This window comes from Planococcus citri, chromosome 1 (assembly GCF_950023065.1).
Source record: "Planococcus citri chromosome 1, ihPlaCitr1.1, whole genome shotgun sequence".
In the NCBI taxonomy this organism is placed as follows: Eukaryota; Metazoa; Arthropoda; class Insecta; order Hemiptera; family Pseudococcidae; genus Planococcus; species Planococcus citri.
In genome coordinates, this window is record NC_088677.1 from 85430416 (window position 1) to 85502504 (window position 72089).

Here is a 72089-nt window from a genome sequence, read left to right on the forward strand (position 1 = left end):
AAATTTCAAATGGTAGCTCCCACTTACAGCGTCATTTTGAAATTTCAAAATGCTTAAAAAGTTCTAGGCCTAAATGCAATGCCCTTTCGAACAGTGAAGTCAGTTTTGATCAAAGTATCATATAGTTTTGGAGGAATGGGCTGCTGAAGTTGAGTACTTCAAGACAATGTGAAAATAATGGAAGCCCCCCACACCTGCCCTCTGAGGGTGCTGGGACCAAACTAATTGCGGGGTTATTACTCACTGGATGGGTATATATTGTAAAAAAAATTTGAGTGAAATCGAAAGACATGACTCAAAAACGTTGGTTGAGTTTACATGGAATGACCCTGAAGTTAATGTGGAGCAATTCTGAGACATATTTTGTAGAATTGGAATTTCCCCAAAAAGTCCCTGGAGCCTCCAAAATGGCTTGAAACCAATTTTGCAATTAAGGAACAGTGTATTTTCAGTTTTCCATCTTCGTTTCGTGACATTGGGTGGACATTTCAAGTTACAAAAATCTGCTAGAGGCTCCAGAGTGCTGAAAACGACTCGTAAACGTTTTCAATCGATTCAGCGAGTCTCTAATATTTGGTAAAATTTTGATTTTTTCCAGTTTGGCTCAAATTTTATTCTCAAAAACTCAGCAAAGATCGAAAAATGCACTTGAGCAGGAGAAATTTTGGCAGATGGTATATTTTTATGAGCTCTTTCCACCTAGCTTTATTCGGTTCAACAATTTTTCTGTCAATTGGGAAACCTCCCTTGTTAGCAAAACATGCTCAGAGAAATACATATAACATTTACTAAGAAATCTATACTAATTATGAAAGCATAGGTTAAAGTGCATGCGTATTCGCAGCAGAAACTCGTCATAGTGGAAGACGCGAAACGCGTGCAGAAATGCCAGTGCAGAAATGTATGCATTCCTGCAGCAAAACGCATGCGTAAATTTATCCAAAAAACGTCAGCGGAAAACCACGCAGAAACGCCTGTCATACGCAGGGCAGAAACGCCATGCGTGTACGACGCGTTAGTCCAGATTTCTGCATGCTGCGGCGGATCTGCTGGTGTTCCGCCACGTAACCGCGTGCATTTGCGCATGCAGGACTGTTTTTCAATTGCTGCTCGGGATCATCTCCTAGACATTTGACATATGGTATTGAGATTTTTAGCCCCTCTTTTCATTGGTGTACATTTGATTTTATACCCCAAATGTCCTTCGACTTGGCTGTCACACGCCATGTTTTTGAAAGTGAATGTTATAAAGCGTCATGAACTTCATTTTTTTCGGGGGGGGGGGATTGACACATTCTCATTATCATAGAACACGAAGGTCCATTATTGTGAAAATTGCATTTGCAATAAGTTTATAGGAAGCTCACATTTCACATTTGAAAACTGTCACTCACTTTTTGCGCAAATTTTAAAGCAATTTTCAATTATTTTTGCTAGCTTCCCAATCCAACATTTTTTTCTGGTAAGTGGCTGCACTGGTTGACTGTTCCCATAGAAATGTTACCCCGTACAGTTTTTTTAAAAAACTATATTACAGCTCGTTCTGATGGTACTTATCTGTGAAGTTTTGATATTTCGCAAAATCAGTGTCCTTCAGCTTGCCTTTTTATTTACCGTACCCTGATGAACCCGCCAAAAACGATAAATGAGAAAGGGAAGTTATTCTACATGATAAGTACACATTTATTACGTGTTAAAAATCGAATAATGTCCAGTAAGTAATGCTAGAAACGAAAAAACGTTGAGATTGTCCTTCGGCTTGCCCAGCGCTCATTTGTCCTTCGACTTGGCCAGATTCAGACAGCTGTACTTTTATCGCGCTAGTCGACATATTACACGATAATACAAGCAAAATTTGACATTTTCTCCCTCCCCACGCCTCACCTCTACCCTACCAAAAAACAAGTCCAGATTCGAACACCGCGGCCAGAAAAACATAAATCGACATGTTACACGATAATATAGGCAAAATTTGACATTTTCCCCCTCCCCACGCCTCACCCTCCACCTCTAGCTAAAAAATAACTCCAGATTCGAATTCTACTACCTCGAAAACATATCAATAGATATATTACACATTGATGAGGGTCGAATCCTAGTTATCGCCGTTTTAGGGGGGTCAGGGCCCACAGGGAGGCGGATTGAATTGAGGCCAACACTAGAAAAGGGATCTGGGACACCTACACAAATGATTCCCACTTCAAATTTCCCAAAAAAATGATTTTTGTTTTTCAAAATTATGCACATCAAAATTGACCTTTTTTTTTGAGAATTACCCATGTACACTTTGTATTAGTTCATTAAGTGCTCTTGCCTGATGATGAAAAGTTGTACTTTTTGAAAAGATCTTTGCAATATAAAGCTTAAAAATAAGGAGAGAGTTTTTTCTTTTCCAAAGATGGGTAGATGAGTAGGTAGGTATTTAACTTTCAGGAAGTGTTGATTAGTGACACAACCATCGATATTTTTCAAAATTAAATTTTATAAAACAGACAACTAGGTGTAAAATGTAAATAGTTTCAAATTGCTTACCTCTGGCGAATCCGTCGTCAAGCAAAGAATCAATATTAAAAGCTGGTTCTTATAGTTTTCTAAGCCACTAAAATAGTGTACAATGGATCACGATCTGTTGTGAAATTAATTATACAAATAAAATAGATACTTAAAAGTACTTAACGTTAACGTAAAACACGCATGCCTTTATGGGGTAGGTCGTGAAATATGTAGTGAGAAGAGCTTGAGTGATCATTTTAAATTTTTAAGTTTTTCGGATCACGTATGTGACTTTGTCATTTGTAATTTCCCCAGATAACTTTTTTTCGAAGAAATTTTGTAGATAATTGTATAAAAGCAGGACAATAATAATTAAGTAAGAATTTTCAGTGATGTGTCGGATGTGTCGGATGTGATCGCTTTGAATGTTGATAAGTGCTGTGTACAACATTATCAATAATGAAAACGAGCCGTCGTTTTTTCTTGTTTTTCTGTCGATGATTATTCTCGACATTGGTGAAATTAATGATCATTGATCACCACTAGAGATAACACCTTTATAAACTTAAAAAGTGAACTGATTCGTCCTAATGAATTCCCAAATTTCAAAAATGTTCCAAGAGTATTTTTTTTCAAGGGATTCATTCGTGAACGAATTGATTAATTTTTTTAAAGAACCATATTTGCGTACGAATAGATTCATTTTTTGTGAATCATTCGCCAACGAAATGATTATTTCATTGATTTACGAATCGATTCGTTCGTGAATGATTCACCAAAAATTAATTAAATGAGTAGATTCGTTCGCGAACGAGTAATTAACTAATACCAATCTATTCGGTCACGAATAATTCGTTAGAAATTATTCAATTCGTTCGCAAATGATTCGCTAACAATTGATCAATTCGTTCGTGAATGATTCACCAAATATATTGATTTCTTCGTTCGCGAATGATTCACTTATAAATCAATCAACTTGTTCAATCGATTCGTAAGAATTGTCTAAAATTATTCAACTCGTTCGCGAATGATTCGCCAACAGTTGATCAATTCGTTCGTGAATGATTCACTAAAAATTGATCACTTCGTTCGCGAATGATTCACTTATAACTCATCAATTTGTTCAATTGATTCGCCAAAATTATCAAAAATTATGCAATTAGTTCGCGAATGATTCATCAACTATTAATCAATTCGTTCGTGAATGATTCACTAATAAATCAATCAACTTGTTCAATCAATTCGTAAGAATTATCAAAAATTATTCAATTCGTTCGCGAATGATTCGCTAACTGTTGAACAATAACGTCAATTCGTTCGCGAATGATTCATCAACAATAAATCAATTCGTTCGTGAATGATTCACTAAAAATTGATTATTTCCTTAAGGGGATGATTCACTTACCTGTAAACCAATCAATTTCTTCAAATTGATTTGCCAAAACCTAAAATTATCAAAAGTTATTCAATTCGTTCATGCATGATTCATCAAAAATTGATCACTTCGTTCGCGAATGATTCACTTATAAATCAATCAATTTGTTCAACTGATATTTGATTCGCCAAAATTACCAAAAATTATTCAAATCGTTCGCGAATGATTCACCAACAATTAATCAATTCGTTCGTGAATGATTCACTAAAACTTGATTATTTCGTTCGCGAATGATTCGCCTATGCAAATGTAGAAATAAATGAATTCGTTCAATCGGTAATGGTTTGTGTATGATACAGTTTTTAGATCAAACAAAAATGGTTTGAAAAATAAAGGTACAAAACTACACCACCACGTCAAACTGATTTCAATCACTAAATTTCTATTCTTAATTTTTGACTAATTTGAAAAAAAAAATCCAAAAGTAGGTACCTGGTTTTTATTGAACATTCGAAATTTGATTGAATTGATATGATAAACTGGAACTTGGTTCATACCTTATTTTAGACCTTTCGAATCGATTGATGGTCCGGCATAAAAAATTCACAGTTCGAAGGGTGGCGGGGTGCATTTACCTATCCCCAATGATAAATCGATTCTTTATGCTTCCACTTGTCCGGCAGGTAGAGTTTTTAGTGTCAAAATATTTTTACACTTTTGTCATAGTATATATGGCCTTTAGTCCAGGGAATAATCCTCACGATTATTCCTTGGAATAAAACATGTACCATAACCGTAAGTAGGCGAAGTACCACGAATAACCTAGAGAAGGGAGATAGAATAGGTACCTATGATAGGTAGGGGAACTTGGTGTAATGAAGGTTGGTGCTCGTTGGCTCGGTCTAGTATGTTGTTAGCAAGAACTAGGAACGTTTTAATTTTGTCAAACATCGTGATTATATCGGTTAATGTTGTACTTTGTTAATTATTTGCGAATTCGCGTATAAAATATGTTTATTCTTTATACAAAGTTATTTGAATTGATTGTTACCTTTAAAGACTAATAAATCGTGTAGTGTTTAATGGTGGAATCGTTCATTTCGTGTAAAGAACCTATTTATTCGTATTCGTGGTGTAAGTTAACATTTTGATGAAAGATTGAATACAATTAGATAGTCAGGAGTCTCTATGAACTGAACATATTCGTAAATATATCTAATTGGATGAAGATTGGGAATACATCTAAGCTGTTAGGTCTTTCTTACTCTCAACAATTTATTATTATCTTTTCATTTGGCGCCCAATCGCGTGTTTTTTGAGTCGTTTTTCGCGAGTGTTACTTAGTACCACGAATCTGAGTTCTTTTCGCGATCAAGAAGACCTCAAAATACGAGAAAAACTCCACCCCAGAGTAAGATACTGGTAAACGTGTAAATAAAGTATCATATTTTATTTATTTGTGTATAAATTTTATATTTTATGTGTTCGTTTTTGCTCCAAGTATGCTCGAATTCGTCTACTTGGTCAAAAACGTGTTAGTTTAAGTATTACTAGTTAAATAGGTACGTTCCTATTAACTAGTTAAAATTTAAGAAATTATTTATTCTCGTTTTTGGATCAAGAAAATCGGACCAAAATTGGTGGAATTATTGATATTTTTCCATTTTGGTTCAGGTTTATGGTCTGAAAAAATTGTGCATTGTTGGACTCGTTTATGAGCCAAGTAGGTTAGTGTTAGTTGCGTTCAAGGTCGAATTCGTGCTACGTTGCTATCTCTAACATTTCATATGAACATTTTACTTCGTATAAGTGCATTTCTCTTCGTGTACATCGTTGCCGCCTGTTCACGAGTCTGTACAATTGTGTTCACCGTTGATTTCCTTGTTTTGATACAGCTCTTGCTACTTTTAACGTTCGTGTCCAAACAATTCCCTCAGTTTTTGCCATTAATTATCTTAGCCTGGCTAGAATTTTATTTGTTATTTGAGTACTACGATCTGTCAAAATTTTTAACCCAATTAAGAAAATTCCATCGCCGTCTGATCAAATTGAGACACCCCCGAAGTCATCAGAAAGAGTAAATAAATATTTGTCTCTAAGTCGCGACGTAAGGTCTGAATATTTTCGAAATTTACGTGATTTAAAAACAGAATCTTTGGATATGTCGAATCTTGAAGGAGAGGTGAATGAGAATGATGGTGTTCCACACACGGCTACTAGTGGAGATAGACCAAAACGTCTAAAACCTAAACCAGTGGAGGAATCAGGGATTGAGTTGGAAGATCTTGCAAAATGGAGCAATTCATTACTCACATACTATGAAGCGGAAAACAAAGATTTATCTAAGAAATGTGAGGATAATAAGGATGCGATAGCATCAGTGGGTAAACAAGCAAAATCCACGGCTGCTAAGGTAAAGAAATTTATTGAGGAAATTTATATGGAGGATGAGGTAGAAAGGGACGAATATAAAAAGAAATTAGAAAAACGTTTAGAAAAACATGAATCTGACTTAAATAATCAGGCTGATGATATCGAAGGGGTAAAATCAGAGTTGAAGGAATTTAAGGAGGAAGTTGAACCGAAGATACAAACGTTAGATACAGATTTTACAAAACATAGAGAAGCACAAGCTGAACATGCCAAAACCATTGCTGCTTTTATGAAATCCACGGGTAAAGACGTTATTGATCTAAAAAATTGGAAACGTAGAGGGGGTAATGGAGGTGGTTCAGGTGATTCGTCAAATTATCGTGTAAAAATTGACGCTGAAACCATGAAAAATAGTGGTATTCGTTACAATGCATCCAACCGTTTTCACCCACATTATTTTGTTAAAGAGTTTGAAAACCATGTAAAAGATCTTAATATTCCTGATAGCCATTTATGTGCAACGTTTCGCGGTTGTATTAGTGATAAAATTGAAGGTATAAAAGCTTGGAAATTAGACGTAGGATTAGTAGATAATTTCGAGGAATTAAAAGATTCATTTTTAATTCAGTGTTGGGACAAAAAATGCCAAAACGAGGCGAAAGATTACTTTAATCTACGCTGTAAACACTTTGCGAGTCCAAGAACATTCGCACAATTTTATAAACAATGGCTAGAAACATTATGTCATGTTGAGTGGGCAGTGCCTAATGCAGTCATGAGCGATATGGCAGAAAAATCACCTGAACCATATAGGACGAGGCTTCGTGCAGTGATTCATGATAAGACTCAATTTTTGGCGGTATTGGCAAACATTCAAACAATACAGGAAGATCCTACTCGTTTAGCACCTATCACGATAGGACCCCAACCTACAAATTTTGAACCTCCTTACGAAAGAAAACCCAAGCCTCCCCCCAAACCTGAACCTAAACCAAATTCTGGCAGTTCTTCTGGATCTTCTCAAAATAAAGATAGCAATATGAACCCTGATCAAATAGCAAAAATGGTTAGGGAATATGCTAAAATGCTTCGTGCACAAACCGGTCATGACACGCTGCCATTGAAAGCGTTAGGTTTCGACAAAGATGAAAGTGACCAGGACGAGGATGAAGAGGAAGAAGAGGAGAATGGTGAAGGAGGTGCGGGAAACTAGGTCGGCGGAAGCTCACGAGAGCGACTTCTGGCGGCTCATTAGCTCTCGATTTAAGTCCTTTCGATGAGTATGAGCTGGTGGGCGATGGAGTTATTTATTTAATAAAAATGAACGAAAAGAATCCTACAGGTCCATTACCTGCGTATATTGATAATCAAATTTCAATGTCTGAATTATATAGGCGTACCAAAGATTTAGAATTCACCAAATCTAAATTCATTATTTCTTGTGGTCAAGTCGAAATAAATCATTCAAATAGGCCATATGACGTTATTTTTGAAGATCTTGTAAAAATTGTCGATTTATTTTGTAAAAAAGGAGCGACTGAAATTATTATGATTTTTCCAATAGTAAAACCTACATTAGCTAATGAAAAAGGTGTTCCATTATCTCGATACATAGCTTATAGACAAATGTTTGGAAAATTAATGATGGATAAACGTATTCGATATTGGAAAGCTCCTGCGTTAAATTACATCAAAAGCGAAAAAGGCACGAGTAAAAAGGGAATTGCGTATCCGCGTGCAGCTATTGATGACAAGAATCACGTAATACCATTAAATAAAAAATTTACAATTTTAAATGAAAAACGTAGGTACTCGCCTTCGAAACAATCATTAAAAGAACTTTGGCCTATCATGTTAGAAGAATTACGTATACACAAAATATATACGAGTATTCCGAGAACAAAACCAGAAAGAAAGAGTGATTTGGTGAAAATGCCTAATGATCATAAATGGAATTTGAAATATAGAAACCATTCGGTTAAAACTCCAAACTCCAATCCCCCACCAACTATTGAAGATAGCTCAGATGTCGAAGAATCGGTTACCACCACAAACACGTCTGAGACCCCCCCAAATCCAGTTCAATTACCTGTTAAAAATGTTACAATTGACCCGTCCCACCCTAACACTAACTCGAACAATGACACAGTTATTAACGATGAAATACCTGTACGTTTATACGCTAACGATTCTGACGATGATGGCTTCTACGAATCTGATCTGGATTCTGAGTACGAAGATGAAACCACATATCCGTTACTGAATACACTTATAGTTGATCCAAACGATAATTCTGCTGCAAATGACATAAAAATTCATCGTAATTTAATTGATTTCATGTCTACTGAACAAATTAACTTAGTACCTACGTGTGTAGTAAAATTAGGGGTAGGAGAACATAGCATATTAGCTCAGTTGGATAGTGGTGCTATTCCTAATGTAATTTCCAAATTTACGCTTGAAGATCTAACACGTAAGTGTGGAAAGGACACGGTACGATATTTAGGATTACTAAGACCTGTAGTGTTGAAATTAGCAGATGGTTCGTTATTAAGCAGCATGAAAAAGATAGTTCAGATAGAATTAAAATTTGGCGAAATGAAATTCCAACTTCTTTTCTTTGTCGTTGAGTCAAATGAACATTCGTTAATTATAGGTAGAGCTACCATGAATAAATTACAAATTCATGCTACTGTGCCTGCTAAAGCCGCGTATATTAAGGGTAGAAATAAAATAAAAACTCAAGTACTACCGTACGTAGACCCGAAAGACTTTGATTTTACGATGCCGTTATTTAGGGTTCAAATTCCAGAAAAATACGTTCACGAAGTAATTCACAAAACTCTAAAATATTCTGGAAAAGCTCCTGATCCTGACGAAGATATTATCGAAGATAGGGGTCCCGAGGTAGGATTAAAAAATTTTAGACGTTATTGCGATCAAGCAGTGGTTGAGGGACGCACTACACAAGATATCGCTGATAAAACTTTCGAAATGTTTGAAGAACGTTACAGGATGCTTATGTCTTATTTTCCCGGTCGATGCAAAGGTCGTGAAGTACAATTTCGGTTTAATACTAAAAATGGCGAACACGAGAAACAATGGCATGGGGAAAAATTTCGACCTTCACGTCATCTTCGTAAGGCTCTTCGGAAAGCAATTAAAAAGATGCTAAAATTAAAATTAATTAGACCTTCAAATTCCACGTATATTAATACGTTAGCTCCAGTAGTAAAAAGTAGTGGGGAAATTCGATTATGTTTGGATGCCTGGGAATTAAATTCATTTTTAATGAGTGTTTTGACTGAAGCTCCAACCATGGATAGTGACATTTTTGAGGGTGCAGTTGGTAAAGTCTTCTGCGTTCTCGATTTCACAGCCGGATTTTGGCAGATTGCTCTGACAGAATCATCCAAAAAATACACTGCTTTCCAATACGATGGTCAAGTTTACGAGTTTAACGTTTTACCTTTTGGAACCAAAATTTCAAGTGGGGAATTTGTTAATATGATCAATGAAGTTATTGAAGATCAAGATGGAGTTAGCAAATATGTAGATGACGTGAAAATTTGGGGGGACAGTTTTGAAGAATGTAGGGATAGATTATTCAAAGTTCTAGATCGAATAAAAGAATTTGGTTTAACGTTAAATCCCGATAAATGCGTATTTTTTGTAGAAAAAATTAATCACTTAGGTTTCGTTATTAAAAAAGATGAGATCGCTAAACATATCGATAAAATGAAGAAAATCGATGCTTTCGTTGAAAAACATAAAGATAAAAAAACGGGTAAATTTAAATTAAAAAAGAAAAAAGATGGTCTACGCCTCGTAGGTCTTACGGGTCTCTACGGTAGATTTATTTCTTGCTACCAGCAAATTCTTCGGCCCATTTACAATGCAATGAAAAGTGATAGCGAAGACATGGAGTGGGGGCCTGATCAAGAAGAAGCTTTTGAAATTCTAATGCGTGAGTACAAAAAAGATTTCAAACTTCATCCACCGAACGATGATCTAGAATTATATCTAGATACTCTGGTAACGGATGATGCAATGAACTCTTGCCTGTTCCATTACGTTGATGACAAACCGCAAGTCATTATGTATACAAGCGTTTCGATGAAAGAACACCAGAAAAATTATACGATGTACGATAGAGAAATGCTGGCATTAGTCAAAATTATTAAAAAATTGCAAATTTGGTTACACGGCAAAGTTGTACACGTACGATCAAATTTATTACCTATTGTTAATCAATTTCGAAAACTGATGCTGACACATCGAAAAGCAGCATCATGGATTACTCAATTAAATTGTTTTGATCTAAAATACGATTTGGCAATGGGTACCAAAAAGCTTTACGAGATTCAGGCTCCCGAACTCACTATTGGTAGGATAGGATTTCCGATTACAGCGTTACCTACATTAGCTGTTGAATTTATTGAAAATCAAATACCTGAATTATTGCAAAATTTGGATAATATAAGTGCCTTTCAGATTCAGGATCCACTCTGTATGGATATTATAGAGGGTCTCGAAATGGTCGTACCTGCGAACAATAAACATTTACAGAATGTACAAAATACAAAAAAGAAAAATTATTGTTTAGAAGAGGACGTACGGGGGCACAAAATTTTATACAAAAAGCATAAAGATGGTTCAAAAGTACCGGTTCTACCGGCGGTTTTGTTTGCAGATACGGTAACATACTTACATTCAGTGTATGGACACGTAGGTACTGCTAAGATGGAGCTCATTTTTCGACACATGTATTTTCGACCTAATCACATAAAATATATTCGTGAATTGAGTAACATATGTATCGTATGTAAGATAAATAAAAACTATGCAATGCATAAAAGATTAGAATATGCACAAACCGAAGCGTTTTCCATAGGTGATGTGCTCTGTGTCGATATTTTCGGTCCCGTAGCAAACGAAAGGGGCAAGCCAAAATACTTGTTAGTTATCAAAGATGTCTTTACTTCTCGAACCTGGATACGAACTTTACCTAACATAAAACAAAGTCACGTTAATAAAGCGATGGAAGAAGTAATTGAGATTATTAAAAAATACAACGTTAAAATTAACAAAATAATAACTGATAATGGTAGCCAATTCACATCTGACGCATGGCATATTTTACTACAAAGTCATGGGATTAAAGCAGGTCATACGACTGCTTATAATCCCCAGTCAAATATGGTCGAACGAACAATGCGTATAATTGGCGATAAGTTAAGATTAAAATTAAATAAAAATTTCGATGTGTATAGATCCCATTATGGTTGGCATAGGTTTATCAAAGAAATTGAGATAGAATTAAATAACACACCGACATCTTTTGGCTATAAACCTTACGAAGCTTGGGGAGTTGATGATGTATTACTACTGAAAATTCCACAGGGAGAATCTAAGTTCAACTTTTGGAATGCATTGCGAGAAACGCTTGCAAAAGCTGATGTTATGCAACAAAAATCAGTGTCTTCTGCTGAATTATTGCAAGTTAAATTTTTACATGATGAATTAGTTCACGAACCAGATGGATATGTGCGAGTCACCGCGGATGGAGCTTGCTCCAGAAACGGTTTGGCAGATGCTATTTGCGGTATTGGAATTTGTTTTTCTTTAACAACAACGAAAAACGTTTCTGAACGTATAAATCATCCTGATTTTGCAAATTCGAATAATTTGGCTGAAATAGTAGCGGTAATATTCGCGATGGAAATTTTACTTTTTAATGGTATAAAAAAAGTAAGGATTTATACGGATTCGCAATACCTAGTCAATGCAATCAACGTAAACATAGCCAGCTGGATCGCGAAAGGTTGGAAAAATAGTCGGAAAAAGATTGTTCATCATAAAACCTTATTTGAAAAAATTATGAAATTACGTAAACAGTTTGAACAATGCGAAATTTTACACGTCTATGCTAGAAAAACTGATTACACGAACATTATTGCTGACAATTTGGCGAAAAAGTCAGTTTATACTCAAGAAAAATTGAGTACTAAAGTTGAAGATATGTCAAGAAAACAAGCTATAGAAAATTACATTCGAGCGAAACGTTTGGAAAAACGCATGCACGATGAGTATTTGTTCAATAAAGCTCACGAGGATCCAATTCCATTGGAGCCTGGTGATCTTGTTTTGTTAAATGAACACAGACAATCGAGCTTTGATCGAGGTACTTCAGGGAAATTATACGCAAAACGTTCAGGACCGTATAATGTCATTAAAAAAACTAGTTTCAATAGTTACATGCTGATGCATACTCACGAACAAAATTATACAACTATTTCTAACATTCGTCAAATAACGTTATTTGCATCAGCAGAACAACTTGAGGAATTAAAAACAGATCCTTGTCTCATTTCACAGTTAGATAAAAGAACGTTAGAAGAAAAAATACGTGACTTTTTAACGGCGAATACAAATGCCAACGAATTTGAAGATGATGACAACGTGGAACTTACCGTGGACGAAAATGCTGTAGATGAAGTAATACAACAAATGAAAGATGCTAGGGATGAAAGGGCAGCCAGAAGGCAAGCATTACGTGATTCTCTAGATCAAACTAACACAGATACAGCAATTCAAAATAATGATGACTCATCAGGGGCAAGTTCTACAAATCAAGTTAAACGTAACAGAGGTCGTCCTCCAAAACCAAAACCTAATGTGCCATTAACAACTTCGGTACCGAAAAGAGGTAGAGGAAGACCACCTAAAATTACTAAAGTAAATGAAACTAACTCGAACGAAAACGATACGAATACTGATACTGACGTTGACAACCAAAATTCCCCTGAACAAACCGACGATGACGATACCGATTGGGAAAGTGTAGATTAATGCTCATTAGCGAATGTAGAAATCAAAATTCGTAGCCTAGATCAAAATTTTTTTGTTGCCTAATTTAGTACATCTCGATAAAACAAGCATTGTTTTGTTTGCTTGTTTGTTGCAGGTCCGATTATAAAATCATTTGGGGCACGTTTCTGATATTCACGAATTTGAACATTTTTTTTTATTTTTTTATCATCAGAATAGCGGATTCACGTTACCTACCTAAGATGGAATTTAGTAAAGTAAAAATTAACAAAAAATTACAAAAACATATACCATCATTAGGACATAACAATGAAACGATTTACGTTACAATAAATTACGAAAACAATAAACGAATTTCTCGATGGTATCGGGAAATACAGCCTAGTATGTGGAAGTTTGTGAAAGATATAGCAGATGATGGAGGACATGAATATTTAGATGAGAATTTACCTGGTCTTCGTCGGGAGTTGTTACAATGTAGCAATGGTCCCATTACGTCGCCGGATACTTCGAACAATTATTCATGTAATCTGGAAACTGCAAAACATATCAAATTATTAGACTTTGACATACAAGCTGGTAAATTAAAAACACGTAAAAGAGGTTTCAATAGGGTTAGGGATATAAAATTAACGATACCTATTCACACCACCGGTCATTCTATCAGCGATCGATTAAAACTAAATTTGAATGATTTGTCTACGGTGTCAAATTTTAATGCGATAGAATTTTATAAGGAGTATTATGCGATATACGTACCTAGATCTAAGTCTGCTTCGATGATAACTATTAGAAAAATGATTCGGAATGATAAGAAACTTTCATTGGAGGTACGTATGAAAATGGTTAGGTTTTTAAATAGGGAAATAGGTTTAGAACAAGACTTTCCGAGAATAGATACACCTTTTGTGTGGACTAGAGAGAGGATGGTATGTGAAAAGACGATAGAATGGAAAAGAGCAAAATTAGAACATCTTCAGTACTTAAATAAATTGAAAAAAGATCGAATAAATTCAAAAATCAAACACTGATAAGAAATCTCGGTTACCACATCCACCGTTAGTTTATCTGTAACTTTACACCTCATCCGCCTCGTACATGTAGCAACAGCTGTTCAACACGGTTCAAAATTCGAACAATACACCTCACTCTTCGCCCTCACCGATACACACGTTTCACAAAGATAGACAGATTCAGTAGCATCGCTTTCATTGTTCATTTTCATTGCTTCGATCATTTGCTTTTATATACGGTTCGATCGTTTTATGCGTGTAGTTCGGTTATTTAACTTTGATTACGTTTTTGAAAATAAAGATGTTTGTGCAAGGAGGTGTAATGGAGTTAAGTGAAAGTTCCGTAACGAGTTGGAGTGACCATACCGGTAATACGTTTGGTGAAGTATGGAGTACAAGCGAAAATACATTGGAGGAGAATATGGTTCACTCGGTGAGTTCGGTGGTTTATGCTGACAGACAATGGACACCACCTGACAGTTGGACTGCATCGGTGGTGTCAAATTTTTCTAAAGTCGACTTGAATCATCGTAATCCAACGTTTGAACAATACGTAGGAGGAATAACGTCAAATTTACCTCAGCAATTTCAATCCAATTCGATCAAATTACGAGAAAATGACGCGGTAGACATGTTCGGCCAAATAATCAAGATACGATCACATGAAGTCGAAGGTAGAAATGTTATGATGAGCGTAGCTGAAGTGTCACACAATGTGAATATTCCGGTGTTAGACAGATGGTTTCGATACAACCGGTTGCTATTTTGGAAAAATGTGAACTTAGCGATGGCAGAACATGTGAGCAGACCGATGATTATTCAAACCGAGAGACGAGACTTTGGGTATAATCGAAAATTTTTAACCCCGATGATCCAAATGCGTTTCATTTTACCGGAGATGGTTGCTGCGAAAAAATTACTACACCAGCATCGTATGGTTAAAATTGATTTCAAAAGCATCGCCGAGACAAAAATTTTATTCCCAAATTTGTTTAATTAGTGATACTAAAGTCGAACGGAATAATATCTCGAAGGTATCGTTAAGTTAAAATTTTTGATTTTGTTCAGTTTTAGTTAATTTTGAAAGTCACGTAGCCATAAGTTGCTTAGTTAACGGTTAGAGATATCGTCCAGAATGTGTTTGATTGTGAAGTTATTATTATCATTACTTTGAACATTTTCCATTCGACGCTAGGTTAGCATGGAACAATAGTTTACACCAAATTTTTGTCTTAAGATCATGAATTTCTAATTACTAGGATAAAAAATCTTTTCAGTTCGAAGTACACGAAGTAATTTGTAATTCTCTTCAGTTACTTTTAGAAATATAGCATTATAAAATTCTTTTTTGTTTTGAACAATTAGTTGGTATTAGGAATGATCGCATTTGTAAACGAATGTACGGGTTAAAAAATTGTTACAAGATTAAATTAGTTTGGTTTCACGTTGCCTTAATTTCCATTTACGTTTAGATATAATCCACAGCGTTTCTAATACGATGCCAAGAGTTGAGAGTAGATAACGATTGCTGATAGTGTTACAGCGTGAAGACCAGTTCATCTCAACAAAGTTACATCGGCCAGATACTTTTTGAACAATACGATCTACGCCATATTTTTCCGGCCGTGAAAAGATAACAGCCACTTTGGCATTCACGATATGTTACTTTCATCGTTCAAAATCATTCTTGTTTTTGCATATGTTCAAAGTGGATGTTTCATTGCGAGCGTTTTTAGTATTGATGATCTTGAGCGTTTCGGTAGAATTTTGAGTACGAATTCGTGTTTTGAGTAGTGTGAGACGTAGCGATTTCGCATTGAGTATTTGCTTTTGGTTATTTTACATCTTCGAGTATTTATTCAAGGTATTTATTTTTTCATTTTAGAGTGACTGATTACGATGGTGTGTAGATACGACGATCGATATTGAAACAACGTTATTTTGAATAAACAAATACTAAACAATTTACAAGCGATCGATCGTCGTAAATATATGACAATCTTGATTTCAATAAACAAATATAACTACAGTAAATTGTACTTTGAACTCACGTTAGGTATACGATGGCACCGGTAACTGTCATATGCTGTTCGGTATGCGGTGGGAATATCGCCGAACCGCCGGTGAATTTGGAGGTAACATCGCAGCCAACGTTTATGTCCATCTCACAGTGTCTACATACATTCCATCCAGAGTGTTTTTTGGCACAGTGGAAAACACAAAACAGCACCTGCAAGGTAAAATCGTGTGATAGATTATTGAAGTTCACTGAGGTGACTGATGTACCTATTTTTACAAAAACGGTAGACTGTGGTGTGAATAATTCGACTGAACTGAATGAGTGTTTGAATGAGAAGCGTAAATTAAGATTCGAAGTAGAGAGCTTACGAGAACAGGTACGACACGAGAAAGAAGTAAACGAGGGTTTAACGAAGTCACGAAGCGAGCAAATTTCATCTCTTTTAGAGTCCCTTAGCGCTTTGTCGGAGGAAAATCAAAATTTAACGAAGATGTCCCACGCAAAACAGTACCAGTGGTAATTACCAAAAAAAATACCAGTGGTTTTTACCACTGGTACTTTCGTCAAGAACCACTGGTATCATTACCACTGGTTACCAGTGGTTGTCACCATTGGTACCCAGTGGTGGTCACCATTGGTACCCAGTGGTGGTCACCATTGGTACCCAGTGGTGGTCACCATTGGTACCCAGTGGTGGTCACCATTGGTACCCAGTGGTGGTCACCATTGGTACCCAGTGGTACTTGACGAAAGTACCAGTGGTAAAAACCACTGGTAGTTTCTTTGATAATTACCACTGGTAGTTGCATTGATATTACCACCAGCATAACAAAAAATCAAGTACATATACACAATGTTGAAAAAGTCTCTGAAATTTTATTTTCACAAAAAAAACGAAATTCATTCTGGGCTACAGATCATTATTATTCGGGCTTCTGCTCCGCCAATCTTCGTTGAATTTTCCGCTCATTGCTGCATTTCTCGCCAATGTATGTGTTTATCTTCGAAATGTCAGCATGCTCTTTCCCAAACACTTTTTTGGCATACTCTGTGAAAGACATATGAATAAGAGTTGAAAATAATGCATCAAACTATGAATTATAATTTTAGTGACTGTGCCAGAAATACCAAGTTTTTTACCCACCTCGGATCCTCTGGATTTTCTTCTCATCAAGCTGAGTTCTCGAAGGGACATTTTCTTTAGGTAAGCCAGCAAAAAAGTTTGCTGGCTTTCCTGTGATTGAGCCTTCAACCATCTCACTTTTCTCAAAACTTGCATCCATAGCATTATTGAGAAATGCTCTAACATTATTGCGAGAACAACGCATGAAAAATACGTCATCACTCACAACATCAGGAGAATGAGGCGGTGTTTTTGAAACATCATAGCTTAATTGAGTAATTTTTTCCGCCATTGGAATATTGTCATTGTTACAAGTTTCAGTGAGCATTTCAGATTTTGAGATGGAGGTCACTGCAGGTAGGACAGTTGTTTTTCCTGCTTCTACAAACTGAGCTAATTCGGATTTTTTTCCAATCACAAGACTTACTGCTGGTTCAATCAACGATGCACAACTATTAAAACTTTCGTTTTCTCCATCCGCCATGTCAGTTACTTTATTTCGAATCTTTCTAAGCTTTTTCTCAATTTCCGTTACATCTGAAACAAGTAAATTTCATTCAATCTTATTTATAGATTCAAAATTTTTACAGGTTCCTATTTTAATACACTATTATTTGCTGAAAATTTTTATATTTTTGAACATAGCTACCTAGAACAGAAGTCAAAATTGAAAAAAAAATGAATCTGGAGTGTGATTGAATTGAACTTGTGCTGTGAAAAATACGTGGTAAAAATTCTCCTCAAAGAATGGATGACATGGCGAGGAGATTGAAATAGGTTTAGACCAAATCTGAGCCAAAATAATCCTAAAAAATTGCCAATAAATTTTAGATTCAAAATCCTTCAGAATGCTGAAAAAATATTTTGATGGAGAATTTGGATATTCTTTTCAAAATTACTTACTGCAAATCACGAATCAAGACCCAATTCTAAACTTGAAATTTTTTTAAATGCTCAAAAAATAATGGTTTGTTGTAAATTTTTGAAAATTTTACTCATTTCAATAGACCTCACAACACTTTTCTCAATCTAAAAAAAAGTAACCCTATTTTATATTGAAAATTCCTTTAAAATTTTCGAAAAATGTTTTCTTCTTAATATTTGAATTTTTTGAAAAATTGTATCAAATTGTATAATCGTGACCCAATTTCAAACGTCAAAAGTGTTCACATAAAGTTGTACCTATGTGATCATTTTTGATTTTCTACTGCAAATTAACCTAATTCGATCATGATAATTTTTTCAAATAAATTCCACAAATCACGACCCAATTTCAGAAGTGCCCAAAAATTTTTTTTTTTAAATTTCAAACCATCAATAATTACATTTTGATTTTCAAGTTCAAAATTCTTCAAAAAAAATTATTGTCAAAGTTTTTGATCAAGTAGGTACCTATATCTATTAAAAGTGTAAATATTTTAATCGTTACATGATACAGCTTTTTCAAAAATGTTGAAGGGCTTAAAACTCATTTAAAATAGGTACATAGGTACTAGAAAAACATTTCTGTCCAAGTATTTAAATTTTTTGAAAAATTGCTCATCTATTTGTCAAATATGCTGTGCAACATATTTTTCTCAAATAATCGTGACCCAAACGCTATGAAATTGAAACAAGTAGGTAATTGATAACTTTCGTAAATGTACGTAATTAATGATTGCAAATTCATCACATCTCTTTGAGTAGGTATGCTTACATTTTCGTGAATTTATGAGCGATTTCAGCTGTTCGTTTTCTTCTTCAAGCTCCTGATTTCTCTTTCTTAATTTTTCCATTTCTTCATCTCTTTCTCCATTGCTTACTTCCAGCTGAGATTTTACTCTTAATACTTCATCCATCAAAAGAGATGAACCTTCAAGTTTTTTCAGGTTAGAATGTTTCTTGGACTTCTGTTAAAAAAAAATTAAATTACAGTTAATATGTGTTTTGAAAATTCGAGTACCTATGCAAATTACACTAGGCAACTGCATATTGAAAATGGGCTTAATCGATAGTTTAGACCCTAAAGGATCTAAACTATCGATTAAGCCCATTTTCAACCCAAATGCAAAAAAAAAGATCAAAAAAAGTTGCCTAGTGTTATTTATCATACTTAATGCATTTGCTGACATGTCAGTAGGACACCTAATAAATCGAAACAATTGTAGTAACACATACAAAATTGAAAAACAAAAACATTATCAAAAAATCCGTTGAGATGTAAATTCGCATTAGAATAAAATTTATGAGCACAATTTGAGGTAAGTAGATCAGTAGGTACCTTTATTTTATTTGAATTGACGTCATTTTTAGATGCGGGATTTTCAGAACGATCTATTGAACTATCACTTATTCGCTTCAAACTCTTCCGTTCTTTTCTGTTGACTTGGGCGCATCCTGTCTGTTCTAAACTTTTTCTCGCCTCACACATCGCGAGCCAATCTGTCAATGTACAAACAAATATCAATCAAAGGCACATATTACAAATAATGCCAGCGTTACCAGCTTTAAATTGTTATAATACCAGACTGCTGAAAACGAAATAAAAAAGTAAAAAAATGCAGTAAAATTTCAGCCAATTTTGAATACTGACTACAGGAATTCGTAATCAAATCACAAACTTAATTTGGCGAAAAATTGGTTAATTAATAATGCCAAATACTACAAAAAAAAGTTCAAATTGTATGTATGCATATCTACCTCCTTCTCCGTGAATTTTCACATTCCATGCCTCCCACTCGACGTTGATATTTTTCATTTGTTTTCTCATTTTTTCCGGAGGTTTAACTTCGACGTTTTTTGGCCAGTTTATGGCAACAGTTTCTCGATCTTTGATGATTTTAGAAAGATCTATAGTTGAATTCAGGAGCCAGTTGCTGTACCCTACACTTACGCTATTGTCATCCTCCACAAATTCACAGCAAACACACGAAGCATTTAAGTAATCATAACTCTTCGGTTCTGAATCAGCTGCCACTTTGTCATCCATTGTCGAAAATTGGAGTACAAAAACCACAAAATCAACGTTTATGAAATCTTATAACTTACACACACGTTATATTATAAAATGTAAATTTACCGACACAAATAATTGCAATTCAATGAATTCAAAGAAGGAATTCTCATTCATAAACAACACATGGCTAACGTTGACCGTTAAAATTTAAATCAAATGCCACGTGGATTTCAACACGCGGCGCCGCAACTAATGCAATGTTTATCTCGGAACCATTCATCAGCCAATCAGAAACAAGCGCGACTCCAGTGCGGCGCGCCTGTCACGTGTACCAAGTAAATTTAGGAATTTTTAGACTGGAAAATTGATTTTATTTAATTTTTTTTCGACAGGAAAATCTAGATATGATTTAAATAACTTTTTGAGTAAAAAATAGGTACAGATTTTTATAATGGAGATGAAAAATAATTTTAATTAACTGCTCAAATATATCTACCTACTTATGCAAAAAACAATTTTTTGCATTTTTTAAAATGGTAATCCTGTACGTTTGTCCTATTGCCTTACAATATTATGTTTCGTGACAAATTGATAAACAAATTGTTTATCAAAGTGCAATTCGAATCTATTAAAAATTTTAAAAAGTTAAATTTTCAAATTCTTTGGTGCAATTTTGAACCAGTGATATTCACAGTGCATAGATCTTGGAATTCTGTTTCATCTCAGATAAGTATGTATATCTATTTATATAAACACGTTGGGTAAAATTTACAATGTGATACGAGATCTTTATTACATTTCAGAGGATTTTCCTACATCAATCGCAAGTTTACAATCTGGTAATTAAATCTCAGCTGCTCACAAGGTCATTTATTTGTACGAGTAATCCTGCCAAAATTCTTTCAACCACACGTGGAAAATTTTACTTTAATGGAAGGTTTTTACCATAAGTAAATGCGATCGCTAATAATTTTCATATTACCTACATCATTATAATGGCAGAACGAAGAAAACGCTTGCCATACAAAAGATGGCTTAAAGATTTTGATGTAGAAATACCCAGGACAACTACTAATTCCCGAAATAAGAGAATACATTTAGTTGAAAACGAAGTGAGTAAATATGTAATATAATAATTCAAACTTATATGTCTCGTAAGAATAATAATTAAACAAGTGCTTATTTTGAAACAATTTGTAGTGTTTTTGATCAGGAAAATTTGGGATAGGTAAATATGTATTTTTAAAACATTTTTTCTTGAATTTTATAGATTGCTGAAGGTGGAAGGAATGACAATCCCTGTGATATTACAATAATATATGAATCTGAACTAAATGTCGTAGTTCCTGAAAATCAAGATCAAGTGCCTGTATGTATCACGTATGATTTTATTTAAAATAATTTGAAATGGCGTCTTTAGAAATTTAAGGGTAATACTCGTATGTTGCGGAAATCTGAGCTAAATACATACTTAGTATGTGCAATGCACTTGTCTCTTTTTAAATGAAATCTGTACTTTAATTTTATAGATTGAAAGAGAAGGCAGAGATGATCCTCCATCTTCATTTCAACTGACTTCAGATGTTGAAATTCCATCACCAGATATCACTTTAGAATGTGCAGATTCTGATAATGAAGCAGTAAATGACCACAATTGCACTGACAGCAATTATAATCAAGTACGTATGCTACCGAAAATTACAAATACCTATGCCTATTAGTTACCTATGTTTTCAACTCTCGTACCTATATCGTATCAGACACAGCAGCGGTGTTCTAATTCAGAAACAGCAAGTTCGCAAACATGTTAGTTGGGGGGCCCGCATATGGATCACTTGCACCCCCCTGCCGATCCTCCGGGGCAACTTTTTTCTTAAAGGGGGAGTCCTAAGGAACATTTCTAGCCCTTGTCCTCAAAAACAAAAGTGGCCCTACTTACAAAATGGCCGCCATTTTGTAAGTAGGGCCACTTTTGTTTTTGAGGACAAGGGCTATAAATGTTCCTTAGGACTCCCCCTTTAAGAAAAAAGTTGTCCCGGAGGATCGGCAGGGGGGTGCAAGTGATCCTTATGCGGGCCCCCCGACTATGTTGTTGCTAGCGACCGCCAAACACAAACTCAGCTCTTTCATGAAAAAAAAAATTATCAACTTGAAAAATAGCTGGGTACCTAATACATATCTATAATTTTTAAAATTTACAATGAAACATGGAGCAGGCAAATAGCGGTTTCAAAAAGGAAAAAATTGGCACATCAGTTTTTTCTTCACGAATGTATTCAGATAGACCCTCTGAACTATCAGAAGAAAACCGACTCTCCTACCCCCGGAGGAAAATTTTTTGGGGGGCTAAAACCGGTTTCGATTTACGTTTTTTGCGATTTACTCCGCAAATATTATATATTTACGAGAAAAACTACCATGACAAAAAATGTTCCCCTGCAAATTCTCTACAATTATTTTGAAATCAATTAATATGTTTTTTTTTTGCTTGATTATAGATGTTTGCCGAGGGATCTTCCATCACCTTGATTGTGGCAGAATTATTAATAATAAGTTTTGCAATAAGGCACAAACTGACGGACACAGCTATACAAGATTTACTAGAATTGATCAATATTCTGATACCACATTCTGCACTGTCCAGAAGTCGGCACTTATTTCTAAAGAAGTTTGATAGCAAGGAAAATGTTAAAATGATGAAAAAATTCTACTGCTCAGTATGCAATACATCAATACCAGCAGATTCAAAGATTTGTGGAGAGTGCAACCACAATTGTTCCAGTGATTTTTTCTACTATTTTCCGATTGAAGATGCTTTGACAGAATTTGTGAATAGTCCAGATTATCTAATAATGGTGAATCGTCGTAAATATAGTGACGTAAATGATTCTTCATACGTCAAGAATAATAAAAATATAGCAACCACTGATATCACAATCCAGTTCAACACAGATGGAGTTTCTCCACACCATCAATCATCTGCAAGCCAATCGCTATGGCCTTTACAAGTTATGATTAATAACTTACCACTGGCGTTGAAACGTAAATACTTGCTGCTTTGTGGTCTATGGTTTAGTGCAACAAAACCTCCTATGAATTTGTACTTGAAATATTTTGTTGAAGAGATGTGTAAACTTCACAAAGATGGAATATTGAGAAAAAATGATGGTATAATGGTCAGAGTACACGTCGTTGTGTGTGTTTGTGACTCGGTAGCGCGTCCTACACTTCAAAACATATCACAGTTCAATGGTAAATTTGGCTGTACATATTGCCTGCAAGAAGGCACCATTGTTGAGAACACTCGTATCTATCCAAAAATGTGCATCGAACCGCTTCGAAACCTGCAGCAGCATATGAGAGATGCGCAAAAAGCCATTGAAGCTGAGAAACCTGTTAATGGCGTCAAGGGTCCATCTGTATTACTGTTATTACCAAATTTTGATGTTACGCAGTGCTGTTCTCCAGATTATATGCATTCCATGTTACTTGGCGTTGTAAAGTTATTTGTAGAAGAGTGGTTTGAATCTTCAAACCATACAGAAGCATGGTACCTCGGAGGGAAAAAGACAAATTTTGATGAAAAATTAATGGCCATTAGGCCGCCTTGTGAGATCAGTAGACCTCCAAGGTCAGTTGTACATAGAAAAAAATGGAAGGCCAGCGAACTGAGAAATTTTGTGCTATATTATTCCTATTATTGCCTTGATGGTTTATGGCCAAATTCTTATCTAAGACACTGGTCGGCACTAATTTGCAGTCTAAGTATATTTCTCTCTCCAACTATTTCAGAACATGACTGGATTAAAGGCGCAGAGGCCTTAGTTTTCTTTGTAGAACAAATTGGAAAATTATACAATGATAGCTTCTATAAATTCAATGTGCATTTAATGTTGCACATTCCAAACTGGGTGCAACAGTTTGGGGCACTGTGGTCATCCTCATGTTTTCCATATGAGCACTACAATGGTGTACTGAATAAATTATTTGTTAATGGTACAGGTGTACAGCAGCAAATCTGTAAACGTTATTTTCGATATCAAAAAGTAATGAAAACTGCAGATGAGATTTTCTTGGACGAGCACTTGATTAATACACCTCTGTATTGTAAACAATTCATCACTCATTTATTACATGATGATGACGATGAAAAATTTAATTATGAAGACGAAGTTTCAGATTTTCTGAAATTCTCTTCCAGAACCATGGATCAACATCTCGATGTATTAACAAAGAGAAAAATAAAAGCTGTTATAAATTCTCCTTTTGAAGTGGCTGACTCTGCAATTGTTTATCAATTTTTTAAAGTAAAGGGCATGCTTGTTCATTCGTATGACTACTGTGACTTGAAAAAAAGGAACAACAGTGTGGTAAAATTAGAAGATGGCTCCATGGTAATAGTTTGCAAAATTTTCAAAGTCAAGTTACATGATGACAATGGGGTTGAGGTAGATGCCAAAGTTGTTATTGAAGTGCTTCCATTAAATCCTCAACCAGTACATTCTCAAGACAGACCACGTTTAAATAAATTCATTCGACCGGTTATCAAGAGGCTTAAAAACAATCCTTCATCACAGAGACGCATTTTATTGCCAAAAATGTTGGAGAAGAAATGTGTTTATATTACCAATGATGATCAAGTTTCATGTTATGTACTTCCATTAATTAATTATTTAGAAAATGGCTGGTAATTATATTGTAGGCAGTATACAATAATTTTATTACTCAAGTGCTGATGTAAATTACAGATTTTAATCATTATAAATAGATTTCTTTGAAATTAATAAAATGAAAAAATATTACTGGTGGGGGCCATGGGCGAGGTCGATTTGAAAAACTACGGCTATATTCGTGTTCAGCGATACCGAAAACATACTATTTCATGTGTCATACGATTGAAACCAATTTTTTTTAGGTTACCCCCCTTTGGGAGGTGCTGGGGGCCGTGGATGGGTCCAATAAGAAATCTGAAGTCGTATTCGTATTCAGCGTCACCAAAAACATGCTATTTGATGTGTCACACGAAAAACCCTTATTCTGAACTTTTACCCCATTTGGGGTGGTGCTGGGGGCCATGGATGGGGTCCAATCAAAAATCTAACGTCATATTTGCGTTCAACGTTACCAAAAACATGCAATTCGATATATCACATGCCCAGGATTTTTTTTGAATGTTTCGCCCCAAACCGGGGGTAGGGGGTGCTCCCCCTCCATCAAGAGATCCCATCTCGAAACTTGAATATTTCAAAAAGGCAGCAAAAGGTACATCGATGGTATTTTTTTTTCAGAATTTTAAATGTTCTAGCTCCCACTTACAGTGTCATTTTGAAATTTGAACACACAATTTGAAAGTTCAACTTTCAAATTTTGAAAATTTCAAAATGCCTAAAAAGTTCAAAATTCAATACCCTTTTGAACTGTGAAATCAGTTTTGATCAAAGTATAGTAGTTTTGGATGAATGCGCTGCTGAAGTTGAGTACTGTCGAGACAATGTGAAAATAATGGAAGTCCTCCCACTCACCCCTTGAGGGGGCTGGGACCAAACTGATTGCGGGTTTCTTACTTACTGGGTGGGTAGATATTGTAAAAAAAATTTGAGGGAAATCGAAAGACATGACTTTCAAAATCGCCTTTTTTGGGTCGAATTGACATGGAATATATGACCCTGGTAAAAATAATTGATTTTCCACTGGTTACACCAAAATACCATTGGTAAAAATGTATCACTGGTATGAAGTTCACTGGTAGGCAAGAGGTAACATTATTTTCCAGTGGTAAATATCTACCAGTGGTAAAAACCAGCTGTTATACCACTGGTAATATCAGTGGCACCACTGATTATCAGTGGTAAATATCTACCAGTGGTAAAAACCAGCTGTTATACCACTGGTAATATCAGTGGCACCACTGATTATCAGTGGGAAAAATAGTCCAGTGGTAAAAACCAGCTGACATACCATTGGTGATCAGTGGTTACCACTGGCCATCAATGGTATACCACTGGTGACCACTGGTGACCACTGGTACTGTTTCGCGTGGGGTGTGAGTTATTACAGACTCGTGATCAGGCGATGGCGAGAAATTATGAAGCTATTTCAAGGGCTGTTGCATCGTCGGCTGTTCCTACGACTTCGGGCCTGAATTTATCTCTAAAAAGAACGTCGGATCAAATTACTAAAACACCATCGGTTACACCAACCGAAGAACGGCGTCCGTTCGATCATCTTCAACAGGAAGAAAACTTACGACGAATGTTACAGGTGGAAACAGCCGACGCTCAACCTTTGAACCTAGGTGTAAGTAATGTTGGTGGTCACGAGTACGTACCGGTAACGATTTCATCGCAGCAAAATGTGACGAATAGAGTAAATTTGAACACCGTGAGTACGAATGCTGTGCAAAGTTGCAGTAATTCGGAAAACACTTCGCTGTCATCGATTAATGTAATAGTAACAACTTCCTTTAATCTTCCGCCGCCGCCGTACCGTATGCCAACACTGAGCGGTTCGATTGGTAATAATGAAAGCGTACCGGAAAACCTTGGCGATGACCAGATATCCTCGTCGAATTCTGCAGTTACGATATCCCAAGCGTCTGTAACAAATACAGTGACAGTTAACAATCGTCCGATAGTATCACATGAACAAATAGCCGCCATGCCAGCACCGCCTTTTCATGGCTCTGGTAATTTTCATCGAACAATTACCCACCACCATTTGAGACGTGATGGTAATGCTATCAGAAGGGGACACGCTGGTATTTGTGATCCACGTGTAAATCGGATTGTTTCACTGTATTGTTATTCATGGTCTGGATTTTCAGAGAGGTATAATACGGAATATAGAATATTTTTCAATAGGTTTCAATCGAACGCTAGAGCTCTATTACCGTTTATTCCACTTGGTCCACATCCAAACGACCTGGTACTGGCTGGCCGGATCGAACATCGTAGATTGAGGATGACTCTGTTCATACATAATATATTGCTCGTAGGGGACGGTTACATATACGGTATTGCAGTATACGCGACGAACAATCGACCGTTTGCGCCGGATATGAATTCAGACATTTATCAGTACGATGCGACGGTAGACGACCTTATACAAACGTTGACGCAGTACAGACAGCTACCATCTCGTATCTTATTATCAATTGGGAATACGGATGCCTGGCTTGGTACTGCGCAACATTTGTTCCGCGAGCGATTTGAAATTCTAATACGTTTATTATACGATCGTGGGGTAGCGTCGCTCTATGTACTGCCAATTATTACTTACCATAACATGCCTGAATCTCGTGTACAAGTTCTTTCAGTTTTAGGTGAGAATTGGACATCGGCGCTGCAATTGGATGGGTTTGAATACCATTTCATAACTCATCCAGTTCGAGCTGCCACGGCGAATCGGATGGTGCGGTTAGAATCCAATGCACCACGATATCCATCAGCGGTGTTTCGGGAGCTGCTACAACGACTACGACGCATATTCGATCACACGTACGTAGGTAAAAAAACAGATGATGACGAGCAGCCTCCCGAACACCAATGAATAAGTATGAGGCACACGAGTGAAAGCTGTGAGTAATATGTCGAATTAATTACAAAACAATTAAATGAAAATTTATTACGTTATCAACACGACATGTTATCAATTACTCACAGCGAGGTACGAAGTCCGGTGCAACGAGACAAACGAACCATCTACTTTGTAGATTTTCGGCAGATGTGGTACAAAAGAGATTGTGGGTTCGAGTTCATTATTTTTTTGTTTATTGAGGATTAATTTCTTTGTAACTGAGACAGAGGTTAATTGTGTTGAGATTTTTCTTATTTTACGTATTTTTGATTATTGCATTCTCTCTCTTTGATACCTCATCAAAATTATCACCGGCAATGTTTTTGTTAATAATAAAAATTTCCGCTTAGAATAGGTCATAACGTGAATTCACATTGATGTATTCTCGAGTTAGTTCATATTTGTCAAATTTTGTTTATTGCTTGGAGATGCGGACTCCACGATTTATGTGTTATTAATCAAAGGACGCTTTGCGATCCATTTAAATGAACAGGTACCTGTGATTCATTTCACGAAGAGGTTTGTTACAACGTGCGCGAACTCATCGTAAGCAGTTCGCTGAGGTTCAAAAATGGTCACAGTACCTAGTTACATGGGGTACACATCGACGGTGATAAACGAAAGGAGAGAACGTGAACTTCTCCTGATTTTATTATTTTTCACCTTTTTGTGTTGTTTATTATGTATATTTTTTCTTATATTATTTTTTTATGACGTTGTATTATGTTTAATGTCAACGTACAATTTATTCTACTACTTTCTTTCTTACAAAATTTATAAATTTTTTTTTTTTTTTTTTTTGATGCTACATGATAAAGGCAAATTTGCAGAAGATAAAGGAAAAATGGTTAAGATTTTATAAATTTGAATTTGAGGTGGATAGATTCAAACAAGGTATAATTGGTTCCAAATGTGTTGTAAACTTGTTTTGTATTGACATTAATTAAGGTGCACCGGGGCAAGTCAGAATGATTTTTTGCAATTTCAACTTTGACCAGCTGTTACTCCCCTTCTAATGAACCAATATGGATCAAATTTATTATGTAGGTTCCCATAAGGGTTCTTAACCTATGGTAAAAATTTGAGCGTGATTGCCACAGTAGCTTTTGCCCAGTGGAATAAAATATAAACTGTCCTGACTTACCCCAATTGGGGGAAGTCAGAACAGGCTAAACTTTGCAGAGGCGTAGATCACAAACCGAGTGTCCTAGAAAAATTGCACAAAAACAAAATTGTAGAGAATTTAATTCTCTTTGAGATCACTCCCATCAGATTTTCACTAGGACGTACGGTTCGTCCGCTATATGCGAAAAACTAAGGAATAGAAAGTCTGTATTTTAGACCAAATTCAAAATAAGTTCAAAACAACAACAAAATACAATTGAACCAAAGACATCTAAAATGAAACTGAATTGCGAAAATTTTCATGCCGTGATAAAGTAGGGGTAGTACCCTCAAGTCACCTTTAGTGGCACTTTGCCAGATATAAACCTCTAGGTGCTAGAGCAAGTTTTCTAACTTACCCCGAATTCCAACTTCCCCCGGTGCACCTTATGTGTTTATTTTTTCTTCCCCCCCTTCTTTGTAAATTTCCCATTAATCAGATATATTTATGATTGAGTCACACATTAGAAATTTCGAAAAATGAGATTGAGCTAAATTGAGAGACCGTTGAGACACTTCGAGCTACCTACTGGGGATTCATGGTATTTTTGAGATTTTTATGGTTTTTGATTTTTTTTTTTTTTTTTGAAATAATGGTACACGTCAACCTTCTTCTACTAAACATGTTTATACACGTACATGGGTATTTTCTTTCTCATTTCTATCTGTTTGATACATGGATTTACGATTGGGTTGTGGTTTTGATGATTTTTTATGGGTTAACTCAATTTGAGGTCGTATGTTACATTCATTTTATGACGATACTTCCGTTTACATCTCATGAGATAAGAATATCCGGTGTGTCTGTTGCTGAATATAACTCGCCGGCGTATTGAAGAAATTCGATGCGGAAGGGTGATATATCAGACTACATTCACATCTGATTACTTAATCGACGACTGAGTTACTCATTCTTCATTGCCTGGAGAAAAACTAATCATTTGGTCTCGTCCGACCAATGAGCACGGAGGGGCAGTGGGGAATGATATATCATTCCAGTCCATATATAAGACTAGAATCCGTGCCCCAGCTCGGGGACTCGAGGGGTCGCGTACCTCATGGGTCCACGAATTGGGGCATATGTCATAGTATATATGGCCTTTAGTCCAGGGAATAATCCTCACGATTATTCCTTGGAATAAAACATGTACCATAACCGTAAGTAGGCGAAGTACCACGAATAACCTAGAGAAGGGAGATAGAATAGGTACCTATGATAGGTAGGGGAACTTGGTGTAATGAAGGTTGGTGCTCGTTGGCTCGGTCTAGTATGTTGTTAGCAAGAACTAGGAACGTTTTAATTTTGTCAAACATCGTGATTATATCGGTTAATGTTGTACTTTGTTAATTATTTGCGAATTCGCGTATAAAATATGTTTATTCTTTATACAAAGTTATTTGAATTGATTGTTACCTTTAAAGACTAATAAATCGTGTAGTGTTTAATGGTGGAATCGTTCATTTCGTGTAAAGAACCTATTTATTCGTATTCGTGGTGTAAGTTAACATTTTGATGAAAGATTGAATACAATTAGATAGTCAGGAGTCTCTATGAACTGAACATATTCGTAAATATATCTAATTGGATGAAGATTGGGAATACATCTAAGCTGTTAGGTCTTTCTTACTCTCAACAATTTATTATTATCTTTTCACTTTTTGAAGGTCCAATAAACTTTTTGCCAGGAAATAATCGCATCTCAATTTTTAATATTTTTGTGTTCGGGTTCGATATCCCGAATGGAAAAAAATTATTGGGACTTAGAATAGGTAGGTATGGAGCGCTAGTGTGCATATTGTTGAGTAGGTAACGAAAAGGTGAACAACAAACGTCAACAACCAATCACAACATTGTTTCATTCAGAAATAAATGGTTCCGATTATAGATTTACTTTATTTTTTAACATTCATCAGTAGTTATCAGTGATAATAAAATTATTATCACGTATCGGAGGTTTGTTGTTCACCTTTTCATGCCTTTTCGATTTCACCGCTAGAGTTCAGCCACTCCGCGTTCTACGTTCGAATTGCGTGACCTTTAATTCTCTATGATAAGCCAACTTTTCACATTTTCATTTCCCTTTAACGATTACGATCCTATTACGTGTCAATAAAACCACATTCTGAATAAACCCGATAAATATTTTTCAGGAAATGACGATTCCAGAGAAAATACTCGTAGGATGGATAATTTTACAGCGAAGATCAATTTTATGATAACAAACGGATGCAAGCATCGACAGGCAATACAATTTTCTAGGTAAACTTATGTACTTACATATACTTTTTTTCTGAAGTAGAACGGCGATCTAGCTAGGTAAAGTTTTTTCATCATAGAGTTCTGGGACGAAACCCAGCCATGTCGTCCACCTCCCTTCACCGAAATTTTAAAAAATCCAAAAAATTGTCAACTTGCAAAAAATTATACCTACTGTGTTATTCAAAGATACATTTAAAATTTTGAAGTTTTGATGTTTGAGGACGATATCTCCGGAAGGATGGTAGGTCAAAAAGGATATTCCCAGGTAAGATGGGTGAAATGAACCTGTTCCCAGTTGTGGAAAATTATGATGGATTCGAAAAAATCTTGTTGTGAGCCGAAATATGTAGTCTGAAAGTACAGCTTATCAAAAAATTGTCACGTTTGTCAGAATTTGTCTGAAAAATTCTACTTTTTCCATTTTTAAAATCAATCTTCGTAATTTCATATTTTTCCTCTCGATTTCCGTTTCTATTCATTTTTTAAGTTCTCTTTACAAATAGAAAAATTCTGACCTGAAAAAAATGTGCAATTATACTTGGGGTCATTCCATGTCAACTTAACCAACGTTTTTGAGTCATGTCTTTCGATTTCGCTCAAATTTTTTTTACAATATATACCCACCTAGTAAGTAAGAACCCCGCAATCAGTTTGGTACCAGCCCCCCTCAGGGGGCGAGTGGGGGGCTTCCATTATTTTCGCATTGTCTCGAGCTACTCAACTTCAGCAGCCCATTCTTCCAAAACTATGATACTTTGATCAAAACTGATTTCACAGTTCGAAAGTGCATTGCATTTAAAACTTTTCAAGTGTTTTGAAATTTTCAAAAGTTGAAAGTTGAACTTTCAAATTGAAAGTTCAAATTTCAAAATGGCGCTGTAAGTGGGAGCTACCATTTAAAATTTTGAAAAAATTTCCATAGATGTACCCTTTGATGCTTTTTTGAAATATTTGAGTTTCGAGATGGGATCTCTCAATGGAGGGGGAGCACCCCCACCCCCAATTTTGAGCGAAACTTTCGAAAGAGAATCTGGGGCATGTGATATATCAAATTCTATGTTTTTGGTGACGCTGAAGACGAATATGATGTCAGATTTTTGATAGGATCCCATCCATGGCCCCCAGCACCTCCCCAAAGGGGGCAAAAGTTCAAAAAAGTGTTTTGTTCGTGTGACACATGGAATAGTATGTTTTTGGTGACGCTGAACACGAATATCACGTCAGATTTTTTATTGGACCCGTCCACAGCCCCCAGCGCCTCCCCAAAGGGGGTGACCCTCCCCAAAAAAATTTTTATTTTATAATGTATCGTTCGATGAGGAAAATATTGGATTGCTAGAGGATTGAACAACAGAGCTGTAACTACGTTGGTGAGTGGAAGTTTTTTCGCTGTAACCATGTTGGTGAGTAGAGGTTTTTTCGTTGAGGTACCTACGCTTTGTGTGCTGGGCATCCTCTGTAGCTGGCCGGATGATTACCATGACAATTCACGCATACTGGACTTTCCAGGTGTCTGGAGAGCTGCAGTCTCTTGAAGAGTGTTCACCTGCGCATTTAACACACCGGGGTGGTAGATTGCAATAGTCGCGAGTGTGGCCATACTTTTGGCAATTGAAGCATTGAGGAGTTACGCGTTTCTTTTCAATTATGACAATAACATGGAACAATGACGTAACATCGAAGATTTTGCGACCATCAATCGTGTTTGGCATAGATATTTCACAAACGGGGATCGGATTACCATTTTTGCGCAATCTGGTTACTGTAATCGTCGGTATATGTAACAATTCCAATTCAGATTTGATGGCAGTTTCGTCGATTGTCATTGGAAGTCCTTTGATTATGACAGATAATTTCTTCTCTTGCGTATTTTTAAAGGTATAGTATTTTTTGCCATGTTGGTCATAGTTTTTAGTGAGTTTACGAAAATCATCAATGCTTGTGAGGCAGATGCGGATTTGTTTGTTGAGAAGTTTGATTTTGAAGTCGTCAACAACAATTTTTTTTATTGATGATAATTCTTGTAAGTAATCGGTGTAGTCATTGAGATAAATTGGAGGAATTTTTTCTTTGACGATCGTCTCATCTGTAATTCCATTGGTGTTATGTTGACCATCATCTTGACTTTGAATCGCCTGGAATTTGTTCTTAACAATGATGGGTTTACCCAGATTCTCTTTCGAAAGTTTCGCCCAAAATTGGGGGTGGGGGTGCTCCCCCTCCATTGAGAGATCCCATCTCGAAACTCAAATATTTCAAAAAAGCATCAAAAGGTACATCTATGGAAATTTTTTCAAAACTTTAAATGGTAGACTCCCACTCACAGCGTCATTTTGAAATTTAATTTCAAAACACTTGAAAATTTATAAATGCAATGCCCTTTCAAACTGTGATATCAGTTTTGATCAAAGTATCATAGTTTTGGAGGAATGGGCTGCTGAAGTTGAGTAGCTCGAGACAATGTGAAAATAATGGAAGTCCCCCATCCGCCCCCTGAGGGGGCTGGGACCAAACTAATTGCGGCGTTCTTACTTACTGGGTGGGTATATATCGTATTGTAAAAAAAAATTGTCTAATTCATCATTCGATTACTTTTGGAATCAATTTTTTTCATTCGCTTTCATGAAACGTTGACCCGATTTTTCTGGTAATCGCGTAAATTACCTCTTGATTTTGGGACAATAATCTGATTTTGAACCAATCCATTTTACTGATGACTTTTTCTTACAATTTTGTTTTTTTTTAACGTTTTTGTGAGGGAAATTCTCTGTGAAATTTTTTCAAAATTTTTTAGACCATTTGTCACCGAATTGTGGTGTTTTGAAAATCTTGAGCGTCTGTTCGCTTTTAATTCTCTTTCAATTTCAAAATTTTTCAAGGGGAAAAAATCATCTAAAATTCATCGTTTTTTTATTTGTTTTACTTTTTCATTTTTTTCATCTCTACTACATTATACGGTAGGGAACCAAAAACATTAATTTATCAGCTAAAGGTGAAAAATGTGATGCATCAATTTTTTCGAAATTACCTAGCTTATGATTATGCAATAAGTAACTTAATCACACCTGATCTGAGAATTTATATAATCATTTTTTTTCTACATCGGTATGTTTTTGATAATACAGGATGTTTGATTTACTATATAAATACGTCCGACAGATCAATCGAACATCATACTTTTTGCGAACGTTGATCCTGCGTTTACCTATTCGGAATCCGAAAAATTTTATCTGTGCTCATTCGTCGCGTCAACCGGTTCAAAATGTCATTTTTGTTACATCGTGCTAAAGAGTTCTCGGGACCAGGTAAATTTTTTTTCGATCATAATAAATACACACTCGTAGTACGTAATATCGTCGTGGTTTTTTGTGATTTTTTTTCTCGATAAGTATATTGTGGAGCCAGAAAAAAATTAGCCAAGCTCAGCAAATCAAGTCGCTAAAATGAGGATTTGATTTTTTCATACTTATTTGATTTGTTATAATGGAATCGAGTGTCGAGTTGTCTTTGAGGGGGTGGTGGGGGGGGGGTGTCTATTAAAAATTCAAGAAGCTAAAATTGATAATTTTTTCGTACCGTTTTCGTACGTCAACTATACACATAGCTGCTCCCTCCCCCCCCCAAAAAAAAAACTGCTTTAACATACGATCTTTGGAAATTTGTTTTTTTTTTCACTTTTTCTGGACTTTGGATTTGGCATTTAGATACTCGTATAATTAACCCGCATTTGTATTATTTTCAAACAGCTCCCGAGTCGGTATTGAAAATTGCTGAAGTAGACTACTGTTTAGCCGAAAATGGTGATAAGCATCGAACTTCATCCTATGATCTCATGAAGCGAAAGAATGGTGAAGCCCGTCTGGTCATTCGTCGAGGTCAGCCCTTCAAAGTGAACCTGAAGCTTTCTCGCGACTACGATGCGACCATGGATGAAATTGTCTCTGTTTTCGAACTCCAAGAGGTGGACAAGAAGAGACCAATTCGAGCTTTTGTACAAGTTTTGCAGCCAGGTCAGGTGTCCGAGAGAGCTTGGCAAGCCGTGATTGACGATGAAGACTGTGTTAACGATAAGTCTCTAAAAATCATCGTAAGTATGCTTGTTGTTTAAGTATTATTTTTGGGGAACAGGGTTTGGTTTCAAGCTCAAAATTCTGTGAAAAATTTTTCTGAAATGCGCCCAAATAATCAACATGATTAAAATATTTTGTTCTTTAATAACTATAAGTAAATCAAAATTAATGTTTAATTCAAGTTTACACCCGGAGAGAATATTCCCATTGGAAAATGGTTGATTAACATTGATACGAAAAGATGCGATTCGAAAGGTTTTCGGAGATTCACAGATCATCGTCCAATCTATATATTATTCAACCCTTGGTGCGAAGGTACGTAATTCACAGATATGTATTATTAATATGTAAGTATATACCTAATTGATAATTTTAAATACGATTACTATTTATACCGGATACTTCCATTTTTAAAACCTGTGCAAATAGAAGTACTATAGGTATAGAAAAAATTCTAACCTTCTCTTCATTATACAGTATGGCACGAAAGTAATGCCCTTTCCGCTTAGAAATTATTTTTTAGTGGAAAGATCTTGCGAGGTGAATGAAGCGGCGTTGAGTAGTAGTGAAAAATGAAGGATTTCAAAAGTGACCTTGAAAATTTCAGGTCCATGCACAGGGTGTCCAAAAATTGAAAAACCAGTTTGGTCAATAAATTCAAACCTGCTCCAAAAATTGTAGATGTACATACCTAGATAGAGAAAAAAACTCAAAAAAAAAGTTGTAGGATGTGAAAAATTTACACAATTCTGTTTAATAACATTTTGAAACCGGTTCGTTGGTTCACATTTTAGCAACCAGTTTTTGAAAATCACCTAAAAATTGAAGCTAGAGAAAAAAGCTCGAAACCACAGTTGTAGAGCGTGAAAAATTTTAACTATCTTTGCTGATCGAATTTTGAAACCGGTTCATTAATTTGCAACCAGTTCTTGAAAATTACCTAACAATTGGAGATAGAGAAACAGCTTGAAACCAAAGTTGTAGAGCTTGAAAAAATTGAACTATTTTTGCTGATCAGATTTTGAAACCGGTTCATCAATTGGCAACCAGTTATTGACAATTACCTAAAAATTGGAGATAAAGAAAAAGCTTGAAACCAAAGTTGTAGAGCGTGAAAAAATTAAACCATTTTTGATGATCAGATTTTGCAACCAGTTATCGAAAATCACCCAAAAGTTGGCGCTAGTGAAAAAAAACTTGAAGGAACAGTTGTAGGGTGTGAAAAATTACACAATTCCGTCTCATCACATTTTGAAACTGGTTCATTAGTTCACAAATTTTGATACCAATATTGATCCATCCACATCCGTCACATCTCACACGTTTGGAACCCGCATATCGATGTAAATTTTGACCCTGTGCACAGTGTTGCAATAGTAATGAACTTTTGGTTTCATTCCTGGTTCTTTTTGTTTCCAAAATCAATCCAATGGTTTGTTCTCTCTTTCTTTCTTTTCATTGATTTATATGATTTGTTCTTCATTCTTGCTCTCATTTTTCCTTGAAAACCATGTCCTTTGTTATTGTTCCCATCTTTGAAAATTTTAACCTTCTTGTTCCTAAACGTCTATAAACCATAAAAAAGACCAAAAATCCAGTTTTTGACCCTGGAGAGGGGTCAAATAGGATTGACCGGTTGAAACCTGCACAAGGCTTTTTGGGTATATCCTCCCATTGTACTGTGAAAATTTGGACCCTCTAGGTCAATTTGGAGAGGCTGTAGGCTTTCTTAAATATCCAAAAACACTTATAACATAGACCAAAAATCCACTTCTTTTGACCATGGAGAAAGGTCAAATAGGGTCGGAAGGTTGAAACCTGCACGAGGCACTTTGGTTACATCCTCCTATTGTACTGTGAAAATTTGGACCCTCTAGGTCAATTGGGAGGGGCTGTAGGCTTTCTTAAACGTGCAAAAACATGTAAAATAGACCAAAAATCCACTTTTTTTGACCTTGGAGAAAGGCCAAACAGGGTTGGAAGGTTGAAACATGCAAAAGACGCTTCGGGTACCTCCTCCCATTATACTGTGAAAATTTGGACCCTCTAGGTCAATTAGGAGGGGCTCTAGGCTTCCTTAAATGTCCAAAAACACGTAAAATAGACCAAAAATCTACTTTTGTGATCCTGGAGAGGGGTCAAATAGGGTTGGAAGGTTGAAACCTGCAACAAGTACTCATTGGGCTCCCTCCCATTGTATGCTGAAAATTTGGACCCCCCCCCAGATCAATTTGAAGGGCAAGGGGGTCAAAAGTAGGGATCAAATGTGGTTTTTCCCACCGTAAATGGGGTGGGGATGACCTGGGAAGCTGGAATTTGGATATGTTGATCACAATAGAGGTACTGACGAATGATATGATTTTGGACCCTTTTCATCCATTTGGGGTCATATTATGCTCCTCCAAAAAAATGACCTTTCTGTAATTTCGAACTTTGAGCCTTCCCACTCCAGAGGTCAAGTCTAGCTCTCAAAAGAACCCTATTCCCCAAGTTTTATCCTATTTCATTCATTAGAGAACGTCTCCTGATTGAAAAAGTAAAAAATTCAAGTTTTGGTGAAACTTCTATAAGTATTTGGGTTCAAAATAGTTTTATCAGGTACATGTACAGGTAGGTATTCCTTGTTTCATTTTCTTGGGAATGGTACAGGTTCAGGTTTGGTGAAGCTCAGCACTAAGCTAGCAAGGTGATTTTTGTTTTAGATGAAAGCAGTGCTGTGGGGCCAAAATGATTTGGGGATTAGGTTTTGGTTTTGGGATCAAAATTTATTCATTTTGGGATTGGATTTGTTTTAGTTTTGTTCTTCTACATTTTTATTTCGGTTTTGGGATTGAAAAAATTGTTTCAGTTCTGGGTTGAATCAGTTCAGGTTTCGGGATTTTCATTTCAACCAATTTTATAAGCCCAAATTGAGTAATGGACCCTGCAGGGGGTCTAAAAAATGGGATGTTTTGACATGAGGAATCCGATGGTGTAATTAGTTCAACGTTTTAAATGCATATTTTGTTTAATTTGTCGAGTAATTTTTTTTTATAATCTGAATAAATGAAGATGAATGATGTAAAATGGCAATTCATCAAAATCAAAATGAAGTTGCGGGAAAAAGGCAAAAATAGAAATCCTGAAACTGGTACAATTTTGTTTCAGTTTTGGGATTTTTTTGGTTCCAGGATTTAAAAAAATATCGATTTTGGTTTTGGGATTGGATTTGAATAGGCATTTAATCGGTTCTGGTTGGGGTATCCTTTCAGACCCACAGCTTGGGATGAATTAAGGCAACCTTCTACTCTTCCCACTTATGGGATATTCACATTGAATAAGACGGCTTCACTGGTGTGATTCTTAGATGTTAAATAATGAGTTAATCCAAGAAGTAATACTTGTAAAAGTTTATTCCTAAAATAGAAGAAACACTTTTCATTTAAAACAAACAAAAAAAAACATCACCAGATGATTTTGGTAAATTCATACTTAATAATTGTTTAAAATTGTGAAATCTTCTCATAAGAATGCATGTAAAATGTAACCATTATCATGGTTTTGTTAGTTCCACCTTCGACCAATAGATGTCAGCCACTTTGGTTTTAAATTCCAATGGTCGATATGAATGCTGATCAACATTGAACAACATTTACATACTTGAAACAGTATTGAAATCAGGTTTATAGGACCCCTCAGGTTTTATTCGGACCGGACACTCACATAGGGGCGCTAGTGAGCTGGCTAGAATGTTTACATTTTTCAGACGGGGCTTTCTTATCAGCGTTTACGAAAGCATTAATTTCGACGGTTAAAACTGAAAAATTAATTCGATGAACATTATTTTTACGATTATTATTGCATATTAATCATGACCGAATCATATTTTCATTTTTAACTCGTAAATCCAACGTTTTGGTAAAATACGACTGATAAGAAAGGGTTAAGAAAAAAGCCCCGTCTGAACTCTAGAACAATGGGCACACTAGCGCCATCTACGTGAGTGTCCGGCCCAAATGGTTGCTCCAAAATTAAAGTCTTTGTTTGGAGCTTTCAAACGGTCGGATCCAGGGCTGTTAAACTAGTGTAATTTATTCGCTGGTAAAATACGGTATTTTACTGTATTTTACCAACTTGGATTTGAAGAATTATTTGTAGTTTGACTTCAAAGTTCTGAACTTCTCCCCTGAAGTAAATTTTCTTTTGTTAGGTGTTATTAGAGATTATAGGGAATTTTCCATGGATTTGGAAATTCATAGGGAAAATTTTTGGTAACTCTCAAATCATAAATTTCCTTGGGAATTTGGAAATTTATGAAGGAAAGTTTGAAAAAGGTGTTCAATAGACATCAAGGATACCCATGTCAATACCCTGCTGTTAGCTGATGATCAGGTGGTCTTTGCTGACAACGAAGATGACTTGCAGAGAGCAATGTATAACCCTCAGAAAGTAGCTGATAAGTACAGAATGAGAATCTTGTCATCAAAAACAAAGGTGATGGCCTTCGAGGGGAAAGAGCCAATACACAGTAAAATCGTTGTAAATGGACTGCCACTGGAACAAGTTAAAAGCTTTAAATATCTCGGATGTGAGCTGTCATATGAAGGAGAAGTTGACGCACAACTTAAGATCAGTAAATTCCTGAGAGTAAGTGGAGCGATAAACCGAGCCATACCTCCGAGAAAAGTCAGAGCCGAAACTCGAATCAAGAATCTACAATACCCTGGCAAGACCAATGCTGGTGTATGGAAGTGAAACATGGACAATGAGAAAGGATATAAAAAGCAGAGTAACAGCAGCAGAAATGAGATTCATGCGAGCCACAGCAGGATATACTAGACGAGATAGGAAAAGGAACAAAGACATCCTGAAGGAGCTAGGAGCAGAGCCAATCATTAGACGAGTGAATGATTACAGAAAGAAATGGCGAAAACACGTTGACAGAATGCCTGACGAACGGTCCCCTCAAAAAGTCAAAGAATACACTCTAACTGGTGGAAGGAGCAGAGGAAGACCAAAGAAAAGACTTGATGATACATCAGCGAGCAATTCTTCTACAGTTTCCCAGATGGGCTGAACACCTCACCAGGTCAAAGTTTAATGATGATGATGATGATGGTAACTTACAGTAAAATACAGTAATAAACTTTTGGTAAAATACGGTAAAATACCACTGTAATTTATCAACATGAATTACCTCACAGCCCACGTCGGGTATGGTCATTCTGTTTGATTTTTTCAATCTTTATTTGTAGGTCAGTGTGGTCCAGTGTGGTCCCAACCAGAAATTTTTATCCTGGTCATGGGTCAGCCCAGGTTCAAAAAACAGTCTTCACTTTTCAGAAAGAAAAAAACTTCCAACACATTAGATGAGTTAAACAATGGGATTTTTGATTTCAGAATATTAAAACGTCGAAAGAAATTGAATCATAAAGGAAATTTTATCAAAATATGCATCCAAACCGCGGTCATTGGTCCAATTTTTTAGAAAGGTCTTTGGTCTAGATCTGTTCTTGGTATTTTTTTTTTTTTTTTTTTTTTTTGGAAGAGGGTCATCCGTTTGGTTGAGATTGACATGAATTTGTTTTAGAGGAGTCAGGTCTGGTCCGGTCCATTTTTCACTCGGTTTTGTGGGAATTTTTGGGTCTGGTCGTGGTCATTGGCCCGGGGTTTTGGTCTTTTCCTGCACCCAGCTCGGGTTTTATTGTTGGCTCAATATCTACAGTTTTGTGGATAATCGTTAGTCTTCTACTAATATTTTTCAAACTGATTGCCTTCTTACCTAATCCTAAAGAAGTAGCATGCCATCATGCTGAATATGCAAAATTCTCATTCTTTATCAAATGTAACGATCCATAGGGACTAATTGATAATAATTCTCATTTCACCTATGTGACCTGGGAGTGCATTGTATTGAAGGATTAGAGTTTTAAAAAGAAATCTTTTTTTTTCAGAGGACTTGGTTTATTTGAAGAACGAGTCTGAGCGTCAGGAGTACGTGCTAAATGATACCGGATGTATATGGCAAGTGCCAAGTGACAAAGTGAAACCTCTTGGTTGGAGCTATTCTCAATTCTGCGATATTATTTTGGATTGCGTTCTTTGTATGTTGGACGGTCTTGCCGCGATTGATCGTAAAGATCCCATTTTGGTGGCTCGTCATTTAGCAATGATTGTATGTAATTTTCTTGAAAAACATTTCCTGTAGGTAAGTCAGGTAATATGTACAATTTTAAAAACTGCTTCTTTTTCGAATGATCCAAACAGGTCCGTGGTATAATGGAGGGTCGTTGGGGCGATTGCGATGAAGGAGGAAAACCAGCCACTTATTGGATGAACTCGCTGGATATTCTTGAAAAGTACTACAAATCTAAGAAACCTGTTAAATATGCTCAATGCTGGGTGTACGCTGCTCTAGAAGTTACCATCTGCCGATGCCTTGGTCTGCCTTGTCGAGCGGTAACGAATTTCATAAGTGGCCACGACTCGAACAATAGTATGACCATCGATTACATCGTCGACGAAAAGGGAAGAACTATAGAAATGAGCGAAGACTATAATGGCGCTATAGCTGTTTGGAATTTCCACGCGTGGAACGAGGTGTGGATGAAGAGAGTGGATCTGGGATCAGATTATGACGGGTGGCAGGTGCTGGACGGCACCTATGGATATGGTCCGGCTTCCGTGGTGGCCATCAAAAGAGGCGAGATCGAGAAAAACTACGATTGTGCTGATATTTACGCGGAGGTCAATGCTGATCAAGTTTGGTGGGAATATAACAAATGTTCCAAAACCTTCAAGCTGTTGAAGAAAGATATTAACCAGTGAGTACGAAAAATGTTCATTTCCTTCTCATTTATGTACATCCCTACATGTATTTTTCGTGACGTCAACTTATCAAAATGGGCGGAAATCAGGCATTCACGACTTCCAAGTCGCAAAATTGCTCAAAAATCGAAAATATTTTTTTTGGAATGTAAATGTACCATTTTCAATTACATTGGTATTTTTCTGAAACGTCAAAGTGTCAAAATAAGCGGGAATTATTCATTGCCCATTTTTACAAAATTCGCATAATTGAAACTTTTTTTTTTTGGAATGTAAATGCTCCTTTTCCAATTACATCTGATTTTTTTGTAATGTCAGCCCACCAAAACGGGTGGAAATGATGTTTTCTCCTCTTACGAAGTCACGAGTCCCAATACTGCTTAAAAATCAAAAATATTTTTTTGGATCATAATTGCGTAATTTCTATTTTCAATTCATTAGTTTTTTTTTTGTAACGTCAACGCATCAAAAAAGGTCAAAATGAGCGTGAAATATTCACCACCTTTTTCAAGTTGAAAACAAATAATTCTGACTTTATACTTTGAAATTTTATTTTTTTGGAATTCAAATGTGCCATTTATAATATTGCAGCCTTTTTTTGTAATGCGAAAACGTCAAAATTGGTGGAAATTCGGTATCTAAGTATCATTCATGAGTCGCAAAAATGCTCAAAATCAAACATTTTTTTTTTTGATGTAAATGCGTCGTTTCCAATTCATCAGTTTTTTCTGTAACGTCAACGTGTCAAAAAGGTCAATATGAGCGTGAACTATGCATAGTTTGTTCTCAAATTTGAAAAAAATGCCGCCAAATTTATATTTTTCAATTTAATTTTTTTTGGAGTGCAAATGTGCCATTTTTAATTGTAACTGTATTTTTTTGTAATGTGAACACGTCAAAATTGAAGGAAATCAGGTACATATTTACCATTCATGAGTCGCAAAAATGCTTAAAATCAATTTTTTTTGGATTGTAAATGCGCCATTTCCAAATTCCAATTCGTCATTTTTTTGTAGCATCGACGCGTCAACAACATTCAAATGAGCGTAACCATTCATAGCTTTTTTGACCTGGAAAAAAATGCTGATAAATTGAAAATATTTTTTTTGGAATGGAAATGCGCCATTTCCGAATTCCAATTCGTCATTTTTTTGTAGCATCGACGCGTCAAAAACGTTCAAATGAGCGTAACCATTCATCAATTTTTTTGAATTGGAAAAACATGCTGACGAATTGAAAATATTTTTTTTGGAATGTAAATGAGCCATTCGTAATTTTTTGCGTTTACAGCTGTTGAGATGAAAACATCTAAAGCGTAGTATTGATTACTTATGTGAAATTTTTAAATCAGTTCACAGAATTTTTTTCTTTTCAAGCGTCTTCGAGTCCCATTCATGATTGTAGGCGATTTTTTTTGGTAACGTCAACGCGTCAAAATCGGTGGATATCATCTATTATCAATTCACAAAATCACGAGTAGCAAAAATGCTCAAAATCGAAAACTTTTTTTTTGGAATGTAAATGTGCCATCTTCAATTACATTGGTATTTTTCTGCAACGTCAACGTGTCAAAATGAGTGAGAATTGTTCATCGCCCATTTTTATAAAATGCTCAAAATTGAAATGGTTTTGTAAATGCTCATTTTTCAATTACATCTGATTTTTTTGTAATGTCAGCCCGCCAAAATGGGTGAAAATGATGTTTTCTCCGCTCACGAGCCGCAAAAGTGCTTGAAAATCAAAAATATTTTTTTGGATTGTGAATGCGCGATTTCCAATTTATCAGTTTTTTCTGTAACTTCAACGCGTCAAAAAAAGGTCAAAATGAGAGTGAACTAATTCACCTACTTATTTCAAGTTGAAAAAAAGTTGGTAAAAATGCCAACAAATTCACACTTTTTAATGTTATTTTTTTTGGAATGTAAATGTGCCATTTTTGATTGTAGCCGTTTTTTTGTAATTTGAACACGTCAAAATTGGTGGAAATTGGGTATTTATCATTCATGAGTCCAAAAATGCTCAAAATCAAATATATTTTTTCGGGGTGTAAATGCGCCATTTCCAAATTCCAATTCGTCATTTTTTTTCTGTATCGTCAACGCGTCAAAAAACGTTGAAATGAGTGTAAACTATTCATCGCTTTTTTTTTAATTTGAAAAGAATGCTGACAAACTGAAAATAGTTACCTTGGATCGATGAATGCGCCTTTTCCAATTCATCAGTTTTTTCTGTAACGTCAACGCGTCAAAATGTCAAAAAAGGTCAAAATGAGCGTGAACTATTCACCGCCCTTCGCCTTTTCTCAAGTTGAAAAAAACGCTGACAATTTTATACTTTTCAATATTATTTTTTTTTGGAATGCAAATGTGCCATTTATATGTAATTGTAGCAATTTTTTTGTAATCTGAACACGTTAAAATTGGTGGAAATCAGGCATTTACTCGTACCATTCATGACTTTCATGAGTAGTCGCAGAAAACAAAAATGCTCAAAATCAAAAATATTTTTTTGGATTATAAATGCGCCATTACCAAATTCCAATTCATCAGTTTTTTCTGTAGCCGCAACGCGTCACAAACGTCCAAATCCAAATGCACATAAACTATTCGTCGGTTTTTTTTTTTAATTTGAAAGAAATGCTGACGAATTGAAAATAGTTTTTTTTGGAATGTAAATGAGCCATTGGTAATTTTTTTCATCAGTATTGATTATGTAAAATTTTAAAATCAATTCAAGGAATTTTTCTTTTTAAACGTCTTCAAAAGTCCCATTCATAATTGTATCCGATTTTTTTTTGTAACGTCAACGCGTCAAAATAGGTGAAAATCTAGTAGGTATTATTCACTAATCACGAGTAGCAAAAATGCTCAAAATCGAAAATATTTTTTTTGGAATGTAAATGCGCCACATTTCAACTACACCAGCATTTTTCTGTATAACTCCAACGAGTCAAAATGAGTGTAAATTATTTACCACACATTTTTTTGGAAAAATTCTTTAAAATTGAAACCATTTTTTTTGGAATGCAAATGCACCATTTCTAATCTACCAGATTAAGAAATTAAAGATGAAGTTTTTAATTTTTCGGCGTTAGTGGTGAAGAAGAGGGGGAAGTCAAACTGCCGGAAAACAAGCCCATAGGTATTCGATGAAAAAAATGAGCGAATGAGGAAATTCGAATGACATTGACTAGGTAATAATGGACTTGGAAGAAAATGACAAATTCTTACACGATTTTCAGAAAATTCCCATCGTATTCTTTCTCGAACATAAAAAAAATCTGGTACCAGAAATTTACCGAGAAATTTCTTTACCAAAATGTTATCGAAACAAAATTTTATCAAAAATTATCGAAATTTTACCAAACTTTACAAAAAATTTTCAAAAGTATACCAGAATTTTACCAAATATTTTCAGAAATACACTCTCACTATAAAAAAAAATAATATTGCTACAAGAACAACTTTAGCTAAATCTCACTCATGGCCCTCATATTATTTTCTTTGTAGAGTTGGTCAAAAGATCAGTACGAAAGCAATAGGTAAGAACACATTCGAACGCGAAGACATCACCCTCAACTATAAATATGCAGAATGTAAGTTCACTGTTTTTTTTTTTTTGTGTAAAAAAATTAATAGGTACCTACAATCTTACCTATGCGATTAATGCGTCTTAATTTCATATTATTACCTATAGCATCACCCGAAGAGAGAGCTAGCGTTGAAAAGGTGTTGCTTCAACGAGAATTGGAATCGGATATTGCCAGATGGTACCTTAATGAATTCGAACCAATTAACGTAGACTTGGTGTTTAAATTGGAGCCCAAAAATGAAGTAACGATCGGCAAACCATTTAGGTATGTATTTACTTGAAATCAATTCAATAATACTCTTACATATGTACGTACATTGTCGTGAAAAATTTAAAAATTGTAATTTAACGAAACGATGTGATTGCATATTTTCAGCATCGTGCTTACTGTGGAAAATCGCAGTCACCAGAAAACATACGAACTTACAGCGATACTACGAGTGAATACTGCTATGTACACAGGTCACATTATTGGCGAGGTGAAGGAAACAGAAGAGGATAAAATCATCAAGCCCAATACCACCGAAAAAGTGAAACTCGACATTTGCTGGCAGGATTACGGGCACAAACTCTCAGATTTGGGGACTTTACAAATCATGTGTTTCGTTCCGGTCAAGTGTACTGATTTCACATACGTCCAACATGAAAATCTCAACTTACTGAAACCCAATATCGTTATAAAGGTGATGATGTCAAATATGTACTCGCAGGATGTCCAAGAAAAAAGGGGTTTGATGTGTTTTGATGAAAGAATTTCCCTCAGTCGAAATATGAACTAAGAAAATTGAGTAATAATCGAAGAAAGAATTGAAACGATCGCTCAAACGTTCATTTTTCCAAAGATTATTTTAATCTTTCAGTTTTCTCACCTTTTTTGAAGAAATCAAATCAAATTACCTAATTCTTGGACACCCTGTATCTTTCACTTTTTTTTATTTTGAACGAAAAAAGTACCTAATTGAAATGGTTTTTTTTTTTTTTGTATTTTAGCTAGAGAATGAAAAGGACCCCTTAGTCGTTAAGAAACCAGTACTGGCGACGGCTTGTTTTACAAATCCATTACCAGTTTGTTTGAAAAATTGTAAATTTGTAATCGAAGGTTCGGTAAACAAGAAGCGCATCGTGGTCAAGTTACCTTGCGACGTAGAGGTTGGAGGTGAAGTGGCTAGTTCATTCCCGGTAATTCCAGAGTCGGAGGGTGCAATGACCATTATCGTGAAATTCTCTTGCGATGAGTTGAAAGGCGTTGATGGATTTCGTGAATTCAAGGTGCAAGCTGCAAAGTGTTCTATGGAAACCAACTACGTATAGATTGTAATGAAATAGCTGTGATATTCGTAATATTATTACGTACCAAGTTTAAAATATTTTATATAGGTATCATTAAAGTGCAAATTTAAAAAGTTTCGCAGTTTTTTTTTCATCTTTTGCTCTGAAATGTTGAATAAATAGCAGAAATAATCATTTCATCGAGTCCTCATGGCTCATGCTCACAAACACGCACCTGGATTTCTGCTGGAAATGTGCCATTTCTTACACTCAAAATGAGCTGGAAAAAAGTGGTTGAATTTTGCATTTTTAATGAAGTCTTCTGACTAATTTGAGGTCGCTGAACTAGAAAAAGACGTTCATTTTTCAATCCAACTCCAAATCTGTCAGTTTCGATGAGTCATTTTTTGAGTAAAAAAGCTGTATTTCGGGCCAAAATTTGACCCATCGAAATTACGGCGTAATCGAGCTGAATTTTTGGTCAAGGGGGATTTTTTGGGACGAGAAATTCATTTCCGGTGTCCAATTTCTGCGACGAAGCCGCCTTCTACTCGAAAACTGCTCTTTTTTTGTTCAAAAAAAAAGTCGAAAAAACCATAGAATTTTGCGTAGGTACTTGATCACGTTATCTGACTAATTTTAGGTCGCTGAATCCCAAAATGACGTTTGTTTTGCGATCGGACTCATATTGGACGAACTAGTCGCAATTTCTCACAGAAGCAGCATTCCTCGACACAAATGGACATCAGATTCGGACTCGGCGACCTCAAATTAGTCAAAAACGACCCTTTACTCGATTTTTTTGAAAATCAAAAAAATCCAAAAAATTCAAAGGGGTACATACATTTTTTTGGAAAAAAAACTTTCTGTCGCCAATCGAGCTGGAAATTGGGCTATGGGGGTTTTTTGGGACGGCGAATTCATTGCCGACGTCAGATTGTCGCAACGACGCTTCCTTCTACCGGAAATTTGCCAATCTTTGGACTTAGAATGAGGTGGAAAAAAATTGTCAATTTTTACATTTTTAATATCGTTTTCCGACTAATTCGAGCACGCAGAATCCAATAATGACGTTTGTTTTGCGATCCGAATCGAATTCGGCAAACAAGGTCCAATTTCTTGCTGATGAATAGGTCTACTACAAAAATGAACGCCGGATTCGGACTCGGCTTGCTTGAATTAGTCAAAAACGACCCTTTACTCGATTTTTTTGAAAATCAAAAAAATCCAAAAAATCCAAAGGGGTAGGGTAAATGTGCCTAAGTTTGCGCACCTAATTTTCAAACAGTCACTACTTTTTATGAAAAGGAGCTAGAATATTGAAATTTGTACAGAAGGTTCTTCAAACATTTGGCTATGATTTGTGCCAGAAATAAAATTTTTAATCGATTTAGTTTTTGATATTTTGACCAAAAACTAAAAAAAGTCAAATGCGCAAACTTAGGAATATGCCTTCCTAAGATTGCGCATTCACCTTCCCAAGATTGTGCACCAGTGAAAAACATAGAAATTCGGAAAGCAAACAAAATGTCTCACACGAACGTGGATTTGAAACTTCTGAGTGAACCACACTGGAAATGCGCTCATATCTGGAATTTCCAGCATTACACCCATTTCTCCCTAGCTTTTGACAAGGATTAAACTCGATATACGTATATAAGGTGTCATTTCATTTAAATGAATTGAATTCTTAATGAAAATTTCAAAAAGTATCATTATTAGTCTAGAAAAGTAGCAAAAAATAAAAATCGCAATCTTAGGCACAGGGGTGTTTTTTTAAAAATTGAAAAATTGAAACCTAATTAAAGCAGAAAACACTTGAAATATGTGCTTGTTATAATCCCCAGACAATGACGAATCTAAAAATAGCTTATTTAGATTTCTACTGCCATTTCCATAAAAATTGTCGCGTGCCACTTTTATTGGAAAAATTATAAAAAAATTTGAAAAAAAAGTTTTTTGCTCGTCAGTTGGCAACACTTGGTGCTACCATCACCAAAAATCGTTAGGTATGGTCATTTTGATTTTTCTTTCAAGTAAAGGCGGTATCAAATGTTGTAACTCTCACTGGTTCTGAGAAATCGTCACTGCGCAATCTTAGGAAGCGCGCAAACTTAGGCACATTTACCCTACGTTCATACATTTTTTTGGGCAAAAAAACTTTTTGTGTCCAATCGAGCTGGAAATCTGGTTTCGGGAGGTTTTTTGGGACGGCGAATTCATTTCCGGCGTCAGATTTTCACCAGAGCGCTCCATTCTGTCAGAAACAGCCTATTTTAACATCAAAAATGACCTGAAAAAAGTTGTCGAATTTTGCATTTTTAATCGCATTTTTTGACTAATTCGAGCACGCTGAATCCAAAAATGACGTTTGTTTTGCAATCGGACTCGTATTAGGCGAAATATTCGCAATTTCTCGCTGAAGAAAATTCCTATGACAAAAATGGACACCGGATTCGGACTCGGCGACCTCAAATTAGTCGAAAACGACTCTTCACTCAATTTTTTTGAAAATCAAAAAAATCCAAAAAATCAAAAGGGGTACGTTCATACATTTTTTTGGAAAAAAACACTTTTGGTCGTCAATCGAGCTGGAAATCTGGTTCGGGGGGTTTTTCGGGACGGCGAATTCATTTCCGACGTCAGATTGTCACCAGAGCGCTCCATTATTTCGAAAAAAGACTTTTTTGACATCAAAAATGACCCAAAAAAAGTTGTCGAAATTTGCATTTTTAATGACGTTTTCTGACTAACTTGAGCTCGCTGAATCCAAAAATGACATTTGTTTTGCAATCGGACACGTATTCGGCGAAATATTTGCAATTTCTCGCTGAAGAAAGCGCCTATGACAAAAATGGACACCGGATTCGGACTCGGCTTGCTCGAATTAGTCGAAAACGACCCTTTACTCGATTTTTTTGAAAATCAAAAAAATCCAAAAAATCCAAAGGGGTACGTTCATATATTTTTTTGGAAAAAAAAACTTTTTGTCGCCAATCGTGCAAAAAATCTGGTTCGGGGGGTTTTTTGGGACGGCGAATTCATTTCCGGCGTCAGATTTTCACCAGAGCGCTCCATTATCTCGGAAACAGCCTTTTTTGACATCAAAAATGACCCGAAAAAAAATTGTCGAATTTTGCATTTTTAATCACGTTTTCTGACTAATTTGAGCTCGCTGAATCCAAAAATGGCATTTGTTTTGCAATCGGACTCGTATTTGGCGAAATATTTGCATGTTTTCGTTGAAGAAAACGCCTACGACAAAAATGAACACCAGATTCGGACTCAGCTGGCTCAAATTAGTCAAAAACGACCCTTTACTCGATTTTTTTGAAAATCAAAAAAATCCAAAAAATCCAAAGGGGTACGTTCATACATTTTTTTTGGGAAAAAAACTTTTTGTCGCCAATCGAGCTGAAAATCTCGTTCGGGGGGTTTTTTGAGACGGCGAGTTAATTTCCGGTGTCAGATTGCCCATTCGACGCTTCCTTCTACAGAAAATGGCTCATTTTTTTGGAGCTAAAAAATGGACCATTTTCGAGCAGAAGGAAGCACCTTACAGCAAATCTGACACCAGAAATGAACTCGCCGTCTCGAAAAACCCCTGTGATCAAAAATTCCGCTCGATTGGACCGCAATTTCGAGAGTTCATTTTTTGGGTCAAAATGCCCAATTCTTTGCAAAAAAATGACCCATCGAAATTGCGGCGCAATTGAGTTGAATTTTCGGCTGAAGGGGTTTTTTGGGACGGGGAATTCATTTCCGGTGTCAGATTGGCCCGTCGGCGGTTCCTTCTGCTCGAAATGGCTCGTTTTCTTTCTTGCTCAAAAATGGGCCATTATTCATGTTTTTTCTCAACCTGAAAGCTACAATAGGCTGAATGAAGGGTGGATTAATAATAATTGAATCGGTGAGTATGGAAAGGTAACAAGTCACATTTTTGAAAAAAAATTTTTTTGCGGAAATGGGGGTTTCAAAGTACGGCGGATCGACTGGTGATGTCAGATTTCCTCAAAACTGCCGGGAAAGTGGTATTTGGGCGCAGAAAAAGGGCGGATCCGCATTTATGACTTTTTTGTAAAATGTTTTAAATTCCTTGAAAAATAACTAACATTTTTGAGAAGACCATTTTTTGAAATTTAAGTTCATCTCTGAACTGAAAAATGATGAAAAAATTAACAACTTGGGCAAAAAGTCTTAGAACTCAAGGGGTTTTTGGTCAATTTAAACGAGATAGCAGTCTAAATGATGTACTTAGATGTAGAATCAAGCCCCATTCGTGCCCGAGAAATTTCGAAAGAAATTTTGTCGATTGGGTGCAGAAAGGGTCTAAGTCCCATTTGTTTAGGCAGCAACAGCACCGACGCACGTGAATATTTTTTTTGGAAACTGCGCTAAAAGTTGTGTCTTGGGGTCCTCTTTCAATGACCTTAAGCATGTTTACTAAAATTTTTTGATTTTTGAATGAATCAGTTTTTTGTTATTCCTGAAAAACGCAAAAATGGACTTATCCCCTTTCCGTACTCACCGATTCAATTAAGCATCGTTGATTACAAATACGCAATTCGTTGTACTCAATACTTACTGTTTAAACATTGAAAGTTCAAACTTTCTATGAAAAGAATTATTATCCGAAGAACTTTGAACTTTCGATCGGTACGAACATCAGTAGTGGATTCCTCGTGGGCGAAAACCCCTCCAACGATATTTTGTACAACCCAAAAAGCTCTCTAAAGCTCATAAATCGACTAAATTCGTCATTTTACGAGTCGTTTGGGTTGCATATCTTTACCATTTCAAGGGGCAAAATTGAACTTTTTAAATTTACGAGTTTTGTTCGAATTGAAAGCTAATGACCGGTACGAGGAGTCGATTATCACTAATTCTGCATCGCTGATCGCGTCAAGCTCGTCAGTTTTAATCGATCGAGCTTTCATCTACGTGAAAGTACAACTTTTATGAAAAAAAGCTTCATTTCAGAGGGAACTTTGAGCTTTTTGCAAGAACCAACACCGGAAACGAATTCGCCGTACCCAAAAACCCCCCTATTCGTCCAGTTCGTACAGCCTAAAAAGCTCTCTAAAGCTCGCAAAATTGATTCGAAAGTTCAAGTATTAGGTGTATCGAACCTCCTAATACTCTATATTCTCCTAATGAAATTGGTCTCATTTAGCATCTTTTATACTCGAAAATGGTAAAAATTGAAAAATTTCTGTTTTTTTCAAAATTGAGCTTTTTCAGCCGAATGAAAGCCAAATAGGGTGTACGAATAGTCGATTATTACTAATTCAGCATCGCTGATCACGTCAAGCTCGTTTATTTCAGTTGATCGAGCTTTCTTCCAACTGAAAGCTCAACTTTTCTGAAAAAAGCTTCATTTCAGATGAAACTTTGAGCTTTTTGAAAGAACCAACACCGGAAACGAATTCACCGTACCCAAAAACCCCCCTATTCGTACACTTCGTACAGCCTAAAAAGCTCTCTAAAGCTCGAAAAATTGATTCAAAAGTTCAAGTATTAGGAGTATTGAACCTCCTAATACTCTATATTCTCCTAATAAAATTGGTCTCATTTAGCATCTGTAATACTCGAAAATGATCAAAATTTGAAAATTTGTGTTTTTTGAAAATTGAGCTTTTTGGCCAAACGAACGTCAATTAGGATGTACGAATAGTAGATTATCACTAATTCAGCATCGCTGATCACGTCAAGCTCATTTATTTTAGTCGATCGAGCTTTTTTTTCACCTAAAAGTTCAATTTTTATGAAAAAAAGCTTCATTTCGGAAGAAACTTTGAGCTTTTTGCAAGAACCAACATCGGAAACGAATTCACTGTACCCAAAACCCCCCCCTATTCGTCCAGTTCGTACAGCCTAAAAAGCTCTCTAAAGCTCGCAAAATTGATTCGAAAGTTCAAGTATTAGAAGTATCGAACCCCCTAATATCCCATATTCTCCTAATGAAATTGGTCTCATTTAGCATCTTTTATTACCAAAAATGGTCAAAATCGAAAAATTTGTGTTTTTTGAAAATTGAGCTTTTCAGCCGAGTGAAAGCCAAATACGGTGTACGAATAGTCGATTAACACTAATTAAGCATCGCTGATCACGTCAAGCTCGTTAGTTTCGATCGGTCGAGCTTTTTTCCACTTGAAAGTTCAAATTTTATGAAAAAAAGCTTCATTTCAGAGGGAACTTTGAGCTTTTCGAAAGAACCAACATCGGGAACGAATTTGCCGAACCCAAAAACCCTCTTATTTGTACACTTCGTACAGCCTAAAAAGCTCTCTAAAGCTCGCAAAATTGATTAAAAAGTTCGTTGCATTTTTCAACTCAAAAGTTCAAACTTTACATGGAAAAACAGAATCACCTTATGAACTTTGAACTTTTAGGCAATATCTACACTGGGTAATAATTCTTCGTGTCCGAAACCCTTCCCTGCGATATTTTGTTCCTTCTCAAAATCTGTCTAAAAACTCATAAAAAAATTCCGAAATATTTGCAAAAAAATCCCACGTTTTTAATGATTTTTATGCCTTGAGAAATGAGAGTAGGCAATTTCTTCGACAGTTTCAAATATATTCTCGTTTTTCTCCATTTAAAATGTCTCCATGAATGTAAAACGAGTGATTGCATGGTAAATCGGGGTCGCTGAATTCAAATTTACAATTTTCATTAGTCAGGGATGCCAACTTACCGGATAAAAATCAACTTTACGCACCAATATTTTGCATTTCATAGTCTAATCAAAATTTTTAAAAATCATAATCGTTGAAAAGCTCCACGTTTCTGATGATTTCTGTGCCTTGAGAAGTTGAGGGTAGACAACTTCTTCGACATTTCGAAATATTTTCACGATTTTCTCATACAAGAAGCAGAAGCCTTCCTCGAACACGAGAAGAGTGATTCTGGGGCAAATGGAGGGCGTTGAGCTCAAATTTTCAATTTTCATCAGTCAGTGATGCCAACTTACCTGATTAAAATCAACTTCACATACCAATTATTATTGCATTTCATTTCTCGACTAAAATTCTTGAAAATCGTAATCGTCGAAAAAGTACCAGGGTTGTTAGAACAAAAAGAACGGAAACGGAAACGGGAACCAAAGAACCAAAAAAACAAAATTTTTCAGGAACGAACGAAATTGAACAGAACAAAAACAAAAAAATGAAAGAACAAAATCAAAAACCGAAACAAGGAACATAAAATTACAAGATCTGAAACAGAAACGAAAACTAAAGATCAAAAACTGGAGAAGAACAGAAACAGAACGGAAACTGGGAACAAAATTCCAGTTTTTCTGTTCTTTTTTGTTCTTTTCCGTTCTTTGTTTGTCTCTGGTTTTCATCCAAAGAACGGAAAAGAACAGAAAAGAACAAAAAAGAACTAAAAAGAAAACAGAAAAGAACAAAAAAGAACAGAAAAACCAGCATTTAGTTGCCAGTTTCCATTCTGTTTCTGTTTTTCTCCAATGTTTTGATCTCCAAAAAATAGTTCAAATAAAGTTTCACAATTTTATCAGGGTTTCAAATTCCAATTTTGTTACTAGCGTTAAGAAAAATGAGAAAAAGTAAGAAAAAAGCAAAAAGTATTAGCTAAAAGTACTAATTACTTAAACAGAAATATAAAAAAAAATAAAAAATCTGAAAAAGAACAAAAATTGATGAGAACATAAAAGAACGGTTCTCAGGAATGGTTCAGAACTGAAAACGGAAACAAAATATTTGTAAGAATAGAACGGAAACAGAGAACAGAGAACTAAAAATCAGGGAACAACAAGAACGGAATAAGAACCAAGAACCAAACAGTAAAGAACGGAAACTAAGAACGAAAACTGGGATCAAAATATACTGAGAACCAAGAACCTAACCGAAACAAAATCATTTAGTTCTAACAACCCTGCGAAAAACGCCACGTTTTCAATGATTTCTATGCCTTGAGAGTAGGCAACTTCTTCGACATTCGAATTTTTTAAAACCATTTTTCTCATCTTCTGAGCCTTCTACGAACACGAAACAGACCATTATGGGGTGAATCAAGGGCGCTGAGCTCAAATCTACAATTTTCATCAGTCAGGGATGCCAACTTACCCGATTAAAAGTATCTTCACGCCATTATGCCACATCTCGATTGAAATTTCAAAAATCATAATCGTTGAAAAACTCCACGTTTTTGAGTATTTTTTTGCCTTGAGAGTAGGCAATTTCTTCAACATTCGAATTTCTTAAAACCATTTTTCTCATCTTTTGATCCTTCTACGAACACGAAAAAGGCCATTATGGGGTGAATCAAGGGCTCTGAACTCAAACTAGCAAATTTTCATCAATCAGGGATGCCAATTTACAGAATAAAAAATAACTCGACACTCAAATTTCATTTCTTAATAGAAATTTTTCATAAAAAATCCCACGTTTCTAATAATTTATGCGCCTACAGGGGTCGCCTTAGGCAACTTGTTCGACATTTTCAATTTTATTCAATAACGAAGCCTTCTACGAACATGAAAAAATGCGGTTACCTGGGGTCGCCACATCCCAGTCATGAATACCAACTTACCGGTTTAAAAATAAAATGATGTACATTTTTCTAATTTAGTGCCAAAAAAAATAGGTAAATTTCTACTGCAAGCAAAGCAATGCACGCCGAATAATTTCAGCAATAACGACCTAGGACCTGACTACTTCTCGAATATACCTACTTATGATGAGACAGAATTTTACTCAATTCGACTCCGAAAAATATGCTTACATCAGTTAATCTTCAAAATAAATCAACTTCCTGATATAAATCACAGCTGATGAGCGAGTTAGCTTCTGGATTATTTTCAATAGAATACCTACATAATTTCAATGCTTTTCTACGCATCATTCTCTCGTAGGTAATTTGCTGTAAAAACGATCATAACAATGCAATCAAACACCACACAATCGAAATTCGTAAAATCAGCGGCAAAAAAAAACAGAAAAAAAATTACAGTAATTTTGATCGATCTGGGCTAAAAAACACGCCGGCCGCTCGACGTGAAAAACCTTGATCGATCAGTACAAAAAAAAGTTACAAAATTAATCATAATCTTAAATCTACAACATTGAACACCAATAATCAGTAGGTACATCAACAATAGTTACAAAATAAAAATACATCGGTAATAATTACGCACACAACAAGTCATAAAAATACAAATGTATCTTATGAAAACAAACATAAACCTTGATCGATCATTACAAAAAAGTAACAAAATTAATCATAATCTTAAAGCTACAACATTGAACACCAAATACATCAACACTAATTAAGTACATGATAATCTCACAACAAAGGTCATAAAACTACAAACTTATTTTTCAAAAACAAACATGACAATAAAATTTCAATAATTTATTAAAAAATGAATTAGGATGGAAAGGGGGGAGGGGGAGGGGGAACTTGAAGATAGGGAATAATAATTGAAATATCGATTCTTCAAATATTTCAGTATGAGATTATTACTATATATTACGCGAATTTAGTCAAATTATGGAATTACGTCATTTCCAACGATCTTTTTCTTTTCAACACGATCATTACACTCCACGAACTTCGACAATTTTCAAATAATGCAGCCCATCTTTAAAATTTCGACTAATTACCTTTCGTTTATTTACAATTTCATCCAAACTTGGTGATTTTTTCCATTTTTAATTTTTTTAAAGAACACAAATCTAATTACAACCAGACATCGTACACAGTCCAGATCACCATACTCGCTACACACACGCTCACCTGCCTGGCAATGTTGACCGAAGCAACGAGACCAGATCAGCCTTTGACATTTCTCTCTCAAACAGAACTCATTCTCACGCGAGCAAGTGTATGCAAAACCTAGAGTGCACCACTTACTGCGTGTGGGTTGGATCGGAGAGAAGAATCTCTGAGGATCCGCAATAAAGGCAGGACTGATAGTAGACGGCAGGCAAATGGCAATATCGTTACGCAGGTTAGGCTGACATTAACCATCCCCGCTCACATCTTTATCAGCCCGGAAGTGAGGTTCGCAGATTGAGCTGGTCACAGGACAACGGCTCGCACCACTAGATGGAACGCAAACGTTTCCACCGTATGAGTCGTAACCTCTTACGACAACTCCTTATTATGACTTGGGTATACAGTCGAAGCCGCCGTAAGTGACGACCCCACTGAGCGTCGCAGGAGTGAGCCAGAGGACTACGCCACCATTGAGCAGGCCGCTGCGCCGAAGCACGATAGCAGACAAGTCGCCGAATGACGCTCCCCCAACACCATACGGCTTTGATGACCATCAAGACGGAACCTGAGCGAGAGCCCGTGAACCGTGGATGCGTTTCGACTTACTGACTTTGTAGATGCTGCATGAAATCCAGCTGATCAGCTCCGTACCAACCGAATACAGTGGACTCCACCGCACGCCGCGCGAGTACGTACGTGGATACGCGAGTGCAGAACTACGTACTATGGCTAAGGTAGGCGCCATGCTATCAGAAAGTAAGAAATTTTCAAGGGATCACGAACGCCAGGTTGACGTGAACGAGTGGAAAAAGTACGGTTGTGGGTTGATGCTTAACAGGCAAGGACGGACAGCAACTTAACAAGAGCAGCCACAACCGCATTCCCTATATCCCTATAATACATACAACACTCGCCACCAGCTCACTCCTCAAAACGTCTCTATCTGCATACAAATAAACTCTCCACCGGCACTCTATACACCAACAACTAAACACCCTCGAGATGAAAAGTTTATGATCCGCAACTATTAGGACATCGTGTTGTAATTTAACTCGCACCAAACTAGCCCAATACCGATCAAATCGTTAGAAACCAAAAGCGATAGAATTTTGACGAAATTTTGAGGAAAAAAAACAAAAACCCAAATTACACGCGAACAAGCAATGAGGGAGGGAGAGAGGGAGGGGGTGGGTAAAAGGGTCGAAATTATCGAATCATCGTATGATATTCTAGTAACGTCAACGCGAATTAATAAACAAACCACAAAGCTAATTTTGAGACTGAATCTACTGAATAGGTAGTACAATCAAACCAAGAAAACAAAAACGATCGAATTTTAACGAAATTTCAAAAAGACAAAGCCGCAAGTTACACGCGAAACGAGTAATTCGAGTAAGGGGGGGAGGGGGGAGGTAAAATTACCAACTTATTATTAAACATCTCAAACTCATCGATAACACTACAAATAATTATTAATAGTATAGCAAGGGTTCCGAAAAGTAGAGTGGGGGGGGGGGGACGAGGCCTAAATGTGCACCAAATCTGCGATATTTTCGATTCATTATTCGTTTTACTAAGTATTCAAACAAGCACATTATTTCGAATCTTTACTGAACAATGAGTTTTGCTCAACATCTCTTTCTGATACCTTAATTATTTCGCAATTCGTAGCAGAAAAAAAAAATGCTCGAAATGAACCAAAATTTCAAAAATTCAAAAGCTCAACGATGCAACCTTTTCTCTCAGTAGGTATAGGCTTATTGTTATTCCAGCGACTAAAATCACAGATAAAATAACTGGACGGTTTTCGAGTAAGCAATAGACGACTTACGAACAGAATTGTGAAAATTTCGGCGCGAAGAAACCGATGATGAGAATGATCACTACGCTGAATGAGTGAGGGACAGCGGCAGAGACAGCATCAAACCTCGTTTTGGCCGAAAGTACGTCTGTGTACACGATTTTCATTTCAGTACGGCGGCGAAGAAGATAATGAAAAGGCAGCATGACACGATTTCCATTCGACAGCAAGCATGGAGACGATCCACTGTAGATGATAGCTTATTCTTTTTATACACTTGTGCAGGTTTGGCGCTCTTCGGGAGAATACAAACACCTGAAACAATTGAGAAAAAATGATGAAAATTAATTATTTTTCAAAAATGTAAAATAAAATACTATTTAAAATAAGTTAAGCTAACACGAAATCAACACGTGATTCATCGTTTAAAAAACCACGACCACAAAATATTCGGCATCTTCGAAACTTCCTACCTCACTCCCTCACTCCGTCCCTCCTCCAGAAAAGGTCCGTCTTTATTTGAAATTATATCAGTCAAAGTGATCAACAAATATGGACAAAATGCAAAGGTAAAAAAAACAGGTAATTCTGGTACCGTACTAAAATTTTTTTGAAATGTTTCTATTTGTGGAAAGGGGGGAGGAGGTGGTCCTAATTTCATAAGAGAAAACTTTTCGAATTTCGAAAAAAAAAAATCAACACTACATAGGTATTCATTTCAAAATACTGAATCTTGAATGAAGAGGAGAATCAGAACTTCTGATAGAAAATTTATTCAACTTTTTTCGTAGAAGGATTGAAAGGATGGAAAAGGAGGGGCGAATTCAATTCATTTGGAAGGAAGAAGATTAATAATTATGGAGTTTTCTTCTAGCAAAATGTACGTAGGTATTCATTTTCAGACCAAAAAGAACAACAACGACAAAATGATATTTTTAAAAAGACCAATTTCAGCCCGTCGTGCAAAATGCTCCACGAAATACGCGCCACGTAGTAGTAGAATGGATGAGATTTGTGGAGCTGAAAATGGTAGTGGTGTGGAAAATTTTAGCCAATCAGAAAGCAGGCCAAACCGAGGCGAAACTGGTTTTATCTGCTCTCTGAATGTTGTGTTGGCATTGAGTTGGCGTGGAAATGCACACTGCTTTGACTGCTTGGCGGTAATGTGGCGTTTTAATGGGATCATATTGACGATACTTTGGCGTTTTCATGGCGCGTTATTGGCGGTGAAATGGCACTGAAGTGGCGCGAAAATGGAACTTCGTTGAAACCTTATTCGAACCATTGGTACTGTATTGGCGTGTTATTGGCGATGCAATGGCGCAAAAATGGCACCGAAGTGGCGCAAAAATGGGTTTTATTTTACAAAAATGAATCAATTTGTTTCTGTATTCCAAATCGGAATATGAAACTTTACTTTTTTTTCATTTGTGGGAATATTGCTTTTTCATTACCAGTTGCAAATTGGAAATACTATTCGTTATATTTTTCATACATACCTACTACGTATTTTTTTTCTCATGCCTATCAACATCTGAACTACGTACGTGCTACACATACAACAACACTACAAACAGGCTTATGGGCATTTACGTACTGATGAATACACGGCCTACTGCATCTACCTTTTTCGAACCTTCGGTTGCAGAGAAGTTTCGGGCGGTCACCCATCCAAGTTCCGACCCACCCCGATGCTGCTTAACGTGATCGATGACTGTGGAAGTAAAACCTGAAACGTCCACATCACTGTCACTGCTTTTGATTGTGCCATTTCCTCGCCAATATACTACTAACATGCCTCCGCCACAACACTGCCATCACAATGCCAGAATAGCGCCAGACACCCAACGCCACAATCCTACCACATTAGCGTCACATCACCGCCACTGCTTTTAACAGCACCATTTCCTCACCAACATCCTCCCAGCACACCTTCGCCATAACACTGCCATCACAACGTCATAATAGCGCCAGAGTGTTACTGCCACAATCGCGCCATGTCAGTGCCGCATCTTTGCCACTGCTTTTCATAGCACCATTTCCCAGGGGTGCTAACCGTAACCGCAAAAAACCGAAAACCAAAACCGAAACCCAAACAAGAACCTAATTTTAGCCATTTTCAAACCCTAACTGAAAACAAAAACCGAAATTTCATACGTTTTTTAAAAACCCTAAAAAACCATAACAATAATAATGAAGCAGAGTGAGTGAAGCCAAAACCTAAACTGATATAATTTATTTAGGTTTTTTTCGGTTTTCGGTTTGGGTTTTTTCAGTTTTTTCAATTTTTTTGGGGGGATTCTTTCACATTTTTGACTTTTGTGACTCGAAATCAGGGGAAATTGATAAATTTAATGAACCTATCAAATTGGGTCCTTGGTTGTTGTTGTTGACTTGTTGCTTTTTGGGTTGTTAAATCACTTTGTGTTTTGAGATTGAGAAATTTTGAAGAAATTTTAAAAAAATAGATACTTAAACCGAAAAAAACCGAAAACCGAAACCAAAACCGAAATTTTTGTAAATAAAACCAAAACCCAAACCGAAACTGAAATTTTGAATTTTAAAACCAAAACCAAAACAAAAACCGAAAAATGTCAACAAAAAAATTGGAGTGAAACCATAACCTTGATAAAATAATTAAGGTTAGCACCCCTGCTCCCAATGTAAGTATCTATTAAACTATTTATCTAAATTAATCTAAATTACTTGTAATCACTAACCATCATAAACCCAATTCCCTTCTAAAATTGTGTCTGAAATGAAAAAATTGCACCCATCAGTCCCAATCTCTCTACTACATTATGTATAACTAAAATCACTCACACAAACTACACATCATGCGCTTGGATCGCAGGCAGATCTGGCGATCCGAGGGTGGCAGGTCTGATCCTCGATGGCAGGAATGGCAATGTTGCGATTCGTAGGGCTAACATTAACCACACCTGCTCCATATCTTTGATCAACCGGAACTAAGGTCGCAGAAAATAGTATTACACTATTAACTACTAGATGGAAAACGCATCCGGTACTCCATGTGCCAGCCTATCACGGCTACCCCTCTTTATGACTGAATGGGTGGTGTCGCAGGGATGAGTAGTACTCCGCACACTTTTCCCCAGCATGGCCAGGACAGAACAATCCGTGGATGCGTGTACTTAAGCTAACAGAATTCAATTTTTCAAGAAATCACAAGAATCCAGATGGTAGTAAAATTTTGATGATAGATGACGATGGACAGACACTTAACCTAACAAGGCTGCCCACAACCATTTATATCTAGTAAGTACATATGTATATGTCTACACACACACTCCTTGAAACGCTCACCACCAGCCGTACAATTTGAACCTGGAAAATGAAAATTGACCCTCTCAGTCCAATGTAACAATATTACAATGGCACAATTCATGCAAACAGTAGATTATTGGACCAATAAGTTGAGAACGATCAGGCATGACTTTGCCATCAATTACTCACTGTATGTAACCTATGTATCTACTAAACTATTTATCTAAATTATTCTAAATTACTCATAATCATTAACCATTATAATAGCACAAATCCCTTCCAAAATTGAACCTGAAATGGAAAAAATCACACCCATCAGCCCCAATCAGTTTACCCACTCCATATATGTACTAAATTAATAACTTAAATTACTTCTGGAAAACTAAGAATCTCACACCAAATCCCTTCCAAATTTGAACCTGGAAAATGAAAATTGACCATCCCAGTCCAATGTAACAAAATATTACCATGGCACAATTCATGCAAACGGTAGATTATTGGACCAATAAGTTGAGAATGATCAGGCATGACTTTGCCAGCAATTACTCACTGTATGTATGTATCTACTAAACTATTTATCTAAATTAATCTAAATTACTCATAATCATTAACCATCATAGCCCAAATCCCTTCCAAATTTGAACATGAAATGAACAAATCACACCCATCAGCCCCAATCAGTTTACCCACTCCATATATGTACTAAATTAATAACTAAATTACTATTAAAAACTGAGCCTTATACATTAAATCCCTTCCATGTTTGAATCTGAAACAAGAAAATTGTACCCCTCCGCCCCAATGCAGCCACATAATAATAGCGCATTTTGGGGGAAGAGGGGATTGTTGGGGAAAAAATTGGGGAAAACATGAGGCATAACCTCAGCAGCAATCTCCCAATGTAAGTATCTATTAAACTATTTATCTAAATTAATCTAAATTACTCGTAATCACTAACCATCATAAACCCAATTCCCTTCTAAAATTGTGTCTGAAATGAAAAAATTGCACCCATCAGTCCCAATCTCTCTACTACATTATGTATAACTAAAATCACTCACACAAACTACACATCATGCGCTTGGATCGCAGGCAGATCTGGCGATCCGAGGGCGGCAGGTCTGATCCTCGATGGCAGGAATGGCAATGTTGCGATTCGTAGGGCTAACATTAACCACACCTGCTCCATATCTTTGATCAACCGGAACTAAGGTCGCAGAAAATAGTGTTACACTATTAACTACTAGATGGAAAACGCATCCGGTACTCCATGTGCCAGCCTATCACGGCTACCCCTCTTTATGACTGAATGGGTGGTGTCGCAGGGATGAGTAGTACTCCGCACACTTTTCCCCAGCATGGCCAGGACAGAACAATCCGTGGATGCGTGTACTTAAGCTAACAGAATTCAATTTTTCAAGAAATCACAAGAATCCAGATGGTAGTAAAATTTTGATGATAGATGACGATGGACAGACACTTAACCTAACAAGGCTGCCCACAACCATTTATATCTAGTAAGTACATATGTATATGTCTACACACACACTCCTTGAAACGCTCACCACCAGCCGTACAATTTGAACCTGGAAAATGAAAATTGACCCTCTCAGTCCAATGTAACAATATTACAATGGCACAATTCATGCAAACAGTAGATTATTGGACCAATAAGTTGAGAACGATCAGGCATGACTTTGCCATCAATTACTCACTGTATGTAACCTATGTATCTACTAAACTATTTATCTAAATTATTCTAAATTACTCATAATCATTAACCATTATAATAGCACAAATCCCTTCCAAAATTGAACCTGAAATGGAAAAAATCACACCCATCAGCCCCAATCAGTTTACCCACTCCATATATGTACTAAATTAATAACTTAAATTACTTCTGGAAAACTAAGAATCTCACACCAAATCCCTTCCAAATTTGAACCTGGAAAATGAAAATTGACCATCCCAGTCCAATGTAACAAAATATTACCATGGCACAATTCATGCAAACGGTAGATTATTGGACCAATAAGTTGAGAATGATCAGGCATGACTTTGCCAGCAATTACTCACTGTATGTATGTATCTACTAAACTATTTATCTAAATTAATCTAAATTACTCATAATCATTAACCATCATAGCCCAAATCCCTTCCAAATTTGAACATGAAATGAACAAATCACACCCATCAGCCCCAATCAGTTTACCCACTCCATATATGTACTAAATTAATAACTAAATTACTATTAAAAACTGAGCCTTATACATTAAATCCCTTCCATGTTTGAATCTGAAACAAGAAAATTGTACCCCTCCGCCCCAATGCAGCCACATAATAATAGCGCATTTCGGGGGAAGAGGGGATTGTTGGGGAAAAAATTGGGGAAAACATGAGGCATAACCTCAGCAGCAATCTCCCAATGTAAGTATCTATTAAACTATTTATCTAAATTAATCTAAATTACTCGTAATCACTAACCATCATAAACCCAATTCCCTTCTAAAATTGTGTCTGAAATGAAAAAATTGCACCCATCAGTCCCAATCTCTCTACTACATTATGTATAACTAAAATCACTCACACAAACTACACATCATGCGCTTGGATCGCAGGCAGATCTGGCGATCCGAGGGCGGCAGGTCTGATCCTCGATGGCAGGAATGGCAATGTTGCGATTCGTAGGGCTAACATTAACCACACCTGCTCCATATCTTTGATCAACCGGAACTAAGGTCGCAGAAAATAGTGTTACACTATTAACTACTAGATGGAAAACGCATCCGGTACTCCATGTGCCAGCCTATCACGGCTACCCCTCTTTATGACTGAATGGGTGGTGTCGCAGGGATGAGTAGTACTCCGCACACTTTTCCCCAGCATGGCCAGGACAGAACAATCCGTGGATGCGTGTACTTAAGCTAACAGAATTCAATTTTTCAAGAAATCACAAGAATCCAGATGGTAGTAAAATTTTGATGATAGATGACGATGGACAGACACTTAACCTAACAAGGCTGCCCACAACCATTTATATCTAGTAAGTACATATGTATATGTCTACACACACACTCCTTGAAACGCTCACCACCAGCCGTACAATTTGAACCTGGAAAATGAAAATTGACCCTCTCAGTCCAATGTAACAATATTACAATGGCACAATTCATGCAAACAGTAGATTATTGGACCAATAAGTTGAGAACGATCAGGCATGACTTTGCCATCAATTACTCACTGTATGTAACCTATGTATCTACTAAACTATTTATCTAAATTATTCTAAATTACTCATAATCATTAACCATTATAATAGCACAAATCCCTTCCAAAATTGAACCTGAAATGGAAAAAATCACACCCATCAGCCCCAATCAGTTTACCCACTCCATATATGTACTAAATTAATAACTTAAATTACTTCTGGAAAACTAAGAATCTCACACCAAATCCCTTCCAAATTTGAACCTGGAAAATGAAAATTGACCATCCCAGTCCAATGTAACAAAATATTACCATGGCACAATTCATGCAAACGGTAGATTATTGGACCAATAAGTTGAGAATGATCAGGCATGACTTTGCCAGCAATTACTCACTGTATGTATGTATCTACTAAACTATTTATCTAAATTAATCTAAATTACTCATAATCATTAACCATCATAGCCCAAATCCCTTCCAAATTTGAACATGAAATGAACAAATCACACCCATCAGCCCCAATCAGTTTACCCACTCCATATATGTACTAAATTAATAACTAAATTACTATTAAAAACTGAGCCTTATACATTAAATCCCTTCCATGTTTGAATCTGAAACAAGAAAATTGTACCCCTCCGCCCCAATGCAGCCACATAATAATAGCGCATTTTGGGGGAAGAGGGGATTGTTGGGGAAAAAATTGGGGAAAACATGAGGCATAACCTCAGCAGCAATCTCCCAATGTAAGTATCTATTAAACTATTTATCTAAATTAATCTAAATTACTCGTAATCACTAACCATCATAAACCCAATTCCCTTCTAAAATTGTGTCTGAAATGAAAAAATTGCACCCATCAGTCCCAATCTCTCTACTACATTATGTATAACTAAAATCACTCACACAAACTACACATCATGCGCTTGGATCGCAGGCAGATCTGGCGATCCGAGGGCGGCAGGTCTGATCCTCGATGGCAGGAATGGCAATGTTGCGATTCGTAGGGCTAACATTAACCACACCTGCTCCATATCTTTGATCAACCGGAACTAAGGTCGCAGAAAATAGTGTTACACTATTAACTACTAGATGGAAAACGCATCCGGTACTCCATGTGCCAGCCTATCACGGCTACCCCTCTTTATGACTGAATGGGTGGTGTCGCAGGGATGAGTAGTACTCCGCACACTTTTCCCCAGCATGGCCAGGACAGAACAATCCGTGGATGCGTGTACTTAAGCTAACAGAATTCAATTTTTCAAGAAATCACAAGAATCCAGATGGTAGTAAAATTTTGATGATAGATGACGATGGACAGACACTTAACCTAACAAGGCTGCCCACAACCATTTATATCTAGTAAGTACATATGTATATGTCTACACACACACTCCTTGAAACGCTCACCACCAGCCGTACAATTTGAACCTGGAAAATGAAAATTGACCCTCTCAGTCCAATGTAACAATATTACAATGGCACAATTCATGCAAACAGTAGATTATTGGACCAATAAGTTGAGAACGATCAGGCATGACTTTGCCATCAATTACTCACTGTATGTAACCTATGTATCTACTAAACTATTTATCTAAATTATTCTAAATTACTCATAATCATTAACCATTATAATAGCACAAATCCCTTCCAAAATTGAACCTGAAATGGAAAAAATCACACCCATCAGCCCCAATCAGTTTACCCACTCCATATATGTACTAAATTAATAACTTAAATTACTTCTGGAAAACTAAGAATCTCACACCAAATCCCTTCCAAATTTGAACCTGGAAAATGAAAATTGACCATCCCAGTCCAATGTAACAAAATATTACCATGGCACAATTCATGCAAACGGTAGATTATTGGACCAATAAGTTGAGAATGATCAGGCATGACTTTGCCAGCAATTACTCACTGTATGTATGTATCTACTAAACTATTTATCTAAATTAATCTAAATTACTCATAATCATTAACCATCATAGCCCAAATCCCTTCCAAATTTGAACATGAAATGAACAAATCACACCCATCAGCCCCAATCAGTTTACCCACTCCATATATGTACTAAATTAATAACTAAATTACTATTAAAAACTGAGCCTTATACATTAAATCCCTTCCATGTTTGAATCTGAAACAAGAAAATTGTACCCCTCCGCCCCAATGCAGCCACATAATAATAGCGCATTTCGGGGGAAGAGGGGATTGTTGGGGAAAAAATTGGGGAAAACATGAGGCATAACCTCAGCAGCAATCTCCCAATGTAAGTATCTATTAAACTATTTATCTAAATTAATCTAAATTACTCGTAATCACTAACCATCATAAACCCAATTCCCTTCTAAAATTGTGTCTGAAATGAAAAAATTGCACCCATCAGTCCCAATCTCTCTACTACATTATGTATAACTAAAATCACTCACACAAACTACACATCATGCGCTTGGATCGCAGGCAGATCTGGCGATCCGAGGGCGGCAGGTCTGATCCTCGATGGCAGGAATGGCAATGTTGCGATTCGTAGGGCTAACATTAACCACACCTGCTCCATATCTTTGATCAACCGGAACTAAGGTCGCAGAAAATAGTGTTACACTATTAACTACTAGATGGAAAACGCATCCGGTACTCCATGTGCCAGCCTATCACGGCTACCCCTCTTTATGACTGAATGGGTGGTGTCGCAGGGATGAGTAGTACTCCGCACACTTTTCCCCAGCATGGCCAGGACAGAACAATCCGTGGATGCGTGTACTTAAGCTAACAGAATTCAATTTTTCAAGAAATCACAAGAATCCAGATGGTAGTAAAATTTTGATGATAGATGACGATGGACAGACACTTAACCTAACAAGGCTGCCCACAACCATTTATATCTAGTAAGTACATATGTATATGTCTACACACACACTCCTTGAAACGCTCACCACCAGCCGTACAATTTGAACCTGGAAAATGAAAATTGACCCTCTCAGTCCAATGTAACAATATTACAATGGCACAATTCATGCAAACAGTAGATTATTGGACCAATAAGTTGAGAACGATCAGGCATGACTTTGCCATCAATTACTCACTGTATGTAACCTATGTATCTACTAAACTATTTATCTAAATTATTCTAAATTACTCATAATCATTAACCATTATAATAGCACAAATCCCTTCCAAAATTGAACCTGAAATGGAAAAAATCACACCCATCAGCCCCAATCAGTTTACCCACTCCATATATGTACTAAATTAATAACTTAAATTACTTCTGGAAAACTAAGAATCTCACACCAAATCCCTTCCAAATTTGAACCTGGAAAATGAAAATTGACCATCCCAGTCCAATGTAACAAAATATTACCATGGCACAATTCATGCAAACGGTAGATTATTGGACCAATAAGTTGAGAATGATCAGGCATGACTTTGCCAGCAATTACTCACTGTATGTATGTATCTACTAAACTATTTATCTAAATTAATCTAAATTACTCATAATCATTAACCATCATAGCCCAAATCCCTTCCAAATTTGAACATGAAATGAACAAATCACACCCATCAGCCCCAATCAGTTTACCCACTCCATATATGTACTAAATTAATAACTAAATTACTATTAAAAACTGAGCCTTATACATTAAATCCCTTCCATGTTTGAATCTGAAACAAGAAAATTGTACCCCTCCGCCCCAATGCAGCCACATAATAATAGCGCATTTCGGGGGAAGAGGGGATTGTTGGGGAAAAAATTGGGGAAAACATGAGGCATAACCTCAGCAGCAATCTCCCAATGTAAGTATCTATTAAACTATTTATCTAAATTAATCTAAATTACTCGTAATCACTAACCATCATAAACCCAATTCCCTTCTAAAATTGTGTCTGAAATGAAAAAATTGCACCCATCAGTCCCAATCTCTCTACTACATTATGTATAACTAAAATCACTCACACAAACTACACATCATGCGCTTGGATCGCAGGCAGATCTGGCAATCCGAGGGCGGCAGGTCTGATCCTCGATGGCAGGAATGGCAATGTTGCGATTCGTAGGGCTAACATTAACCACACCTGCTCCATATCTTTGATCAACCGGAACTAAGGTCGCAGAAAATAGTATTACACTATTAACTACTAGATGGAAAACGCATCCGGTACTCCATGTGCCAGCCTATCACGGCTACCCCTCTTTATGACTGAATGGGTGGTGTCGCAGGGATGAGTAGTACTCCGCACACTTTTCCCCAGCATGGCCAGGACAGAACAATCCGTGGATGCGTGTACTTAAGCTAACAGAATTCAATTTTTCAAGAAATCACAAGAATCCAGATGGTAGTAAAATTTTGATGATAGATGACGATGGACAGACACTTAACCTAACAAGGCTGCCCACAACCATTTATATCTAGTAAGTACATATGTATATGTCTACACACACACTCCTTGAAACGCTCACCACCAGCCGTACAATTTGAACCTGGAAAATGAAAATTGACCCTCTCAGTCCAATGTAACAATATTACAATGGCACAATTCATGCAAACAGTAGATTATTGGACCAATAAGTTGAGAACGATCAGGCATGACTTTGCCATCAATTACTCACTGTATGTAACCTATGTATCTACTAAACTATTTATCTAAATTATTCTAAATTACTCATAATCATTAACCATTATAATAGCACAAATCCCTTCCAAAATTGAACCTGAAATGGAAAAAATCACACCCATCAGCCCCAATCAGTTTACCCACTCCATATATGTACTAAATTAATAACTTAAATTACTTCTGGAAAACTAAGAATCTCACACCAAATCCCTTCCAAATTTGAACCTGGAAAATGAAAATTGACCATCCCAGTCCAATGTAACAAAATATTACCATGGCACAATTCATGCAAACGGTAGATTATTGGACCAATAAGTTGAGAATGATCAGGCATGACTTTGCCAGCAATTACTCACTGTATGTATGTATCTACTAAACTATTTATCTAAATTAATCTAAATTACTCATAATCATTAACCATCATAGCCCAAATCCCTTCCAAATTTGAACATGAAATGAACAAATCACACCCATCAGCCCCAATCAGTTTACCCACTCCATATATGTACTAAATTAATAACTAAATTACTATTAAAAACTGAGCCTTATACATTAAATCCCTTCCATGTTTGAATCTGAAACAAGAAAATTGTACCCCTCCGCCCCAATGCAGCCACATAATAATAGCGCATTTTGGGGGAAGAGGGGATTGTTGGGGAAAAAATTGGGGAAAACATGAGGCATAACCTCAGCAGCAATCTCCCAATGTAAGTATCTATTAAACTATTTATCTAAATTAATCTAAATTACTCGTAATCACTAACCATCATAAACCCAATTCCCTTCTAAAATTGTGTCTGAAATGAAAAAATTGCACCCATCAGTCCCAATCTCTCTACTACATTATGTATAACTAAAATCACTCACACAAACTACACATCATGCGCTTGGATCGCAGGCAGATCTGGCGATCCGAGGGCGGCAGGTCTGATCCTCGATGGCAGGAATGGCAATGTTGCGATTCGTAGGGCTAACATTAACCACACCTGCTCCATATCTTTGATCAACCGGAACTAAGGTCGCAGAAAATAGTGTTACACTATTAACTACTAGATGGAAAACGCATCCGGTACTCCATGTGCCAGCCTATCACGGCTACCCCTCTTTATGACTGAATGGGTGGTGTCGCAGGGATGAGTAGTACTCCGCACACTTTTCCCCAGCATGGCCAGGACAGAACAATCCGTGGATGCGTGTACTTAAGCTAACAGAATTCAATTTTTCAAGAAATCACAAGAATCCAGATGGTAGTAAAATTTTGATGATAGATGACGATGGACAGACACTTAACCTAACAAGGCTGCCCACAACCATTTATATCTAGTAAGTACATATGTATATGTCTACACACACACTCCTTGAAACGCTCACCACCAGCCGTACAATTTGAACCTGGAAAATGAAAATTGACCCTCTCAGTCCAATGTAACAATATTACAATGGCACAATTCATGCAAACAGTAGATTATTGGACCAATAAGTTGAGAACGATCAGGCATGACTTTGCCATCAATTACTCACTGTATGTAACCTATGTATCTACTAAACTATTTATCTAAATTATTCTAAATTACTCATAATCATTAACCATTATAATAGCACAAATCCCTTCCAAAATTGAACCTGAAATGGAAAAAATCACACCCATCAGCCCCAATCAGTTTACCCACTCCATATATGTACTAAATTAATAACTTAAATTACTTCTGGAAAACTAAGAATCTCACACCAAATCCCTTCCAAATTTGAACCTGGAAAATGAAAATTGACCATCCCAGTCCAATGTAACAAAATATTACCATGGCACAATTCATGCAAACGGTAGATTATTGGACCAATAAGTTGAGAATGATCAGGCATGACTTTGCCAGCAATTACTCACTGTATGTATGTATCTACTAAACTATTTATCTAAATTAATCTAAATTACTCATAATCATTAACCATCATAGCCCAAATCCCTTCCAAATTTGAACATGAAATGAACAAATCACACCCATCAGCCCCAATCAGTTTACCCACTCCATATATGTACTAAATTAATAACTAAATTACTATTAAAAACTGAGCCTTATACATTAAATCCCTTCCATGTTTGAATCTGAAACAAGAAAATTGTACCCCTCCGCCCCAATGCAGCCACATAATAATAGCGCATTTTGGGGGAAGAGGGGATTGTTGGGGAAAAAATTGGGGAAAACATGAGGCATAACCTCAGCAGCAATCTCCCAATGTAAGTATCTATTAAACTATTTATCTAAATTAATCTAAATTACTCGTAATCACTAACCATCATAAACCCAATTCCCTTCTAAAATTGTGTCTGAAATGAAAAAATTGCACCCATCAGTCCCAATCTCTCTACTACATTATGTATAACTAAAATCACTCACACAAACTACACATCATGCGCTTGGATCGCAGGCAGATCTGGCAATCCGAGGGCGGCAGGTCTGATCCTCGATGGCAGGAATGGCAATGTTGCGATTCGTAGGGCTAACATTAACCACACCTGCTCCATATCTTTGATCAA

The 72089-nt window shown here is 36.3% G+C and overlaps 3 protein-coding genes and 1 long non-coding RNA gene across 4 annotated transcripts in view; 2 read left to right on the forward strand and 2 right to left on the reverse strand.

Moving 5' to 3' along the window:
- Positions 1–16956: 16956 nt before the first annotated feature.
- On the reverse strand, positions 16957–20340 carry LOC135839127 (uncharacterized). Its single transcript, XM_065355015.1, has 5 exons — positions 19908–20340; positions 19489–19649; positions 18925–19117; positions 17250–17765; positions 16957–17153 (listed from the first exon to the last, which is right to left on the reverse strand). The coding sequence occupies exons 1-5, from the start codon at positions 20194–20196 to the stop codon at positions 17029–17031; spliced, it is 1284 nt and encodes a 427-aa protein (XP_065211087.1). The 5' UTR covers positions 20197–20340; the 3' UTR covers positions 16957–17028.
- Positions 20341–20511: 171 nt separating this feature from the next.
- On the forward strand, positions 20512–25411 carry LOC135839119 (uncharacterized). Its single transcript, XM_065354999.1, has 5 exons — positions 20512–20893; positions 20967–21275; positions 21434–21532; positions 21693–21842; positions 22662–25411. The coding sequence occupies exons 2-5, from the start codon at positions 21159–21161 to the stop codon at positions 24852–24854; spliced, it is 2559 nt and encodes an 852-aa protein (XP_065211071.1). The 5' UTR covers positions 20512–20893; positions 20967–21158; the 3' UTR covers positions 24855–25411.
- Positions 25412–34314: 8903 nt separating this feature from the next.
- LOC135839133 (annulin-like) lies at positions 34315–47038 on the forward strand. Its single transcript, XM_065355027.1, has 9 exons — positions 34315–34467; positions 34909–35249; positions 35415–35547; positions 41166–41386; positions 41479–42035; positions 45549–45634; positions 45736–45895; positions 46007–46313; positions 46621–47038. The coding sequence occupies exons 1-9, from the start codon at positions 34425–34427 to the stop codon at positions 46939–46941; spliced, it is 2169 nt and encodes a 722-aa protein (XP_065211099.1). The 5' UTR covers positions 34315–34424; the 3' UTR covers positions 46942–47038.
- A 9125-nt stretch (positions 47039–56163) lies between these two features.
- LOC135839140 (uncharacterized) overlaps positions 56164–72089 on the reverse strand; it is a 120986-nt gene continuing 105060 nt past the window's right edge. Inside the window, exon 4 of the long non-coding RNA XR_010557544.1 lies at positions 56164–58759. This is a non-coding gene — a long non-coding RNA (uncharacterized LOC135839140). The remainder of the gene's footprint in view (positions 58760–72089) is intronic.

What these genes read in the sequence shown, in the direction of transcription:
- LOC135839127 (XM_065355015.1), bottom strand. Translation starts at nt 20,196, where the DNA reads ATGGATGACAAAGTGGCAGCTGATTCAGAACCGAAGAGTTATGATTAC. An exon ending in TCAATTCAAATAAAATAAAG is followed by an intron (nt 19,118 to 19,488) that starts GTACCTACTGAT and finishes TTTTTTTAACAG; the next exon opens with AAGTCCAAGAAACATTCTAA. An exon ending in GCTCATAAATTCACGAAAAT is followed by an intron (nt 17,766 to 18,924) that starts GTAAGCATACCT and finishes TACTTGTTTCAG; the next exon opens with ATGTAACGGAAATTGAGAAA.
- LOC135839119 (XM_065354999.1), top strand. Translation starts at nt 21,159, where the DNA reads ATGGCAGAACGAAGAAAACGCTTGCCATACAAAAGATGGCTTAAAGAT. An exon ending in TACATTTAGTTGAAAACGAA is followed by an intron (nt 21,276 to 21,433) that starts GTGAGTAAATAT and finishes TGAATTTTATAG; the next exon opens with ATTGCTGAAGGTGGAAGGAA. An exon ending in AAAATCAAGATCAAGTGCCT is followed by an intron (nt 21,533 to 21,692) that starts GTATGTATCACG and finishes TTAATTTTATAG; the next exon opens with ATTGAAAGAGAAGGCAGAGA.
- LOC135839133 (XM_065355027.1), top strand. Translation starts at nt 34,425, where the DNA reads ATGTCATTTTTGTTACATCGTGCTAAAGAGTTCTCGGGACCAG. An exon ending in TAAAGAGTTCTCGGGACCAG is followed by an intron (nt 34,468 to 34,908) that starts GTAAATTTTTTT and finishes ATTTTCAAACAG; the next exon opens with CTCCCGAGTCGGTATTGAAA. An exon ending in ATTCAACCCTTGGTGCGAAG is followed by an intron (nt 35,548 to 41,165) that starts GTACGTAATTCA and finishes TTTTTTTTTCAG; the next exon opens with AGGACTTGGTTTATTTGAAG.